Consider the following 72,089-nt stretch of genomic DNA (forward strand, 5'->3'; position numbering starts at 1 on the left):
CAAGAATCGGGGAATACTCCCGAAATTGCTAGAATACTTGAAGAGTTCACAAAACGAATCGAAGCCAACGATAAAAAAGTAGAAACATGTCATTCCAGGGTCGATCAGATCCTAGGGGCTCCACCAATGATAAAAGGGCTGGATTCCAAACAATTCGTACAAAAACCTTTCCCCTCGAGTGCAGCCCCAAAACCAATCCCCAAAGAATTTCGTATGCCCGAAATCCCCAAGTATAACGGTACGACCGATCCCAACGAACACGTCACCTCTTACACATGTACCATCAAAAGCAACGATCTAGAGGATGATGAAATCAAATCCGTTTTGTTGAAAAAATTCGGAGAGACCCTCTCGAAAGGGGCGATGATTTGGTATCACAACCTGCCACCAAATTCCATAGACTCATTTGCCATGTTGACAGATTCTTTTGTGAAGGCACATGCCGGTGCCATAAAAGTTGCATCAAGAAAATCAGACATTTTTAAAGTAAATCAAAGGGATAATGAAATGCTGAGGGAGTTCGTGTCCCGATTTCAAATGGAACGCATGGAATTGCCACCGGTCACAGACGATTGGGCCGACCAAGCTTTCACCCAAGGGTTGAACGAGCAAAGTTCGATAGCATCACGCCGGCTGAAGGAAAATTTGATCGAGTATCCGGCAATAACTAGGGCAGATGTACACAATCGATACCAGTCAAAAATCAGGGTCGAAGACGACCAATTAGGAGCCCCTCTCGGATCCATGCATCAGAGCAAGTCGGCTATTAAAAACCAGAGGGACGTCGATAGAGAGCAGAGGTCAAACATAGACCGATATCAACCATACGTCGTCGATTGAATGAACAACGGTTCAGCACGCAATGCCTCCCAAAACCATCGAAGGAGTGATCGAGGACAGAATTCTCGGGGACTTATGAGAAAGAGTGGCTTCGATAAACATGCCGATCCTATAGAGGCACCTCGGCTATCAAAGTACAATTTCAGCGTCGATGCATCGGGCATTGTATCGGCGATCGAAAGAATCAAAGATACTAGGTGGCCCAGACCCATGCAAACCGACCCTTCTCAAAGGAACCCGAACTCGGTGTGCAAATATCATGGTACGCATGGCCACAGAACCGAAGATTGCAGACAATTAAGAGAAGAGGTAGCCCGTTTGTTCAATGAAGACCACCTTCGAGAGTTCCTCAGTGACCGAGCCAAGAATCACTTCAGAGAAAGGGACGCTAACAGAAAAGATAAACAAGAGGAACCTCAGCATATCATTCATATGATCATCGATGAGGTCGACACTCCACAGGGACCCGTACTCAAACGCGGCAAGGTACCGACCACAGGGGAGAAACGAACTCGAGGTTATGTACCCGAGGGCACTTTATCATTCGAAATTGAAGAAGCGGAAGGCATTTCTCAGCCTCACAACGACACTCTGGTAATTTTTATCCTATTAAATAAAGTTCAAGTTAAGCGTGTTCTAGTAGATCCAGGTAGCTCTGCGAATATCATCCGATCTTGGGTAGTGGAGCAGCTCGGTTTGCAGAATCAAGTCGTGCCCACAGCTCGGGTATTAAACGGCTTCAATATAGCCAGCGAAATGACTAAAGGGGAAATTATTCTACCCGTGAATGTGGCTGGAACCATCTAAAATACCAAGTTCCACGTAATCGAAGGCGACATGAGATACAATGCCCTACTCGGAAGACCTTGGATCCACAATATGAGGGCAGTGCCTTCGACCCTCCACCAAGTGATGAAATTCCCTACGTCGAACGGTGTGAAAACAGTATACGGGGAGCAACATGCTGCGAAGGAAATATTTGCGATCGATGAGGTAACACCGATACCGACGTTATCGGCCTCAGAAAGGCCGGGCACAAAAGATAGGCGAGAAACCAAATAGCAATCACAACCACCAATCTCGACCGAATCGGTGAAGCAGGAAATAGAAGATGACGAGGAAGAGTTTCCGACACCTCGAACTTTTATCGTCCCCGACGACTCCGACGCCACCAAATCGACGGTCGAAGAACTAGAGAAGGTTATATTAATCGAATATCTGCCCGAGAGAAAGGTATACCTGGGAACGAGATTGACCCCCCGAACTCAGGAAAAAACTTATTCAATTTCTTATTGATAACATAGATTATTTTGCTTGGTCCCATTTAGACATGGTAGAGATCCCACCGTCCATAACAACGCACCAGCTGAGCTTGGACCCTAGGTTCAAATCAGTGAAGCAAAAAAGAAGACCTCAGTCCGAGGTGAAGCACGTATTTGTAAAGGATGAGGTAACTAAACTTCTCAAAATAGGCTCAATTCGGGAAGTAAAATATCCCGAGTGGTTAGCCAATGTAGTTGTAGTCCCTAAAAGGGGGAACAAACTTAGAATGTTTGTAGATTATAAAGATCTAAACAAATCATGCCCCAAAGATTCTTTTCCACGGCCTAGCATCGATCGCATGATCGATGCCACAGTTGGCCACGAGATCCTTACTTTTCTCGACGCCTATTCCAGGTACAATCAAATTCGAATGAACCCGGAGGACCAAGAAAATACTTCATTTATCACCAAGTATGGAACCTATTGCTATAATGTAATGCCATTCGGGCTAAAAAACGCAGGAGCTACTAACAACGCCTAGTGAATAAAATGTTCGAAGAACAAATAGGTAAATCGATGGAAGTTTATATTGATGACATGCTAGTTAAGTCCCTGCACGGAGAGGACCATTTGACTCATTTGCAGGAAACGTTCAAAATCTTAAGGAAATACAACATGAAGCTCAACCCCGAGAAATGTGCTTTCGGCGTTGGATCGGGTAAGTTCCTTGGTTTCATGGTATCTAATCGGGGAATCGAGATCAACCCCGACAAAATTAAGGCCATCGAAGACATCACCGTCGTGGATAGTGTGAAAGCAGTACAAAGGCTAACCGGATGGATAGCTGCCTTAGGCCGATTCGTTTCGAGGTCGTCAGATCGAAGCCACAAATTTTTCTCTCTACTCAAAAAGAAGAATGATTTCGCCTGGACCTCGGAATGCCAGCAGGCACTAGAACAATTGAAGCGGTACCTATCGAGCCCGCCACTACTTCGCACTCCGAAGGCAGATGAGAAACTTTACTTATACTTGGCGGTATCGAAAATCGCACTAAGTGGCGTCCTAGTCCGAGAAAAACAAGGTGCACAGTTTCCTGTTTATTATGTAAGTCGGACCTTAGGAGAAGCGGAGACTAGATACCCACACTTAGAGAAATTGGCACTCGCACTGATAAGCGCCTCTAGAAAGTTAAGACCGCACTTTCAATGTCACCCCATATGCATTTTAACCACTTACCCACTTCGTAATATGCACAAGCCCGAGCTATCGGGTCGATTGGCCAAATGGGCCGTCGAACTCAGTGGGTATGATATCGAATATCAAACTCGTACGACCATCAAGTCCCAAATTTTATCGGACTTCGTGGCCGATTTCACGCCAACCCTCGTACACAAAGTTGAAAAAGAACTCTTATTAAAATCGGGTACGTCGTCGGGGCTTTGGACCCTCTACACGGATGGTGCTTCAAATGTGAAGGGGTCCGGGCTTGGCATCGTATTGAAACCTTCCATAGGTGGCATTATTAGGCAATCCATCAAAACCACTATATTAACTAACAATGAGGCCGAGTACGAGGCCATGATTGCAGGTCTCGAGCTAGCTAAAAGCCTGAGAACAGAAGTCATTGAAGCCAAATGTGACTCTTTACTAGTGGTGAACCAAGTAAACAAAACTTTCGAGGTTCGAGAAGATAGGATGCAAAGGTATTTGGACAAACTACAGGTAACTCTACACCGTTTCATAGAATGGACCCTACAACATGTGCCTCGAGAACAAAACAGTGAGGCCGACGCACTCGCAAATCTGGGGTCGTCGGTCGAGGAAGATAAGATCGACTCGAGGACTGTCGTTCAACTCTCGAGATCTATAATCGAGGAGGGGCATGCCGAGATAAATTCCACGAGCTTAACCTGGGATTGGAGGAATAAGTATATTGAATACTTAAAGAACGGAAAACTCCCATCGAACCCTAAAGAATCGAGGGTTCTACGAACCAAGGCTGCTCGATTCACGTTGGTTGAAGATGGAACATTATACAGAAGGACGTTCGACAGACCACTGGCAGTATGCTTGGGACCAGGAGACACCGATTATGTTTTATGAGAGGTCCATGAAGGCACTTGTGGAAACCACTCCGGCGCCGAACCACTAATGCGCAAAATCATCAGAGCAGGATACTACTGGGATAGCATGGAGAAGGACACTAAGGAGTTCGTTCGAAAATGTGATAAATGTCAAAGGTTTGCATCAATGATCCATCAACCCGGAGAGCATCTTCATTCGGTCATTTCTCCATGGCCATTCATGAAATGGGGAATGGATATCGTCGGCCCTCTACCATCGGCCCCAGGTAAAGCTAAATTCATTTTGTTTATGACTGATTATTTCTCTAAATGGGTTGAAGCACAGGCGTTCGAAAAGGTGAGAGAGAAAGAGGTTATAGATTTCATCTGGGATCACATCGTGTGTCGATTTCGGATACCAGCAGAAATAACATGCGACAATGGTAAGCAATTTATCGGCGGCAAAGTGACAAAATTTCTCGAAGATCATAAAATAAAAAGAATACTGTCAACACCATATCATCCTAGTGGGAACGGACAGGCCGAATCAACGAACAAAACTATCATCCAAAACCTGAAGAAAAGATTGAACGAAGCTAAGGGAAAGTGGAGAGAAATTCTGGCCGAGGTCCTTTGGGCATATCAGACAACATCTAAATCCAGTACGGGAGCGACTCCGTTTTCCTTAGTGTATGGCTCCGAAGCTTTAATCCCAGTCGAAGTCGGAGAACCCAGCGCAAGGTTCTGACATACATTGGAAGAGTCGAACCACGAGGCTATGAATACTAGCCTCGAATTATTAGATGAAAAACGAGAAGCAGCACTGGTTCGAATGGCTGCACAAAAACAACGAATCGAAAGGTACTACAATAGAAGAACCAAACTCCGCCATTTCAAGGCCGGGGACTTGGTCCTAAGGAAGGTCACCATAAACACTCGAGATCCTAATGAAGGGAAGCTCGGCCCAAACTGGGAAGGACCCTATCAAGTCCTCGATATAGTCGGAAAAAGGGTCTTATAAACTCGGAACAATGGACGACAAACCATTACCAAACAATTGGAACATATCACTTCTCAAACGATATTATTGTTAGGGTATGAATTTTTCCTTTCTATCGTCTATATATATATATATATATATATATATATATTCAACACTAACTCATTGCATGAATTCGACAAAAGACACCAAGACCCCTAGTTTTAAAGCACGCGTTGTACTCTTTTTTTCCTTAGTTCGGCTTTTGTCCCAAATGAATTTTTCCGGCAAGGTTTTTAACGAGGCAACAACTATGTGCTACTTGAGGGCAATTCAATAGTATCTGAGGCTTCTTCATAATCAACCTCGAATACTGGGGGGCTACCATCGAATAAATCAAGTTCGACACAAGAAAGTTATTTCATATCAAATTCATGTCGGACAGGATCTCAATAGAGAAAAGTGTAAGGGCCAAATGGTCAAAACGAACCATGCCCACGTAGTTTTGCTCGAACCCTGGCACAAGATACAAACACATGTATAATGACTTATAAAGGAAAACTTCTTCTCCTCAGATATCTCATACTTTGAAAACATCTTCCTATTTCATGATTCAAATAGGCTTAAGAGCCAAGCCAACCACCATCAAAAGGATTTCGAGTTCGAGAAAACCACTCACTCGACCATAAAAGGCATACGGGCTATGAATACTTTGAGTTCGAAGCAATCACTCACTCAATTATTAAGGCCTAAGGGCTATTTTACATCAAGTTAGAGCAAACCACTCACTCGATCATAAAAAGCCTATGGGCTACAATACTTCGAGTTTGAGTTCGAAGCAATCACTCACTCAATTATTAAAGCCTAAGGGCTATCTTACATCGAGTTCGAGCAAACCACTTACTCGACCATAAAAGGCCTGCGGGCTACGAATACTTTGAGTTCGAAGCAATTACTCACTCAATTATTAAAGCCTAAGGGCTATCTTACATCGTGTTCGAGAAAACCACTCACTCGACCATAAAAGGCCTACGGGCTATGAATACTTTGAGTTCGAAACAATCACTCACTCAATTATTAAAGACTAAGGGCTATCTTACATCGAGTTTGAGAAAACCACTCACTCGACCATAAAAGGCCTACGGGCTACGAATACTTTGAGTTCGAAGCAATCACTCACTCAATTATTAAAGCCTAAAGGGCTATCTTACATCGAGTTCGAGCAAACCACTCACTCGATCATAAAAAGCCTACGAGCTACAATACTTCGGGTTTGAGTTCGAAGCAATCACTCACTCAATTATTAAAGCCTAAGGGCTATCTTACATCGAGTTCGAGCAAACCACTCACTACAATACTTCGAGTTCGAGTTCAAATAATCACTCACTCGACTGTCAAGCCTAAGTGCTATCTTACATCGAGTTCGAGCAAACCACTCACTCGATCATAAAAAGCCTACGGGCTACAATACTTCGAGTTCGAATAATCATTCACTCGACTATCAAGCCTAAGGGCTATCTTACATCGAGTTCGAGCAAACCACTCACTCGATCATTAAAAGCCTACGGGTTGTAACACTCCGAGTTCGAGTTCGAGCGATCACTCACTCAACTATTAAGCCTAAGGGCTATCTTACTTCAAGCTCAAAATAATCACTCACTCAATTATTAAACTTAGGGACCAACACAGCAAGAGTTTGAGGCTTTGTTCTCACTTAAATCGGACCGAAAGGGTTCCATCACTCCAAAGTTCAAGATAACTCAGCTCAAAGAACCGCCAAAAAACTAGGTTGCAATAACAAAATCTTCACAAAAGCAAAAGCACGTTTAAACATAAAACTGAGAAGGCATCCAAAAGAAGCTCTATTATTAACAAAAGGGGGTATGTACAAAGAGACCGGTCAAAAGTTCGCAAAAGGGAAACTAAGTCCTAACTGCGGCCGGTGTCAATATCTCCTTCGGGAGCTGCTTCTCTTTCGGACTCCTTATCGGACCCTCCTCGACTGCCTTTCTCATCATCGTCTTCGTCGTCGAAGGAAACAAGCTGCCTGGCTTCAACTTTGAGCGCCTTAGCTCGGGCAATCTCCTCGGAAAGTTCAAAACCTCGAGTGTGGATTTCCTCAGGGGTTTCCCTCCGGGATTGGCACTTTGCCAAGTCGGTAACCCGTTTCTCTCGGTCAGAAGCCTCCCTTAGCTACATTTGAGCAGCCTCGGCATCGGCCCGATACACAGCAATAGACTTGTCTGCCATGACTTTCGATGACTCAACCTCCGCCCTGGCCTCAGCAAGCCCTGTTTCAAGCTCCTCGATCCTCCTGGCCTGAGCCGAACTTTTTTGCTTGACACCTTGAAGCTGAACATCGGCCGATAATAGTTTGGCCAAGATAGTTTTTTTTTTTTTGCGGCCAGGCGGTCGATAGTCTCCTTCCACCGATCACATTCGGCCTTGATTTGATCGACTTCTCCCCGAAGCAACCCGATCTTTTCAACTTTTTGTTGCAGCTGAGATAACGAAGGGTTAGCTTTCACAGTTGGGTCGAAACCATACTCTAACAGAACGATGCTCACCTGTTTATCTAGTTCGGCCTCTTCTTCACGAGCCTTGGAAAAATCTGGTTGGAGGTCCTTTATAACCTCGTCCTTTTGGCCACAAAGAAGCTTCAGAGCATCTCTCTCCCCCGAGACCTTTTGAAGCTCGACCTCACACTGGCTGAGATCGGCTCGAAACTTGCTAAGGGCCTACACAAAAGGGAAAAAACGCAAGTCAAGTTTAGAAAAAAAATAAAGAAACCAAGCGCGGTAAAATCATTACTCGAGAAATGAAACGTTTGGCCTCTTCTAGAAGAATAGAAGTGTCACTAATATCGGAGGCATCATCGACTCCAGTAAAGCAATCCCGAAAAGGATCCCCTACACTAGAGCCTCCACCCATATCGAGGGTCTTCAATTCTCGAGCTTCTCTTAATGCCTCCTCGGAAAAGGTCGGAAGAGAAGGCAAATGACCCACTATCATGGTCCCAAGCAAATCGCTCGGGACGCTCTGATCGAGCCTCAGTGTATCAGAACCAGCCCCGACCGGTATAGCCGCCATCGGCTCAGAAGGTCTGGCAACCTCGATGGCTTTCGCAGATCGGACCACCAGTGCCAGAGCATCCTCCTCTTCTTCTTCTTCTTCTTCTTCATCTCTTAGTCGTTGCCGAGTCCGTCGCAAGAGCGATTACCTTCTTCCTCACCCTTCGAGTTTTGGGCTTGGGGTCCTCTGACTGAGAGACAGTTTTTCGCTTTTTATCTTTCCCCCGTTTCGGAACCGGGGACTTGGTTCCTTCCTCACCACTCGAAGGCCTCAAAACGGCATCCTTGGTCACGCCTGCATGAAAGGAAGTCAGTAACGAATGGAGCATAAAAAATATTTCAAAAAACATGAAAAGGGACCCTTACCGTGATTCTTGGCCTCCCATCTACCTTTTGCCAATTCACGCCAAGCGCGTTTGGCATAAGAGGAAGTCGAGGCTAACTTCCGAACCCAATCCTCGATGTCAGGTACCGCTTGTGGCATCCAAGGGACAACTGTATATCGGAGGGAGATATCAGAGAGAATCGGAGAAAGATACAAGAAACAAAGTTTTATAAAAATCACTTACGGTTGAAATTCCATTCCTCGGGGAACGACATCTTCTCTTCTGGGATAAGGTCACGGGTCCTCACCCGAATAAAGCGGCCCATCCAACCCCGATCCTTGTCTTTATCGATGCTCGACATTAAAGCTTTCGTTGCCCGACAGTGGAGCCTGATTAGTCCTCGAAAGATTTGAGGTCGATACAATCATATGAGGTGATTTAGAGTAGAATCCAACCCCCCGGCCTTGCTCGAGAAGAAGCGAAGTATGATCACTATGCGCCATAGAGAAGGATGAATTTGGCCGAGAGTGACCTGATATCTGTTGCAAAAATAAATGATCACTGGGTCGACGGGACCCAACGTGAAGGGGTAAGTATAAACACTTAAAAACCCCTCCACGTGAGTGATGGTGCTCTCTTCGGGAGAGGAAATTTGCAACACAACCTCGGGACCCCAGTTGCAGTCTTTCCTCACGGCCTCGAGATAGCCCTTTGTTATTGAGCACATGTACATCGACACATGCTCACATCGGCCCGGAACCGACGAAGGATTTTCAACCTTAAAATTGGTCTTTAGAATACACGGGCCAGGAACATACTCGTGGGGAGGCGGCTCCGCCGGTGCCTTGTCGCCGGACGGCCGGGAAGAGGAAGCTTTCTCCTTCTGCGGTACGGCTTTTGAGGTTTTTGCCATTGGTATAAGTAAAAGAAAAGTAAAGGAAGATAAAAGGATGATGGTGTCAAACGCTGATGAAAGTGGCTCTACAAGCGGCGAAATAGAGGCGGAAAGAGTAAGAAAATTTGGGGTTTTGATTAGAGTAACATATTAACTTTGATTTGGGAACGGGCTATTTATTGGATAAACAAAGGCGGTTCAATCTCATATAATGGCCGACATCGACTGACGCGCACTAAATGCCTCGGTAAGCTGAACCGACGGGACAGCTACCACGTGCGTCATGGTCGGACTCGGTGCTGACGTCAATATATATCTAATCACACCGTTGGAAATCATGTCGTTTCTCGTTACATCCTTCTCGAGAAACGAGGGGACTATCTGTATACGGTCGGAACCTATTATTCAGTCGTACAGACTGGTCGAGATAATAATACTTCGATCAAAAGATATCTGCGTAAGGTCAGGTCGAGGTCCGAAGTAAGGGTGCCATGATTCGAGCTCCAAGACCGATCAAGGATCAGCTCGGTATCATTATCGGGCCCATAACCAAATCGAACCACGAGGCAACGCGAAGGTTGTCGGAAATGCACAGACCGACCGACACCCACCCCGAATATCAAGACTTCGAGTCAGGATCGAGCTCGAGTCAAGGCCGATGGCTCGATCCAATATCGAGTTCGAGTCAGTATCGAGCTCGCAGACAAGGGCCGTTTCAACCGCACTAAGGGAGAAAATCCTGTCAGAAATCAGGAAAAAGACAATTCATCATGGGCTCTCCACTATATATTTTATTGTATATAAAGTAGGATCCCTCTACTATAAAGGGGAGATTATTGTAAGCATAAGAGACATTCACACATTGTAATAAAAGACTACTTCTCCTATTGAAAGAGAAACCCCTTGAGTTTGTTTTACTTTGTCATACTCATTCTTCTTGCTCACTAATTATTATCCCGTTTCTATAGTCAAGAATCTACACATTTCCATTTTTCTGTACGATTTATGTCAAGCTATATCACATATCCTTAGAACTACTTATAAATTTAACTCTACCCGATTTTCTGGGTAAACATTTTCCGTTAAGATAAAGTTCATATACTAATGTTTATTTTTCTACTCCTCGTTTTTAGCTTGAGTGTGGTGGATTTTGAATTTAGCCCTCTACGTTAGTCAAAGCTTTAAAAATGTCTGCATCAGTATTTTGCTTAAACGCTTTGCAGTACAGCTAGCCCATTGAAATCCTTTTCTACCTAATCTCTGTTACAACCTCCTCTCCCTCTTAACAAACTAAAACACTCACAAAATTGTCTCTACCATTTCACTTATATAAATATGCCTCTTAATTCCTTTTCTCATCATCCATTCGAACAACTGTTTGATAGCTTCTACGCTCTAGCCAAGAAAAATGGCAAAGCAGACAAATTTTTTCCCGCTCCTAGGCTTCCTTGTCATTGGATTTCTTTGTTTCATTTGTCTGCCTGCTGAGGCTGCCCTTAAGAAATATCAGTTTGATGTTAGTGTCTTCAATTTCAAAATGTGCTTTTGTTTACTTTGGTTTCTAGCTATTTTTGTTTCTTTGTCCACTCATTTACCAACTTTCTGTGTTTTACAGGTTCAAGTGGCAAATGTGAGCAGATTGTGCCATGCAAAACCAATTGTTACAGTTAATGGGAGATTTCCCGGGCCAACTATATATGCTAAAGAAGGAGATAGAGTTCAAATCAACGTTACTAACTATGCACAATATAACTTGTCCATTCACTGGTAACAACAGTGAATTCTGATAAAAATTGCAAAACATTTTGAAGTCTGTCAAATGTTAGAGGCTCAAACAGGATGTTTTTATTCTGATTCTTGCAGGCATGGATTGAAACAATATCGCAATGGTTGGGCAGACGGGCCAGCTTACATAACTCAGTGCCCTATTCAGACAGGAAATAGCTATGTTTATGACTTCAATATAACAGGACAAAGAGGAACCTTATGGTGGCATGCACACATTCTTTGGCTAAGAGCAACAGTCTATGGTGCTATAGTGATCATGCCACAGCAAGGAACTCCCTTCCCTTTCCCTCAACCAGATAGGGAAGAAGTACTTGTACTAGGTGAGTGTGGCGTTCATTAGTATATATAGAATTCGACCCAGAAATTTGTTGACCTTCTTTTATGGAAAAGCATGAATAAAACATGCGGTTGCTTCATTTGATCATGCTGCAGGAGAATGGTGGAATGCTGATGTTGAAGAAGTCGAGAAACAAGGAAACGCCTTGGGCATACCTCCTAATATGTCTGATGCCCATACAATCAACGGAAAGCCAGGGCCTCTTTTTCCATGTTCTGAGAAACGTAAGAATTAAGAAATTGACATTGACTGGAGTATTTCAACCTTGTATATGAGAAAAATATGGCTGTTAGAGTGTTTGGCTCCAACATCATTTAATATTTGCATTTCTTTTTCAGATACTTTTGCCATGGAAGTTGAAAAAGGGAAGACATACCTGTTAAGAATCATCAACGCTGCTCTCAATGATGAGCTGTTTTTTTCCCTGGCTAATCATACCTTCACAGTGGTGGAAATTGATGCAGTCTACACGAAACCATTCACTACAGAGGCCATTCTGATTGCGCCAGGGCAGACTACAAACGTTCTGGTTCGTGCCAACCAAATTCCAGGAAGATACTTCATGGCTGCAAGGGCATTCATGGATGCTCCAATCTCTGTGGATAACAAGACTGCTACTGCTATATTCCAGTACAAGGGAATCCCACAAACTCTACTGCCAAAACTTCCAACCTTGCCTGAACAAAATGACACAGACTTTGCTTTGACCTATAACTCTAAACTCAAAAGCCTAAATACCCCTAAATATCCAGCAAACGTTCCCCTAAATGTTGATCGACACCTCTTGTTTACAGTAGGCCTAGGAATAAATCCTTGTCCCACCTGTCTAAATGGAACTCGGCTAACGGCTTCTCTCAACAACATTACCTTTAGCATGCCACAAACTGCACTTCTTCAAGCTCATTACTTCAACATTAAGGGTGTATACACTCCAGATTTCCCAGACATACCACCTACTCAATTCAATTTTACAGGGGCACCTCTTACAGCCAACCTAAGGACAAATCTAGGCACAAGGCTTAATAAGATTGCTTTCAATTCCACTATCGAACTAGTTATCCAAGACACCAACTTGTTATCGGTGGAATCACATCCTTTCCATCTCCACGGCTACAATTTCTTTGTGGTTGGAACTGGTGTCGGAAACTTTGATCCCAAAAAGGATCCAGCAAAATATAACCTGGTTGATCCTGTAGAAAGAAATACTGTAGGTGTTCCAACGGGTGGTTGGACTGCTATTCGGTTCAGAGCTGATAACCCAGGTACCTAGTTTACAACCAACTTTAGTTAATGAACTTTTTCTATATATTGTTTCTCATTTATTCTTAACATATCCAATTTTTTGTGAAGGGGTCTGGTTTTTCCACTGTCATCTGGAGTTGCACACAGGATGGGGACTAAAAACAGCATTTTTAGTGGAAAATGGACCAGGATCAGATCATAATATTCTGCCTCCACCCAAGGATCTTCCACGCTGCTAATTCACCAGGCTTTCGTTCTTATCTGTACAGATGGATATCTTGTGCATCTTTACAAAATTTGCTTCATGTTCCATATGGAGGCAAAAGGCTTCGAGGATCATACACATCTAAGAAAGGAGTTTCTATCGAGAAAATCAAAGAGATTCGTTGTAGTTTGAGTTGTAATAAAGGTCCACAAGATTTTGGACTGTTGTTTTTATGAACTTCCCTGATTCATTTAATATCTACTAGTTGCATTGAAATACGTATGTCGATACTTGCTTTTGACTTGATAAGTTTATCAACTACAGCAAACATGAATCAATCTAATTAAGCACCCGGATCATCTCCTAAAATATTTCAATCATCCATATAAGATAATGCCAAGATGCCCACACAAAACCAAGAAAACACTTTGAAGTAACAGTCTATACTTCAGGAAAACCAACATCCTAGCTATTTTGTTAAAAAACATCAGAAGAAAAAGACATTTTAATTTCCTAAGGTGGCATTTGATGGGTTTGGGGTTTGATTTATGTTTGGTTTTGGGAGAATTAGTTTTGACTTTGGATTTTGAGATAATTTGCATATTTTGGATTTGTTTTTATAAAATTGGTTTGTACACCTATTGTGTCTGAAAATATCACTAAACGGATTAATATCGGTGAATAAGGTAATTTAAAGCCAAGTAGACTGAACTATTTACAACAATAGTTTAAGAAATGGTCAAAATGCAATTGGCAAAAAGTTGCAACAGTTCACATGCATGCTATGATGAAGAAAAAATCCATTAAGTTTGTAAACAATGAACTAGGAGGCCAAATCAAAAGCAGATCAAGATGAACCTTTCAAGATCAAGACAAGGCCCTAATCATTCATGTGGCGACCAAAGAGAAACCGGACTATTGATTATGGATTTTTGGTTACGAAGTATATAGAAGAGCTCAGAATTAATCCTAGCTGGGCAATAAAGAATTTCAAGCTCATGTGAAAAGAACTCACAAGTGTACACTTGGTATATATCAATCTTACAGGGCAAAGAGGATGGCACTACACGTGATTAAAGGAACCAAAGAAGAACAATTTAATATGTTGTGGGACCATTGTGCGGAACTATGAAGGAGTAATCCAAGGACTACATGTATTTTGAAGCTGGATGATGGATGATTATCCAAAAATAATTGTCAGAGGCAAGAAAAGATTGTTTAGGCTCTATTTTTGCTATGCAGCATGTAAACAAGGGTTCTTAGCTGGATATAGACCAATTATAGGGCTGATGGTTGCCATTTGAAAGGACATCAAATGCTTTTAGATCTATTTTTGATGAGGACTTTGAAGTCAATAATTCTAGTGATGTTTAAATGCTTTAAATGTTTCCATTTTAGAGTTACATACAGCTTAATGCTTTTAGATTCTTATTGTATCATAGTTTATAGGTAAGCAGAAAGCACTTTTGCAGTAAGAGAAATATGAATATAAATGCATGATCAGCAGATGTTAGTAGAGAATGCAAACCTTAGTCCTGAGCTTTCACGCTAGACATTTTCAATATCATTAAGTTGAAGCAAACAATTTGACAACTGCCTCCTCTCTCAGCAGTGTTAAGAATTAATCTTGCTCGCGTGTTAGTATCATAGGAAAAGTTTTTCTATCAGCGGAGAGGCTCCATTGATGTTGAGTATTTATTACCTATAGATAGAAATCATTTCTTTATCAACATACAATAACATGTTCTTGTCGAAAGTACTCATAGAATTCAATCAAAGTTCTTTTCTTTCTTTCTTGCAACAATGATATTTAGATATATTTTCAATACACCACACAAAAGTTCAATATTACGAGATTATAAGAATTAGCAGAAGCATTCTAAGCAATCAACAAATCAAATAAGACGTGAATTCAAAATAGAGCATTTGATCACTTTCTTGGTGATATCTATGCTTGCTAAACTTCAACTACTAGTGTAGGTATTCATATCTTTTCTATACTTAACCAATTCATCAGAAAATATGTACATATATACTGCAATTGCAGATACGTACATAATCATATAAGCGAGTATAAGCACTTGCACAGTTGCAAAGGCTTCTCTGTCTCACTTCCCCATTATTGTGTATTGGGCATGATATCAAACACTGCATGCCATTTGGACGGAGAATAGTTTAGCTGTAAGGAACAAGATGAAATTCTACATCTGATGTCCTCTCCTACAGTTTGCAAATTATATGAATTTGCTACTGAGATTAGTAATGTGGAAGTGGCCAAAAGGTGCAGCAGAAAAAGAGAGAGAATGGCTTGCTACATACATCATTCCCATTTATAACATAGCTTGTAATTGCGAAAAATCGAAAGAGACATCGACAAGTATCCAAAAAATCGGAGCAAAATACCTAGAATCGTCAGTAACCTCCATGAAATATGCTAAAAAAAATCTTGTAGGTTTGGTCAAATTTAGGTCAGATAAGCTTGCACGGAAATTGGGGAAGTAGTGCATTCTCGTATGTTTTCATCAAATGTAGCTCACATGAGCTTGTGTTCTGAGAGAAAGGGAAAGTATACTTCATTCTAGAAGAGAATTTACAATTAGCAGAAAAGGACATATGTTAATTTCCTAGGTGGCATTTGATCGTGATTTATGTTTGGTTTTCGGAGAATTTTGGCTATGGCTGAGAAAACTTTGCAATATTTTGGATTTGGTTTCGCAAATAATATTTTGTGAAACTTTTATGTTTGAAAATATCACTAAACCCTAAACCCAATTAATATGGGTGAAAAAGGTACTACAATCACAACTATCTATAACACTATTCTCGTATAACATTCATTCACTATAAAAGTCAAGTTTGATTATTGCTGTAACAACACTTTCCTGTAACTTAAAAAAAATCTCAAAACAAACGAAATCGTTATAAAGAAATTTGACTGTAATACTTTAAAGCCAAGTAATTTGAATAATTAAGAAATTAGTTTAAGAAAGAAATGGTCAAAATGCAAATGGCAAAAAGTTGCAACCGTAAATGCCATAATAACAATAAATACTTTCTCCGTTTACTTTTATTTGTTCATTATACAAAAAATATATTTTCACTTTTACTTGTCCACTATGCTAAATCAAGAGAAAGACAATTTTTTTTTTATACTTATTTTACCTTTATCATCAACTACTAATTTTCCAAGACTTTTATGATAAAATTATAAAATACATATTCCATTTATTATTTCTTAAGGGATGTGAAAAGTTCAAAGTGGACAATTAAAGGTGAACGAAGAGAGTAATAATAATGATTTATAAAAATAGCCCCTTTTGAAAATGGTAGAAACTTTGTTGCTACTTATAAGTGCCCATTTGGACATAAAATTTGATGGAAGATTTTTGCAAAAAAAAATTCACTTTTTTTCGAAATCAGCGTTTGTTAATAAAATTTTCAATTTTCACTTGAAGATGCATTTTAGAAATTTTTGAAAATTTGTAAAACTGCAAAAAGTTATTTTTCAAAATTATCAATCACAAAACTTCAAAAACAACCCAAACTGAAATTTATGTCCAAACACAACTCTAAATTTCAAATACCATTTTCACTTGAAAAAATTTTTCACCATTTTTTCGAATTTTACAATTCTTATGTCCAAACGACTACTTAATATTAGTGCAATTTCAAGAATTATCTTCAATAAACATAGCAAACTATAAAATTAAAGGGTTAAAAAAAAAGAAGGAATATTCGACTTGTTGGAAAGCACAATATCCAGTTAAGTAGTTTCAGTGGACAACATGGAACTGCACATAGAAATAAAAAAAGAGAGCAATTTCCAGTTGAATATAAAAAAGGACGTACTTTCTGCAAATCTCTTCAAATCTCGCCATCAAATAGAAGATGGCAGCATTGTCTATGACTTGGTCTTGCTCTCCCTTAACCTCCTCCAAATTTAGGCGAGTCAACCGGTGAGTTTTACCTTCATTTCTCTATATCAAATTCCATCCCGTCTTTTAATTATAGTTTTTGGGTATTATTTTCTTCTTTCATTTCACCCATTTTATCGATCGATTTTCTGCCCCAGCTACTGATTGATTCTTCAAAAAGATAATCTTTTTTTTTTGCTTTGTAAGTCTTAAAAATGCAATCTTTTTAAGTGGGTGTTTATGTGTTTGTTGAGAAATTGGTTGAATTAACGGGTTGCGATTGGTTGCAGATATCCAGGGATGGCATTTGCAAGTGTGAAATCTACTGAAGGATTGGGGAATTTACCCAAGGTCGTTTTGACTTCTCCTCATGGAAGGTGCATTCTTAGTTTTTAGCTTAATGGTTCAGATTAGATGTTAATTTATTAATTGCTGATTGCGGAGGGGAGCTAAGACTGTATATTTTCTGTCCAAGTAGGACTAAGATATAGTAGTGGCAAAAGAAGTCAGCCATTTGATGTAGAACCTTAATCCTAAACCATAATTGTAATATATTACTTAGAAAAGGTCTAATCTTGAAGGATTAAATATATCGGGCTATGTTCTCAAAGATAGATAAGGAAAAAGAAATGTAATGACAAGGTTGGTGAAGATCTTCCAAGTTCTTCATGTCGAACTGATCACAATCTGGACAAAAAACTAGTTGTTCTGAAAAATGTCAGATGTCAAAATTTTCTTTCCCTTATTTTGCAGTGAGGCAGAGCTATATCTATTTGGAGCTTGTCTCACATCTTGGAAAGTAGACAGTAAAGATCTTCTTTTTGTTAGACCAGATGCTGTATTCAATGGTCAGAAACCAATCAGGTTTTGTACATGTTCCCATTTTCCTTTAATTTAGCTGCAGTATCTTCAATGTCTTATTTGAAACGGAAAGAGCTAAAGAAGTTATATCACCTTTCTTATTGACTATTCTACATTGTATAGTGGAGGAATACCGCATTGTTTCCCCCAATTTGGACCTGGCCCAATCCAGCAGGTAAATTGCTTTACGTGTTTCTATGTATATAGTTTAGACTACTTATAGTTAGAGAGCTCAGCATTTCTTACTGGAGAAGCAACTGTTTTACAAGACCTTCAACTGACATTATCTGCTGCCAACACACTCTAGCACTTAGTTTGATGCTAGAAATATATTTTAAAGCTCCACTTAGAGTTATATTGGTAATCTAAGTTGCTCGGACACGAGTGCGTTCTAGAGGTCGGATCCTTCGAGATGTAAATTCTAAGATTCGGGGATACGGATCCTAGTACAGATACGGGTGCGGGGATCCAGCTAAAAATAATTCAAAAAAATTAAAAATATAAAAATATCTCTAGATTATGAGAAATTTTGTGAAATACTTATGTATAGTTTTAAAGTGTGGATTTTTTTTTTATTCTCAAGTTGTCGATAAATAAATGATTGATTTCCTAGGTAAGGTATACTATTTTCTTCAAATTTACCCTAGTTTTGGTTATGATTTCGAGAATCAAATTGTATCTCGTCTCGAATTTTTCCGGCGGTTGTGGCCAAAGTACCCAAAATCCTTTGACCAGATCCGGCACAGACCCGATACCCACACCCATACTAGTGTCGTGTCGACACGGGTGCGGCACCTAAACTGCCATGTCGGAGTAACTTAGTTGGTAATTATGGCACGCAATATGTCAACTTATTCTTGGACAAGTTATCTGATCAGTTTCTGGATGCTGGTTTTGAGTCTTATATCTGATCAGTTTCTGGATGCTGGTTTTGAGTCTTACATGTGCTCATCTGATTGACAGCACGGATTTGGAAGGAACATGAATTGGTCTCTGGTTAGCTCCGAAAATGTGGAAGGGAATCCTATTGTTACTTTGGAGCTAAAGGATGGCCCTTACAGCCGTGCGATGTGGGACTATAGTTTCCACGCTCTTTACAAGGTTCGAATAGTAGTTATTTAGCATCTTGCATTTACCAAAATTGTCGTCTTGTTCATCCTCATATTCCTAGATTGCTTCTGTAGCTAATTAACCGTTCAGAGACAGCTAAACTGGATAAATACCTGTTTGAGTAGACAGAAGGTTGAAAGCTATTGGCAGAGCTATGGGGAAAATGCAGAGCTACCTTTGCATCTCAAAATGATGTTTGCCCATATTAATTTGTAAATTTTCAAAAGTAACTAATACATTTTTTTTGAAAAGGTAAGTAAATTTTATTAATGCAAGCACCAAGGAGGTACTGCAAAACAGAAGTAAACAACCCCCCCCCCCCCCCCCCAACAAAAAAAAAAATTTCTGAGAAAGTGATATTACCCACTTCCCTATATCTATCGGCCCACAACTCTCAAATACAAACTCTATCACTGGTATGTGACTTTTATGTAAAGGAATCTGATAAAGGACTCTCATTTACGTACTTTGGTGAAACACCTATTTGATGTGATAGATGGCTATACATTTCCTGTAACGCATAGTTACAACCCAGATTCTTTTCATCAAGCATGATACATGATAAAACTTTTAACTTTGCATTTTGCAATTTCTTGCAGATCACTCTTGATAAGAAGACCCTTTCCACGGAATTCACAATTACAAATACTGACAACAAATCATTTTCGTTTACTACTGCTCTTCATACTTACTTCCGCGTAAGTATTTCTCTGGCAACTTATGAGTAGAAATTCCCATAGTTGGGGCGCATCTCCTGAAACTTTTGAACTTTATCAGGAATTCAAGGCCTGTCAAATTATAGCGTTGGGAAATGGAATAATAAGATATTGTTTTTTCCCAAAAGAATAAATAAGATGTCAATACTGAATAATCGTGTTCTGCTCTCTTCCTCTTCTAAACAAATAAACCTCTCGTTTTTCCTTTTTTCTTTCTTTTCCCTCAATCATTGGCTCTGGGGGTGATGAATGTTAACTCATTTCCTTAATAACTTCATTTTCTTTCTCGTTCAATTGAACTCATTTCCTTAATAACTTCATTTTCTTTCTCGTTCAATTGATTCATGATCATTGGTAAGCTTGTTATCTACCCAAGAAAAAAAAACCTTTTTCATCCAGTGTTCTATTCTCCAGGCGTCTGTAACAGGTGCATCAGTTAGTGGCTTAAAAGGTTGCAAAACTCTAAACAAAGTTCCTGATCCGACAAATCCTGTGGAGGGTAAGGAGGAAAGGTCAGTATGAGATCTCAAATAGATCAAGAAAGAGTCATTCTCTTCTACCAGGATATACTTATTATCTTAAAGAATTCATGACTGTGAATAAGAACATCCATTCTTTATGGTATGCTCTTAGATTTACAGTTTGTTCATGCATTCTGCAGAAACTAATCCACGTCCTGATAATTTTCTCTGCCACAGGGATGTGGTGACATTTCCTGGATTTGTGGACTGTGTTTATCTTGATGCACCTAATGAGTTACAGCTAGATAATGGTTTAGGTGATAAAATATCCATCAAAAACACCAAGTGAGTTACTACTTCCCACCCACCTTCATGGAGTTGGTCAAAGAACTATCTTGCCCCCTAGTTGTCTAATTTACCAAGTTGAATGTGTTTTGTACGTGCAGCTGGTCTGATGCTGTTCTATGGAACCCTCATCTGACCATGGAACAAAGCTACAAAGACTTTGTTTGCGTTGAAAATGCCAAGGTATTTATATAGGATCTCTCTGTGTTGCTAGATTGAAATGTGTTTCTAGATTTCTTCGTCCCATTTCCTTTGACATTCTGCATGTGATTTCCACATACATTTGATCTAATTGCAAATTAGTAGCCCTTTGCCTACCCAATTGCATGTTATTTCTCTTACTTATGGTTGAAAAGCTTCATATGCTTGACCTCATTTGCTATTTTTGTTGTTTTCCCTCGTTCATATCAGATTGGAAAAGTTCAGCTGGAACCGGAGCAATCTTGGACGGCTGTACAACATCTAACTGTTGCTTAAAGATGGCGGAGTAGAGAAATCAACTTTTTGGAGAAAATTTTTGCTGCATCTTAAGTTAAAAGACTCATCTGTGGACAATGGTTGAGAAGGGCAATAAACAATAAAAAGGTAATGTTGTATCTTTCATGGCCTGATTTTCATGCCAATTAGAGTGTTGAAGTGATATTTTCATATTCGTTCCCTCTTCTCTCCCCCTTTATTCTCCACTTTATTTGCCAAATCCTCAAAGCTAGGAAACGAAGCTGCAAAACATGTATGTTGAATTCTCCAAATTTTGTGATTAAGGGAGAAAATGTACTATGTATAAGGAAAAGAAAAAAGAAATGCAAGTTCTTCTTGATTCTTCCTGATATGAATCCTACAGTACGATTGTTGCATTCAAAACATTTCCAACTATCTCTTAGAATGGTAAAAATGCTCAAGCTCAGAAAGGCCAAAGGAGAGTAATTACGGAGCCGAATACTAAAAACTGTTGCCTCACAAAGCAGAAACTAAAATGAAATGAGTATTATCAAGAGATCAACATAGCAATGAAACAAACCATCAAAATGATGAACACCACAGCCAAAACCCAACATACCCAAGTCACTCCCTTCTTCTGATGCTGCTTAGCATAGAAAAGACTGTTAGTTCCACCACTGATGAAACTTCCAGCAGTGGCCATATTGCGCTCAATATCATCTAACTGTTCACCTTGAGTCTCAACTAAAACAGCCATATCAAGAAATACTTGATGAAGTTTCTCCAGGCTCTTCTGTATGTCCATTACAGCCTCATGCCTATCTTTCTCTTCCACATTCATCTCCGTCTTTCCTGCAAATATTTCTACTTTCCCACTTCCTCCTGACACCATCTTCTCAATCACTTCCTCGGTTGGTTCCTCACCTGTCTCGTTGTAATATCTTCTTCTGAGGCAGTCTTTATAATCTGATATGATTTTCTCACGCAAAGCCTGAAACTCATTCATAATGTCCCTAAGCTTGACCCTCAATCCATTGGTCATATTAACTCTCGTTCGATCAACCACAGTGCCTTCTGCATATGCCACTGATAATTTTCGATTAGCCACATTTGATATGTCGAGTGCTTCAAGTTTTGCCTTAACAATCTTGGCTTTGCGAAGAACAGAAACCATGTTTGAATCCATTCTATCTCTAAGGCCACGAAGAACTTTGGGACCGTGAGTGATCTTTGTCTCTTCATTCAGATTTTGAAGATCAATCAAGAGATTAGTAATCTCTTCTATATCAACTTTCACTACCTCGATTTCATGGAAGAAGTTGGAAAGATTGTCTTCATCTGTGCGGCTGAGTTGGCCCATCTCCAAATCCCTCTCTGTTTCAAGATCCAATTGGGCTTGTTTCTTCAATTCCACATAACTTAAGAACGATTTTGTCATGAGATCGTTCATCTTCACTCCACTTTCTGTAAACTCTACAATTAATCAAGAACAACTTTATAAATACACCAGAAAGAAAGTTTACGGCAGTGGAAGGAACTGCATGCAAGAAAAGACTTCTACCATTTTTTTCAGTATGGCAATTTGTTATGAAATAATCCGATTGAAAATGAAATTCCACACCAAGAAAACATGATAAAAGAGGAAAAGATAAAATAAGAATTAAGGGGAAAAGAATTTTTTTAAAAATGGCGTCTTGAAAACAGAGAATGCATTGTGTGAATTCAAGAAGAAACCTTACACTTCAAATTCTGATGGGACAGAAGTAGGGGGGTGTTATCCAATTTTTGAAGAGCTTTGCAGTTCTTCTCCTTCCAGATGATGAAGAAAATGGCGTGAGTCTTCTTCTTCTTCTCCTTTTGGGAACTGTATGGGCAAGAGAAGGGGAATTGGATTCTTGAGAGTTTCAAATATTTGAAAGTTTCGTAAGGCAGAAATGACAAGTAGCCGTTAAATAGTTGCCCCGCTTAAGTCGGTGACGGTTACTGACTCAAGAGTAATCCCAAGGAAGAAAGGAAAAAAGAAATAGAAAAAAGAAAGGAAGAGGTGGGAAAGGTCGATACATAAACCACTCTGAACTTGCTCCGAGGGTTGACTCATTTTAAGACTAAAGTAAAATTCCCGTTAAATTTAGTGGGCGGAATTGTAGAATTCCGAAAAAAAGTGATTTTTTTTAAAGTGAAAATTGTTACAAGAGAAATCAAATTTTCCTCCATGATCTTCTCAAATGCTTAATAATATATTTATATGCTTAATGATATATTCACATATTTTTATTTATTTTTTATGCCTATATAAAGGCCTTGTAATAGATAGGAAAAACACACAATTGAAGAAGAAATAAGAATCTCTCTTCCTCTCTTTCTCTCTATATCTCTTAGCTTGTTTTTCCTTGTTCGATATTGTTATTCTGAGTTATATTTATAATACGTTATCAGCACGATTGTCACCTTCATTTTTATAATCACATCCTAGTTGTGTTCGATTCTCCTTCAGGTATATCACTATATATTCTTTTAGTTTATGGTAATATATATGCACCAATATGCTATTTATTAACAAATTCATATACTGTTAAGCATTTATTTTAGTTGGTCATGTTACTGAAGTTCTCTTACCTTGCTTATTGTTAAAGAAAATATAAATGCGTTAAACTAACAAAAAAAATAACTTAATAAATATGTGTGGACTTGCGTAGAGCAAAACTTATCTTCAAGATATTTTACAAAAATAAAATAGTGATAACCAAGGTGACAAAGTAATTATTGTACATACTAGTTTAAATTACTTTATAATTAGTGGAAAGTAATATTTGAATACATTCACTCTTATCACCGTATATAGTTATTCCTCAAATCCACGTTTATAATAAATTGCTTTTCTTTTACCATACTAAATATATCTCTTTGTATTTATTTATATACTCCATAATTCTTGTTTATTTGACATATATATTATATGTTACTTTTTATACTGCATGTTTGAAGTGATCAACTTCTTAATTAGCTGTCTGATTTATTTTTACAAGTATATTTTCATTGAAAATTATTTTTATTTGTTCTAACCCATTTACTTTTGTGATTAGTTTCAATATGTCAAACTTGTCAAAGCTTGAATTTGTGGTACTAGACATTACCGGAAAGAATTATTTATCATGGGTCCTTGATGCTGAAATTCACCTTGACGCTAAAAGTCTTGGAAATACTATTATACAAAAAAATGAAGCATCAAATCAGGATAAAGCGAATGCCATGATTTTCCTTCGTCATCATCTACATGAAGGGTTAAAAACTGAATATTTAACTGTAAAAGATCCACTCGAGTTATGGATTAATTTGAAGGATCGATATGACCACCTAAAACTTACGGTATTACCGAAAGCTCGGTATGAATTGATACATTTAAGGTTGCAAGACTTTAAAACCGTAAGTGAGTATAATTCAGCTATCTTTAAAGTAAGTTCTCTATTAAAATTATGTGGAGACACTATCACAGATGAGGACTTATTAGAAAAAATATTTTCTACTTTTCACGCTTCAAATGTGGTGCTACAACAGCAATACCGTGAAAAGGGTTTTAAGAAATATTCTGAGTTAATCACATGCCTACTTGTGGCAGAGCAGAATAATACTCTATTAATGAAAAATCATGAAGCCCGTCCCACTGGGTCAGCACCATTCCCGGAAGTGAATGTTGTAGCAGCATATGATAAGTCTGAAAGAAAATAAAATAACTACCGTGGTCGTGGACATAGTCGTAAACATGGCAGGGGACGAAACAATTATCGTCATTATGGTGGAAGTAAACAGGAGAACAATAAGGGTTCTCAAATTAATCCTTCAAAAGGTAAAATTAGTATGTGTCACCGATGTGGTATGAAAGGTTATTGGGCACGCATTTGTCGTACGCCAGATTATTTTGTCAAACTTTATCAAGCCTCCCTTAGAAAGAAAGAAAATAATGTGGAGGCACATTTGACCTTTCAAAATAATGATGATGAAGCATGTCCCTCAAACAAATATGATTCTGAGGCACATCTTGCATATAAAGATGATGATTTTGGAGGCCTAGCAAATATTACTCATTTAGAAGCTGGAGACTTCTTTGAGGATATTGACTGAAGAACTAATCATCTTACTGGGAATGAAGCTATAATAAAAGTTGTCATTTTGTTATGTTTGCAACTAGTTTATTTTTTTTAAGTGTATTTTCCTAATGTATCATGTGTTACTAGTTTCTACATTCCTAATGTATTTCTTAATATATATTTTGTTTGTCTTTCGTATTTCTTATAATGTACTTTTTAATTTTTTTTATGAAGAATATGAAAATTTCCCGGTCTTCAGTTGGACTCAAGATTAATAAAGATGATATATGTCTTCTGGATAGTGCTACAACACACACTATTTTAAGAGATAAGAGATATTTCTCTTATTTGGTAATGAAAGAAGCCAATATTAATACAATATCCGGTAGTACAAAATTAATTGAAGGTTCTGGAAGAGCCAATTTATTACTACCAAGAGGAACAAATTTGGCTATTGATGAAGCACTATATTGTAGTAAATCTCAAAGAAACTTATTAAGTTTCAAAGATATTCGCCAAAATGGCTACCATATTGAGACTACAAATGAGGAAAAGATTGAATATCTTTATATTACTATAATAATGTATGGTAAGAAATATGTGCTTGAAATGTTACCTGCTCTTTCCTCCGGCTTATACTACATAAGTATTAGCAAGATTGAAACGCATGCCATAGTAAATGAAAAGTTTACTAATCAAGATAATTTTATTATTTGGCATGACCGGTTGGGTCATACTGATTCTACTATGATGCGTAAAATAATTGAGAATTTACATGGACATTCAATGAAGAACCATAAGATTCTTCAATTTAAAGAATTCTCTTGTGCTGCATGTTCTCAAGGCAAATTAATTATTAGACCATCAGCTATTAAAGTTAGGATGGAATCCCCTACATTTCTGGAACGTATACAGGGTGATATATGTGGGCCCATTCACCCTCCATGTGGACTATTCAGATATTATATGGTTTTGGTAGATGCATCTACAAGATGGTCACATGTGTGCTTACTATCAACTCGCAATATGATACTTGCGAGATTGTTGGCTCAAATAATAAAGCTAAGAGCACAATTTTCAGATTATGCAATTAAGACAATTCGTCTTGATAATGCTGGTGAGTTTACATCCCAAGCCTTTAATGATTATTGTATATCAACTGGGATAACAATTGAGCATCTGATTGCTCATGTTCATACACAAAATGGTCTAGCGGAATCATTGATCAAACGCCTCCAATTAATTGCTAGACCAATGCTTATGAGAACAAAACTTCCCATTTCAATATGGGGTCATGCTATTTTACATGCAGTAGCACTTGTGCGGATAAGGCACACAAGTTATTATAAAGTCTCCCCATTGCAATTGGCTTTTGGTCAGGAGCCAAATATTTCTCATCTTAGAATCTTTGGTTGTGCGATATATGTTCCAATTGCTCCACCACAACGCACAAAGATGGGTCCCCAAAGAAGGTTGGGAGTATATGTTGGGTATGAATCTCCTTCTATTATAAAATATCTGGAGCCTATGACTGGAGATTTATTTACAGCAAGATTTTCTGATTGTCATTTTGATGAATCAGTATACCTAATATTAGGGGGAGAAAATAAGCAGCTGAGAAAGGAGATAGATTGGAATATATTATCAATATCTCATTTAGATCCTCGAACAAATCAATGTGAACAAGAGGTTGAAAAGATAATTCATTTGCAAAATATTGCAAATCAACTGCCAGATGCATTCACTGACCTACCAAGGGTGACTAAGTCACATATTCCAGCTGCTAATGCTCCAATTCGAGTGGATATCCCGGTAGGACAATTAATTAAAGCAAATAATTTTAAACCACGCTTGAAACGTGGTAGACCTATCGGTTCTAAGGATAAAAATTCTCGAAAAAGAAAAGGAGCAAATGATCAAAGTGATCATAATACGGAGGTAGTGACTCAAGAAGAGCACAAAGACATAAAAAATTATAAAACCTCAAGGGAGGTTCAGGTACCTGAAAATGATAAGAATGAAGAGATCTCAATAAGTTATGTCTTAACGGGAAAAAGATGAAACCGAAATAATATTGTTATCGATAACGTTTTTGCTTATAATATCGCTATTGAAATAATACAACAAGATGAGGATCTTGAACCAAAATCTGTTGATGAATGTAGACAGAGAAATGATTGGCCAAAATGGGAAGATGCTATCCAGGCAGAATTAACTTCACCTGCGAAACGTGAAGTTTTTGGGTCTGTAGTCTAAACACCAAATGGTGTTAAGCCTGTTCGTTATAAATGGGTTTTTATACGTAAAAGGAATGAGAAAAATGAGGTACAAAGATATAAGGCACGCCTTGTTGCACAAGGATTTTCACAAAGGCCTGGTATCGATTATGAAGAGACATATTCTCCTGTTATAGATGCTATAACGTTCCGTTATCTTATTAGTTTTGCTGTCCATGAAAAGCTTGACATGCATTAAATGGATGTGGTTACAGCCTACCTTTACGGCTCACTTGATAATGAGATATACATAAAAAATTTCCAGGGATTTAAAATGCCTGATGCACATAATTCGAAGTCCCGGGAAATATTTTCAATCAAACTGCAAAGATCTTTGTATGGTCTAAAGCAATCAGGTAGAATGTGGTATAACCGCCTTAATGAGTATTTATTAAAGAAAGGTTATATAAATGATACCATTTGTCCATGTATTTTTATAAAGAAAACAACATCAGAGTTTGTTGTACTTGCTGTATATGTTGATGACATAAACCTTATTGGAACTCCTACAGAACTCCAAAAGGCAATTGATTATTTAAAGAAGGAATTTGAGATGAAAGATCTCGGAAAAATAAAATTATGTCTTGGTTTGCAAATTGAACATTTGGCAAACGGGACTTTTGTTCATCAATCTGCCTACATAGAAAAGGTATTGAAACGGTTTTACATGGATGGAGCACATCCATTAAGTACTCCTATGATTGCTCGATCACTTGATGTGAATAAGGACCCGTTCCGACCTCAAGAAAAGAATGAAGAACTTCTTGGTCCTGAAGTACCATATCTTAGTGCAATTGGTGCACTTATGTAACTTGCTAATACTACAAGGCCTGACATAACTTTTTCAGTTAATGTCTTAGCAAGATATAGCTCTGCTTCTACAATGAGATATTGGAATGGAATCAAACATATATTGCGATATCTAAAAGGGACTATCGATATGGGGTTATTTTCTGGCAATGATTGCAATCCCGATCTTGTTGGTTATGCCGATGCTGGGTATTTATCTGACCCACACAAGGCTCGATCTCAAACAGGCTATGTGTTTATATATGGAGGCACTGCCATATCTTGGCGATCGACTAAGCAATCAATAGTGGCTACTTCATCTAATCATGCTGAGATAATTGCTATTCATGAAGCAAGTAGAGAATGTGTATGGTTGAGGTCTATAGTATACCTTATTCGAGACAAGTGTGGTTTGAAGTGTGATAAATTACCCACAATTTTGTATGAAGACAATGCAGCATGCATAGCCCAATTGAAAGGAGGATTCATAAAAGGGGATATGACAAAGCACATTTCACCAAAGTTATTTTTCACACATGATCTTCAAAAGAATGGTGATATCAATGTGCAACAGATCCATTCAAGTGATAATATGGCTGATTTGTTCACCAAATCTCTACCGACGTCAACCTTCAAGAAACTAGTGTACAAGATTGGGATGCGAAAGTTCAAGGATGTGAATTGATGCTCTCATCAGGGGGAGTTAATACGTGTTGTACTCTTTTTTTCTTACATGATTTTGTCCCACTGGGTTTTCCTTGCAAGGTTTTTAACGAGGCAACCAAAAGGCGTATTTCTAAACATGTGTACTTTTTTTCCTTCACTATGATTTTTTTTTTCAATAAGATTTTTTTTCTAATAAGGTTTTAGCGAGGCACATTATCTATGGATATCCAAGGGGGAGTATTATAAGAGAAATTAAATTATGTTGGATGTCTACTCTTCCTCCATGATCTTCTCAAATGCTTAATGACATATTCAATGACATATTTCTATGCTTAATGATATATTCAATGACATATTTTTATTCACTTTTCATGCCTATATAAAGGCCTTGTAATAGATAGGAAAAACACACAATTGAAGAAGAAATAAGAATCTCTCTTCCTCTCTTTCTCTTTATATCTCTTAGCTTGTTTTTCCTTGTTCGATATTGTTATTCTGAGTTATATTTATAACAAAAATATTATTTTAAAATTAGAGTTGTGTTTGGACATGAATATTATTTTGGGTTGTTTTTGAATTTTTGTGAGTGATCTGAGTGAATTTTGAAAAATAATTTTTTGGAGTTTTTCAAATGTTTGAAAAATTCCAAAATTTATTTTCAAGTAAATATTAAAAATTTTATGGCCAAATACTGATTTCGAAAAAAAAAAAATCGAAAAAAAGTGAAAAAGTTCTCATTGCCAAACGGCTTAATTGTATTAGAAAATTTATATCAATCAAAGATTAATTTACTATGCATGGCATGCTTGAGAGCATAAAACGTTACTGGTAAATTTGTGGCATACGAAAGGAACCGAAACTTTTGACATATACCTTTATAGTTGTGTGTGTTTCACATAAAAAGCGAACTAGGATTCTAAACTCACTCGATTATCTTCTTAGAGATACAAATTATGTTGAGACCTACTTAAAACGATGTGAAAGAAATTATGTTTCACATCTGACGCTTAACATTTGCTTTCTTATCACTTGTGATTGTACAATTACACTAAACTCGAATTCGATAAAGAAATAATTCGATATCAGTATTGCAGCCAGGAATTCCGTCAAGAATGTTCAAACTTCAAGTAAGTCAATAATTTTTTATGTCGATGAATGGTGTAATAAAATTTTTAAATCAAACTACTCAATATTTAGCTAAACAATAAAAAAAACTAATAGAACTATAGTTTATAAATTAAAATTAAAATAACAAAAAAATAACACTAAAATTTTTACTGATAAACGTAAGCATAAAACCAAAAGGAAGAGAGAGTCAAAAGGATTTATAGTTTTGTAGACAATAAAATTGCAAAATAAAATCAAGACCGAAAAATATTGCAATAATCGTAGTATTTTATTTCAAATATTTGAGCGTTACAATCTCTATGATTCCTCTAATTCTTCTTTCCAATAGTAAATAAATTCAAGGGCCTTTGAGCTCGATCTTGAATCTATATTTGTTGTCACGAACGATGATCTTGGATTCAACTAGTACGAACTTTGATTTGAACTCGTACTCCTTGAACCTTGATTTGTTCTTCGTTCTTGAGCTTGAACTTGATTTCTTGAACTTGAGCTTAATTGCTTGAAGCTTGAAACATGCAGAGAAATTTGCGGCGTTTGATCCACGAGCTCTCTCTTGCTTCTTGTTATAACTTATGGTTCTTTTTCTGAGTTATGAAAACCCTTATTTATAGTTATGAGAGGGAAGAATTGTGATATGAACAAACTCTTTTCGACCAATCAGATTGAAGAGTGATAATGCCACATTTAATTGGCCAGAACATGTCACTTGCACATGTGGCGCAGTTTCATTGGCCTTTTAATGTGACTTGGCATGCCTTGTCATTTTGACACGCAACATAATCCTATTGGCTCTTCCGTTTGTCTTGGCGTCACTACAACAAAATATATTTGTAGCTACGAAAGCTAAGCTACAAATCTAAATTTCGTAGCTATTACTTAATAATAGCCACAAAAATTAGAATTTCGTGGCTATCTATAAATTCTTAAAATTTCTTAGCCACAAAACTAAATTTATAAAGCTAATTCATTATTTTTGTTATAATTACTAGTTTTCGTGGCAATAACTACCTAAACAGCTACAAACTTATTGCTATAGTAAAATTTCATAGGTAATCATAAGTTTTGCCATGGTTTAAACGTTACTGTAGCAATAGTATACTTTTAGCCATAATAATTTTTTTTGAAACAAATTGTTGTAGCTAAATAAATATTTTTGCTTCAAGTTATAAAATATTGTGGCAATAGTTGGCTTAATAGCTACGATTATTTGTCATGACAAAATAATATAGCGATAAATATTTTTATATGATAAACTTTCATAGCTAATCAATAGTTTTTGTCACATGCTGAAATTTACTGTAGCAAAATAAATTTTTTTGTCACAATAAATTATTTAAATTAAAATGTTGTAGTTGAGCAAACAATTTTGCTTCAATTTTTAAATAAATCGTGCCAATAATCGGCTTAATAACTATAATTATTTGTCATAAATGATATAGCCACATATTTATTGTTGTGGTAAAATTTTATAGCTATTCATAAGTTTTTGCAACACTCTAAGTTTCGTGTAGCAATAATAACATTTTAGTCACATTAAATCAGTTAAAACACAATCTTGTAGTTAATTGATGTTTTTGCTTCAAGTTAAAAAAAACCGATACAAATAGTTAGCTTAATAGTTCCAATTATTTGTCATGACAAAATGAATAGTAGACAATTACCATTCATAATTGACCATAACTATATATATTGTCATACATTTGAGGTTATCATTGAAGTAATAATATGTTAACTATAATAAATTAGCTGCAAAACGATTTGTAGAAGAATTCTTTTACTTCGACTAGGAAAGTCATGACAAGAGTTAGTCTAAAAATTATATGCGGTTATGAAAAAATAATTTCATATAGAAATTTGGAAAAACAACAATGTATATAACTTGAAGAATTAATTAACTTCTAAATAAGAAAGATTAAAATGAAAAATATCTTCAATCTTAAAATATAATTTAAATAGAATAAAAATTAAACTAAAAAAAGTATAGTAAAATAGCGACAGGTTTGCGACAAAAAATGAAATTTGTTGCTAGTTTTTGTACTAACATATAGCAGAAGATCTATAAACGAAACTTCTATCGCTAACTTTATTATTCATTTTAATTTTTAGGTTTAATCATTGCAATATCAATCAATTTTTAGATACATTTGTTGTATTTTAAAATCAAACTTACTTCCCCTATATTATAAAAATCTTACACTTACACCTCTATGAGGTAAATGTATAACTACGTTTATTAAAATAAAACTATTAAATAATAAATTACAATTATAGCATTATTCATATACTTATTTTTATAAAATTTAAAAAGAGGATAAACATTTTTGTTGAAAATATTTATTCATGTAGTTGATTAAAAAGGATAATAAATATTCTATGAAATATGCATCTTTCTTAACTCTTAAACATGAAATGAACCCAAAATACTTAATTAGATAACTAGAATTGTTATATATTTGACAAAATAGTTTTATCGTCCAAAAGTCTTTAACTATAATGAAACTATTCTTTTTTTTTCCTTCTAAAAATATGTAAGTCTCTCATATAATGAAAATCATATACAAATAAAATAGCATACAACAAACTTAAGATAATTTTTCAGCGGTTCAATAAATAAACAAACTAAAATAAAATTGATTTATTCATATGTAATAAGAATTTTATATTTAATTAAAAATACAGATAACTTACATGTTTAAAATTTAAGAAAGTTTTCACTAATAGTTGCATATCTTATTAAGCAATTTATATTTAATCAAACGCGTGAATACAAATTTTCAACAATAATATTTATCTTCTCTATTAAATTTTATAAAAATAATACGTAGAACTTTTTATTTAAAAATTTAATTTTTTTAATAAGTATATTTTAATATACATTTAGTTATGGATATACCTTAGAGGAAGTGTAATTAATATACATTTAGTTATGGATATACCTTAGAGGAAGTGTAACCTTAGGATTTTCATAATATAGGGGATATAAGTATTTAATTTTACTATATATAGTTACACTAAGAATTAAGAGTTTCATGTAATGTGGTTGACATCCAAGTCCATAGAAAAATTGATTATATTATAATTATTATTAAATAAGTCTTACGTATACTCAAACCTCTCTATAACGACCTCTTTTGTTCCAATATTTTTTTTTTGCTATAGTGAAACATCGTTATAGAGGATACATATTATAACATAACATAAAAATCGGATATGAGAAAAACTTGACTTTTATAGTGAGTGGTTGTTGTATGAGGATGTTATTATAGAGAAGTCTGACGGTATAAGTTTCAATTATAATTAAAAAAAAAATGGAATTATATCCCACAATTATGTGCATGGCAAATTATATTAAATTTAAACAACTATAATCTTGTACTAATTACATTGTACAATAAATTATTTATATTACTGAATCAAAGAATTAAGAATTTAATATAATTCGTATACAGAAAGAGGATCTTGTCTTTCAAAAAATAGAGAATTTAATATTGCTTGATAAATGAGTTTATAAATAATTAATTAGTACATAATAATTCATATCAAACTAAGTAGTACTTGTGATTTTCTAATATAATTTTAAAAAAAATGTAATTATACAGTAACTTTGTGCTTGTAATTATTTACATTGATCACTAATTATATTCAATTTGAATAAGCATAATCTTTTTTATAAATCTAATTAAACACTAAAATACGAATCTAATATAATAAAAATAGGAGTATATAACAAACTACTAACAATATCATATAGGATGAAAGAAACTTTAAAGAAAAACTTAAGTTAGAATATCTTTATTTTATGCAAATAGTTATTTTTTCTATGTTACTTGACATAAATTATATATTTATTCTTTTTGTATTTTCGTAGGTAGTGTTCTTACTTATAATTGTTAGCACTTACATTTCTTTGCATTTACTGAATTAAGATGTATTAATTAAAAAATAAAAGAAAGCAAAATTTATATATTACATAAGTATATAACAACAAGTAAAAGAATGACAAACAGCAATTGCAATTGGCCCAAAGCAAAATCACCAAAACCTAAACTACATTCTGATCTCTTCGGCCGCCAATCCCACCCCCACTTTCCCAATTCTTTCTTCAACCATGGTTAGACTAAAAAATGCGAGAACGACAGAGAAGAAGAGTGAGAGAGAACCCCATAACTTCTCTATTCTTGAGCAGAAGAGGTAAGCTCGTTTCTCTATATTTTACGGTTTGTGAGTTTTCTCATACCTACTTGACATAAATTTTTGGTTTTAATTTTGCAAATTATTCAGCAATTTAATATTCTGCCCTATTTTTGATATATAGTGAGTGAAAATTTGAAGATTTTGAAGTGGTAATTTTGGGAAGAGCCATAGTTCATGGACTGTGACAGCAAAGCAACATCAGAAAATTGGGATGAAGATCCTTTAAGAAGTTTAAAAAGTCTACAGGTTTTTTTAATTCTTTTGTTGCTTTGTATTTTTCTATTTTGTTATATGTTAAAAATTCTTGTAAAAGAATTATCAAGAAATATTTCTTGTCTTATTGATATTCTATTAATATTTTTACTAATCGAACTTGCATCTTTGTATTGAAGTTGAAACTCAATTGTACCTGTTAAATATTCAGCGAACTCATACAATTGTCAATTGTTGCCTTCTCCGACTAAAATACATCTTTTGGCCAAAAATAATTAATCCATTTCAGTTAAAATTTTAGTCTAGTGCCAGATAGCATGATCTGCCTCCAATTACAAAGTGATTTGTAACTTAGAAAGCACTAATGCGACTCGGTTAAGATTAATTAAATTGCAGTACCGCCTTCTTAGTCTTTGCAAGCAATATGTCTTTTGCTTCATTAATTTTTGAAGCAATGTAGTGGCTATAGCTCTTGCATATGTGATCAGTTATTTTTTGCTTTGATGTATTAAAATACTTTATCGTTGACAGGCAGATTTGTCAAGTTAGAGCAGCAATGACAAGTTAAGACTAAAGCTAAGGTGCAGTTAAGTCGGTGCTACTTAGGGAAGAGAGAAAGGAGAAGACGATGCTACTTTGTGTCTCAAGCAAGATGGTGTTGTAGAAGACTTGCGTATCGTGTTCTTAGCTACATTGTAACAATTCTTATATGTATCTATTTTGGAATCTAAAATATTTGAAATTTTAGCTGCAGGATAAAATTCTTGTGACCAATTATTTTGAAGCAAATTCTTCAATTATAGCAATAGAAATTTAGAATTCGAGGCTACACATATATATAATTGATGGTTAATTTTTTCACTTTCCGTAGCAAATGATTAAACGATAGCTTTAATTCTATATATTTTATGGCAAAAAGAATGAATTCTTAGTTACATACCAAAAAGTTTGTGGCAAATACTTCAATTATAGCTATAAATTTTTGAACTCGTAGCTAAATAAAAGAACAATTGCCACGAGACTGAGGTATAAAAATAGCCACAACATATGAATTTTCGTAGCAAACAAATTAATTATTTTGCCACGATAAAACACCTTGTGGCTACAACATAGAGACTGCTACAGAGTTTATTTGTCGTGGCAAAAGAATAAGAGTTTTTGCTATAGGTATATATTTTGTGGCAAAAAAGTTCTGTTAATATTGCTACAATATCAAAAAAATTCGTAGCAATAAATATTAGTCCTTAGCCACGAATCATGTAAAGTCTGTAGCTAACTTTTAGTTACGCTACTTTTTGCTACGAATGCTACGGAAAAAAATATTGTGGCTAAAGTGTTTAGCCACAGAATTTTTCATATTCAGCTACAATATATTTTGTAGCTGTAAATGCATAATGTTGTAGTGCGTGCCACATCATTTGATACGTGGCACCAAACTGGACCTCTAGGAAGATGACATCTTGGGATTAATGAAGTGGGTTCATCATTTGTAACCCAATTAAATAGACTGACCTAGTCAATATTATTAGACTTAAATACTTAATTCAATTATATTAACCCATAATATTTATTTGGACTAATACATTTAAATTCAATAAATTTTATACGCCTACAAATACCCTTACTTCCGGACTTAAAATGTAGATTTGTCGAACTTGAAAGATAAGGATTGAAGTAACACGAGACATTAAATCCGGACATCGTCAACTTTGAACTTCTAAGAAAAACAACTCATTTGTAATGCTAATATAAGATCATGCTCGCTCTTTATATAAGAACAAGGTTGAGTCAGGAAATCCAAGACCTTGGTTACCATCTGACTTCAACTTTTCCAAGAATCCTTGGTTGGAAAATAATTTTTTCACACTGTAATGATTAACCTTGAATTCATAAGTTGCATGTGCATAGTCCACGTGGAATGGCCATTACTTTATTTTGCCTTTCAACTCTTGGACTAGTAAGGTCACAATTTGATCCACGTCAATTTGCATGAAGCCTTTACAAGCCGAGTCTTCTAGGAAACAAATTTTCCAGCCGCCAGTAGCTTGTCCTCCTATTCGAACTAGAATACCAAATTCTTGTTTGACTCTAACAAACTGCTAGTCCCACATCGAAACACAGATTCTTGACAACCGCTATTCTTAGCTATATATATAGCGCCAATGTTCTTCAATTGTAAACATCAAGAGCGATTTGGCGAGCTTGAAGATTTGGCGGACTATGGTGCGTTAACTTGAAGAGCGATGGGCTTTAAACTTCAACTTGAAGAATTAGCAGACTTGAAGACTTCAACTTAAAGAATTAGAGGGCTTAAACAACTCAACTTGGAGACCGGCGAATTTAAGAACTTTAACTTGAAGATCGATGGACTTGAAGACTTGGAGGGCTTGAATATTTCAACTTAAAGACTAGCAAACTTACAGACTTCAACTTGAAGGATGGTGGACTTGAAAATCTCAACTTGAAGAATTGGCGGATCTGAAGATTTTAACTAAAACACCGGCGACTTGAAGACTTGGAGGACTCGTAGACTTCCACTTGGAGGCTTGACAGATTTGAAGACTTGGAGGAATTAAACACTTCAACTTGAAGATCGAAAACTTGAAGGTTTGCCCCAAAGGCATAGCGAATCTCCGGGCTTCATTACCAATACTTGGTAGCCTCTTAAAAGACTATAATCATTCCATTGAAGACATAAATTTAAATGGTATTTCATCTTTCCCCCTTTAAATCAAATGGGATCCAAAGTTCAACAGAAGAATGGTATTTCAGCTCGAATTTCAAGTGCTGATTGAATAGATTACACCCCATCATACTTTATTTGAACAACGATTGGGGCACTATGCATCTTTTGCACTCATGCGACTTAACTTAGAATGAATATCTAAGTTGCCTACGTACCTCGATGAAGAGGTTCAAGTCATACCGTAGTTCAAAATGGGTGAGGTTTTTTTTTTTTTTTTTTTTTTTAATGTCCTAACTTTTGCCTAGACCTCCTCTTTAGAGGTTTTCAACCTAGCAGACTTTTTTTTGGGATCATACACAATTTATACTTTGCAGGCCAGGAGTAAATGCTCTTGCGTTAAGGAGCGTAGTAACTTGCAATCTAAACTCATATTTTGAGGAGCTTTATAACTTGAAGATTTTGCTCAAATTTAAAGAGTTTCATGACATGCAGTTCAGGATCGTGAGTCCAGGAGCGTGGTAATTTGAAGATTTAGCTCAAATTTTAAGAGTTTCATGACATGCAGTTTAGGCTCGTGAGTCCAGGAGCGTAAGTGATTTGAAGATTTAGCTTATGTTTCTAAATGCTTCGCAACTTGAAAACTTGCTCAATTTGAAAATCTATGCAACTTGAAGAATTGCTCAATTTTGAAGAGCTTTGCAACTTGAAGTTCGGCTCGAATTTGAAGAGTTTCGTGACTTGAAGATTTAGATCAAATTTGAAGAGCTTTGCAATTTGAAGTTTGTCTCTAATTTGAAGAGCTTTATGATTTGAAGTCTTTGCTCGACTTTGAAGAGCTTTTAACTTGAGTCTTTGCTCAAATTTAAAGAGCTTTGCGACTTGAAGACTTTCCTCGAATTTGAAGAGCTTTACGTCTTAAAGATTTAGTTCACATTTGGGGAGTTTTATGACATATAATGTAGGCTCATGTGCCAAGAAGCCTTGTAACTTGCAGTTTAGGCTCGCGCTTTGAAGAGCATTATAACTTGCAGTTTTGGCTCGTGCGTTGAGGAGCGTTGCAACATGCATGGACTTTTCAGTTTCATGTTCAGATGAATAGTTACCCCCATTCTCAGCATCATCTGCTTCTATTTCATCATGAGGCTCAAAGCCTCAAAGCCAGGAAACCTTTGATCTCCACTTATAGCCATACTCAATTTCATATCATGTGCATGAGTTGCAAGTTCTTCTAATATTTTGGGCTTTATGCCTTGTAAGATATAACGAAGACTCCAATAAATGCCTTGAATGTACATTTCGATGCCAGAGGTTTCGCTAAGGCGATCTTTGTAGCTGAGGCTAAAGCTTCTCCTGCGGTTGATGAAGTCAACAACTAGCTCATCCTTTCTTTGATGAGTGTTTGTAAGTTCGATCATGCTTACGATGCATCTCGTTCTATAGAAACGATTGAGAAACTCTTGCTCCAACTGCTCCCAACTATCGATAGAACCAGGTTCGAGATCTGTGTATCAATTGAATGCATTACCTTTGAGAGAACGAACAAACTGTTTGACAAGATGATCCCCATAAGTCCCAACGGTGTTACATATCTCGACGAAATGTTCCATATGTTGCTTGGGATTTCCTTTCCATCAAAATGTTGAAGCTTTGGAGGTTGATATCCGGTAGGCATCTTCAAGTTATCAATTCGTTGTGTGTATGACTTTGCATATGCCATTGAAGATTTAATCGGAGGATCAATTTTATCTTCAATTGTCCCTATGATGAAGTCCTCCAATTGATCAATACGAATTAGACCTTCTGAAGAAACTTGGATCTCTTTGACCATGATCGTTTTCCTCGCAGAGGATTCTCCCTCTTGTTTATCTTCGGAAAGCTCCACATGTGCTTGAATTGATTTTGCTTCTGCTAAGCTCTCGATCTCACTTGCTAACTTTTCGAGGCGAGTATCTCGATCCTCCATACACTTGGTCAACTTCTCAAGTGCTTTGGTCAAATTTGCAAGTTGTTCTTCCATGGTCGATTCGTTGGATCTTGTTTTAGAACTTTGAAAAGAAGAGATGAGTGATAGAAATTGTCCTACTGGGCGTGCCAGAATTTGTAGACAATAAAATTGAGTCGAGAAAAATAAAATCAAGACCGAAAAATATTGCAACAATCATAGTATTTTATTTCAAATATTTGAGCGTTACAATTTCTATTATTCCTCTGATTCTTCTTTCCAATAGTAAATAAATTCAAGGGCCTTTGAGCTTGATCTTGAATCTATATTTGTTGTCATGAACGATGATCTTGGATTCAACTAGTACGAACTTTTATTTGAACTAGTACTCTTTGAACCTTGATTTGTTCTTCGTTCTTGAGCTTGAACTTGATCTCTTGAATTTGAGCTTAATTGCTTGAAGCTTGAAATTTGCACAGAAATTTGCGGTGTTTGATCCACTAGCTCTCTCTTGCTTCTTGTTATACTTCTGGTCTTTTTTCTAAGTTATGAAGACCCTTATTTATAGTTATGGGAGGGAAGAGTTGTGATGAGAACAAACTCTTTCCAACCAATCAGATTGAAGAGTGACAATGCCGCATTTAATTGGCCAGAACATGTCACTTGCACATGTGGCGCGGTTTCATTAGCCTTTTAATGTGACTTGGCATGCCTTGTCATTTTGACATGTAGCATGATCCTATTGGCGCTTCTGTTTGACTTGGCGTGCCACGTCATTTGACACGTGGCATCAAACTGGGCCTCTAGGAAGATGGCATCTTGGGCTTAATGATGTGGGCTCATCATTTGTAGCTCAATTAAATGGACTGGCCCAATCAATATTATTGGACTTAAATAATTAAATCAATTACATTGGCCCATAATATTTATTTAGACTAGTACATTTAACGTATAGTCCAAATTATTTATTGAATTTAAATTCAATAAATTTTATATGCCTACAAGTTTGTAGAGAGCTTTTATTAAAGAAATTTTTGTAGAGCTTCACTTTTAAATTGTAATTTTTATTTAAAAATAACTTTTAGTTAAAAATTAGTTTTAAGATTAGTTGTTTATTTCAACCAACACAAATTTATTTAAGGGTTTTTTTTATTAGAAAACATTTTAGATTGAAAAGAAATCAAGGCCAAATACCTAAAAAGCCCCTTAAACTTGGCTCCAGTTTTCATTTTAACACCTCAACTAAAACTTGTACCTATTAAACACTTAAACATCATACAAATTATGCCTATTGAACACGTCTGATGATGTGACAAAAAGAGTGTCTCACCTCTCTTTAGACGCGTGAAGTAATACCAAAATCATATTTTTTTCTTTTATTTTATTTTAAAAAAGCATAGTTTTACATTGTTCTTCCTCCTCCTCTCTGAGCCACCCCCCCCCCCCCAATCATTTCCTCAAACCGACCAAAAAACTCCTTCACGCCACGAAAACACTGTGAAATTCAGCACCGACGGCTACAGATTAAATGCCCATTGCAATAGTTTTAATGAAAAAAAATAAAATGACTAAGTTCTACCTCTACCGAGTCTAGAATAATGTCGGATTTATTAAGGTAGCCAATGTTGGCCATATGCTCACAATTTAACTAATGAATTTCACCATCTGCTCATGAATCCAGCTTTACAGTTAAAATGAACTGCACCGTGAAGCCTGAGACAGTAGAGATAGCAGTGGTGGCGGCAGCTGCAGTCGCCTCTTGACGGAGGCGTTTTTGGCTCGAGCTTTGCGGCTTCTTTTTTGGAGAATTTTTATCTTAATTGCTGCCTTCTTCCTCTTAAGATTAGTTCACTAAATTGGATTTTGGATTCTTCCAACGCCATGTTTGAATGCTTGGAAGTTTCTTTGAGATTGAAGTTTTAGGAGTATGAGATTAACAGTATGATCATTTTGCTTATCAAATCTCGATTTCCTCTTTATTACGTACTTAGTTTTTGTCGTATACATGTCGATTTAACTGGAGAAGATAGTGTCCATGGAGGCTATTGGTGGGAGGCAATGGAACCGGTGGGGAAATGCGGAGTAGACGAAGTAATTGTTGGGGGGAATTTATGTATAAAATAAATCTTTTTTGTTCTCAAAACTTCTTTTTTACTATTTGGGCCCAAATGCCGCGTGTCTCACTCTTATTTGTCATTTTGTTAAGTCATTCATGTGTGAATTACACACACCTTATTCTTTTTACTGATTATGAGTAAAGTGTCCATTAGACCCACCTTATATAATATTAAAGTCTCTAATAGGTATAAGCTTTAGTTAAAGTGTCAAAGTGAAAATCGGAGCCAAGTTTAATGGACCGTCAAGGTATTTGGCCAAAAAATCAAATAGACCACACATGGACATGGTAATCTCCGTTTACTTTTGGAAAACAAAAAATAAGTAGAAATTTGAACCCGTGAATAGCATATCACTTTGAACACCTTGAACCGTTGGACTGCCACACTCAACTTTGTTATACGTTTTCAAAATATAATATAAAACCATACAAAGTAGTATTTAACTTATATACTGTATAGGGTAAAATATGTTTATATTAAATGATCGAATGAGGAGGTGACACATGGAGCCGAAGACAGGAGATAGTTGAATCCGAAGGCAACAATCCTGTATGTTGCCAGAGAGAATGATACTAATAAATATGAAGTAAATGCCTTTCACCCGGTAGAATTTAATGAGGAATATTCTACATCATTAAGTACACAATCCGTTACAAAGAATATGGCATTCACTGCATGTCGTTACATATTCTTCAATGGCCCTCATTATTGACATTGAAGAGGGGCTTAATCCTAGGACCTTGTTCCCTAGATGCAACTATAAATAGTGAGCTCTATTATCATTGTAAATGACATAAATTTTCTGGCAAACATACGCTACACTTTATTCAAAGCTCAATATAGTTTTATCTTTTTGTTTACTGATATCATTGCTATTGTGCCCGGGAGTTCTGCTCCCGAAATTTCTATTTCTGCTATTTTATCTTCATCTCAAGGCTAAGTATGATACTTTTATCTAATTCATCTATTATTTCAGGATTAAATTAATTCACTTGTCTATAAACTACGTATAAATTCAACTGTACCGTTTTACGGGTAAACAGTTTGACGCCCACCGTAAGGCTTAGACAGTTGTTTAATTAAGTTGGTCCTTGCCCCTTTTACTAATGTGTGATTATTTGTTCTTAGAAAAAAATCATAGAAAATGGCAGATAATGGTGTTAGCAACGCACACAACCTTGAGGCCCAAGGAAATCAGCCTCAACACGAGGATTCAATCAGTGATACCCGCAATGAGGGGAACGAGGCCACACCGGTCCACGGAAGGCGATACCCCCGACATGTTTGAGAGGCGACTCCTGATGATGCTAAAGAAGAGAACGTCGTTGAAGCGGTAAGGGTGTTGCAGGTGCGACAAGAGGCCATTTTAGGTCATCTCATACGACAGGATAAGGTTATGACAAAGCTGAAGCAGGCGTTATCGGGTGCTTCCAATAACGCGAAGAGACGAGGTCCAGTTCCTCCGGTGCTCCCACAAATCAAACAACGCAGAGGATTGACAACAACACCCTAAGGGGTGAGGTCGGCTTCGATGGGGCCGGGGGAGCGAATTCGGTTACAACAACGAGAACGATCTCTTCAAAAATGAACTCATATGGTTTATGAAGGAAGTGAATGCCCGCATGGACCAAATTCCGAGTGCACCACCGGTGTTGAAGGGGCAGGACTCAAAGAAGTACACTCAATTACCATACAAACCAAGCGCGACACCAGAATTGATCCTGAAACAGTTTAAAATGCCTGACATGCCAAAATATGATAGGACTTCAGATCCTCAGGAACATATCACCACCTATACTATGACGGTCAAGAGGAACGATTTAGCTCCCCACGAGATCGAGTCATTTTTGCTGAATAAATTCGGAGAGACTCTCACGAAGGGAGCCTTGACGTGGCATTCGCTTTTTCCAGAAAGAATTTGTCCGAGTTGTTGCGGGAATTTGTAACCCGGTTCCAGAAGGAAAGGATGTTGCTACCGACCGTTCCGAATGAATGGGCGGCTGAAGCATTCACCAACGGTTTGAATCTGAGGAGTTCCGATTAGGGTTGTGCATGGATCGGATCAGATCAAATTTAGCACATTTCGGATTCTACAAAATACAATTCGAATCCGATCTTAATTAATATCGGATCGGATTTTAAAGTTTGGATCAGATGTAAAGGTAATAACTTGGGGGAAGATGTAAAGGAAGTACTGGCTATCCGAAATTAAAGTTCAGTATTTAAACACGTCCTAATTTTGAATTTCGGATCGGGTCGGGTTAAAATTATACCAATCCGAATCCGATCCGGATATCCAAAATTTTAATAAACATAATTTGAAATTCGATCCGGATATCCAAAATTTTAATAAACATAATCTGAAATCCGATCAAAATATCCAAAATCCGAAATTGAGCGGATCGGTTCAGATTTTGGATATCCGATCCAAATGCACCACCCTAATTCCAATGCTTCTCAGAAGTTGAAAGAATGCTTGATCAAGTTCTAAGCCACAACTTGGGCGGATGTTCACAATCGGTACGAGTCAAGGATAAGGATTGCGGATGATCAGCTCGGCTTCCCGGCATCGGTTAAGTGTTGGGAGAAGAATAAAGAGAAATTAAAAGGCGATTTCGACACAGATAGACGGTCTTTGAAGAGACAGTTTTTGCCCTATGAACGGGTTGAAGGACGCAACATAGGTTTTCGATCGGCAGACAGGTTCGTTACCGATAGAAGAATTGATCGCGGCCGGAACAACAAGTCATTACAAGACAAGGAAATGTCAAGTTGTCGAGATTTTTCCTACCCCAGACTTTCAGAATATAACTTCAACGTCAGTGTAGTAAAGTTGGTGTCGGCAATGAGGAACCTTAAGGAAGCACGGTTCTCAAAGACAATAAGATCTGATCCGAGCCAGGGGGATCCTAATTATTGGTGCGAATACCACAGGACAAATGGTCAACGGACCGGGGACTGCTGGCATCTGCGCAAAGAGGTGGCGACATTGCTAAAAAACAACTATCTCAGGGAATTTTTAAGTGACTGGACTAAAAATAATTAGGTTGCAATCATGATAATGCGAATCCCTCAAAAGCAGTAGAAGATCCCCCGCGCCTGACGATCAACATGATTTTCGGGGGAAACGAGATTAATAGGGTTACATTCTCGGCGGCAAGAAATATGAAGGTGTCAGTAACCCACAGTAAGAGGCTCCGGGAAGTCGCTGAAAATGACATCACTTTCTCGGAGGAGGACGCAAATGGATAAAGTGTTGGTAAGGTGTGAAGAAATGAATTTGGTGCTAAACTGGGAGAAGTATCATTTCATGGTCGAGGAAGGCATTGTCCTTGGCCACAAGATCTCAAAGAATGGAATTGAAGTTGACAAGGCAAAGATTGAGGTGATTTATAAACTTCCACCTCCAACTTCGGTGAAAGGCGTCCGGGGTTTCTTAGGGCACGCGGGGTTCCACCGGTGTTTCATCAAAGACTTCTCTAAGGTGGTGAACCCGTTGTGCAAGCTTCTATAGAAATATGCTAAGTTTCACTTCAATGATGATTGCATGAAAGCCTTTGAATTATTAAAGTTCAAGTTGACAACCACTCCCATTATCACCGCTCCTAATTGGAGTATCCCTTTTGAACTCATGTCTGATGCTAGTGACGTAGCGGTTGGAGCTGTTTTGGGGCAACACATCAACAAGATTTTTCATCCGGTCTACTCTGCTAGTAAGACCATGAATGGTGCCCAAGTCAACTATACTGTTACGGATAAAGAACTCATTGCCATTGTGTTTGCAATTGAGAAGTTACGCCCGTACTTGATGGGTGCGAAAGTTAATATCCACACGGATCATGCGGCACTTCATTATCTTATGAGCAAGAAAGATTCCAAGGCTCGGTTGATGAGATGGGTGATTTTGTTGCAAGAGTTTGATATTGACATCCAAGATAGAAGAGGGAGTGAAAATCAAGTGGCGAACCACTTGTCTCGTTTGGAGAAGGAGGGGAGGCCGCATTATGGCCTTGAAATCAATGAATCCTTCCCTGATGAGAAACTCTTGGCTATTTTAATGAAGGAGGTGCCATGGTTCGCGGATCTAGCAAACTTCCGTGTGTGTGGAATCATCCCGGATGAGTTCTCTTCAAACCAAAGAAAGAAGATCAAACGGGATTGTCAGGATTATTATTGGGATGAACCGTACCTTTTCCGGATTTGCATGGATGGGGTGATTAGAAGATGTGTACCGGAAGAAGAGAAAAGTGAAATTCTTGGGGCTTGTCGTTCTTTTCCATATGGTGGTCACCATGATGGAGCAAGAATGGCGGCCAAAGTGCTAAGTTGTGGTTTCTATTGGCCCACTCTTTACAAGGATGTAAGTGATTTAGTGAAAAGATGTGATGAATGTCAAAGGGCCGGTGGAATCTCAAAGAAAAATGAAATGCCCCTCACTACCATTTTGGAGATTGATATCTTTGATGTGTGGGGTATTGCCTTCATGGGTCCTTTTGTGAGTTCTTGTGGAAATGCCTACATTTTGGTCGCGGTTGATTATGTGTCTGAATGGGTTGAGGCCGTTGCTCTACCCAATAATGAGGCGAGAAGTGTGTTGGCGTTCTTGAAAAAAATATTTTCACAAGGTTTGGCACTCCGCGGGCTATCATAAGCGATGGGGGGTCGCATTTTTGCAACAAGGCTTTCGACACTTTACATGCTAAGTATGGTGTTACTCATAAAGTCACGACTCCTTATCATCCACAAGCAAGCGGTCAAGTGAAAGTCTCCAACGAGGAGATAAAGAGTATTTTATCCAAAACAGTGAATGCTAACCGGACGGATTGGTCTAAGAAGCTTGATGATGCATTATGGGCTTATCGGACGGCTTACAAAACACCTATCGGAATGTCGCCATACCGGTTGGTGTTTGGAAAATCTTTTCATCTTCCGGTGGAACTTAAGCACAAAGACATGTGGGCTCTAAAGAAGTTGAATCTTGATTGGGATGTAACCGCTAATTTGAGGGTTGCACATTTGAATGAACTGGATGAGTTCCGATACCATGCTTATGCAAGTTCGTCCTTGTACAAAGAAAAGATGAAATATCTGCATGACAAATACATTTGGAACAAAGAGTTCAAGGTGGGCGATCTTGTACTGTTGTTCAACTCACGGTTGAGGATGTTTCCTGGAAATCTAAAGTCTAAATGGAGTGGTCCCTTTGAAATTGTGGGCGTGACACCCTTTGGTGCATTGGACTTGAAGAACAAAAATAATGAGGTATTCCGAGTCAATGGTCACCGGGTGAAGCACTATTTGGCAAAAGTTGGAGATGGCCACGTAGTGGAGGTGATTCATTTCAACGAATGGTATTCTGCGTCGTGCCGTGACGTTAAATCAGGTGCTTCTTGGGAGGAAAGCCATGTGTTTTTTTTTCTTTTCTTTGTTTCTTTTGTAGTTAGGAGTCATTTTTGTGCTAACTTGATTTGAAGTGTGCTGCAAGAATGAGTGTGCCTTACAAGAATGGTGGACAGAAATCTGGCTAAGAGTGCAAAATTGTGCGAACCGCAGTTGAATTGTGCGGGCCACACATTACCAGTTGCTGCAGCAAAAGTGCTCTGCGGCCGCACAATTATCTTGCGGACCGCAGAAGTAGAATGTGAAAAAATGCCAAATCTCTGAAGTTGGTTGATAAGTAAGGATTTTTACTACTTATTTTCACTTTTTTACTTTCGTTTTAGCTCAAAATTGCTTAAAGGTATTCTCTAAAACTGATGAAATGTGCTTTCTTGTAGGGGTGTTGGAATATGAGTCAAAGAGATGCAAATCAACTCAAGAAGGAGTAATTTTGGACAAGTACTAAAACAAAGCTAAAAGGGAAAAATGCGGGCCGCACAATATTGAGTGTGGCCGTAGAACGTGAGGAAGCCTCTGACAACATTTTCATGCAAAGTGCGGACCGCACAATTATTGTGCGGCCGTAGAAGATGAGGTTCAAAGAGATGGATTCTGGGGTTATGAATAAGTGTGGACCGCACCATTATTGTGAGGCCGTGGAATCAAAAGTGTAGCCGCACTCAGAAATGTGCGGTCCGCAGAAGTCTTGCATGTCAAAGCTAAAATAAGTAGGGATTTTGACTACTTATTTGCACTCTTTTACTTTCGTTTTAGCTCAAAATTGCTTAAAGGTATTCCCGAAAGCTGATGAAATGTGTTTTCTTGCAGGGGTGTTGGAATATGAGTCAAAGAGATGAAAATCAACTCAAGATGGAGTAATTTTGGACAAGGACTAAAACAAATCTAAAAGGGAAAAATGTGTACCGCATAATATTGAGTGCGGCCGCAGAACATGAGGAAGCCTCTGACAAAATTTCCATGCAAAGTGCGGACTGCACAATTATTGTGCTGCCGCAGAAGATGAGGTTTTGAGAGATGGATTCTGGGGTTATGAAGAAGAGCGGACCGCATCATTATTGTGCAACCGCAGAATCAAAAGTGCGGCCTCACTCAGAAATGTGCGGTTCGCAGAAGTCTTGCATGTCAAAGCTAAAATTCGAGAGTGCGGCCGCACTCAGAAATGTGCGGACCGCAGAATTTGAAGAAGTGCGGCCGCAACCCAGAATTATGCGGCCGCAGAAGTCCATCTTGTCAAGCTAATGTCAAAGTGAAGACCGCACACATAATTGTGCGGCCGCAAAATCTCCGCAGGAGCTATTTTGTCTGATAATTTCAGCTGGGTATAAATAGCTCTTTTTGTCAAATTTAGGTTAAGAAGAGAACACCTGAGAATAGATAGTTGTTTTTCTTTACTGTTTTGGGTAACTTTGTAATAGTTTATCGTTTTAACATTAGATTTTCTTCCCTTAATCATCTATTATGAGTTTTATCATGGTTTCTTCTTTGATTTCTTCATTTTCTATGAGTAGCTAAACCCTTAGCTAGGGTTGTGACCCAACCCTAGTATGGGTACTTAATGGGTGATTTATTTAGGGCTTATTTATGATTGGGTATATGATATTTAGCCTAGTTCTTGATTGAATTTGAGAATTGATGGTTGCAAACATTGATTTATGCCTAATTGACTTAGTCTCTACTTGAGAAAGAGAGACTAAGTCTAGGAAAACTTGGCTAACAAGAAATTGGGGTGAACTCAAGAAAATTGATAGCCCCAATTAAAGGGTCGAATCTATAGATAGTAAGACCCGACTTGAGCATCTATAACTTATTTTGTGAAATACCCATTTGGACTTGAGAAAGCCAAATTGGGCAAAATCACTCAAACTACCGAGAGGTATAGAGTGAGTAATCGTGTTTGGTTGCTATATTGTATCCCGACCAACCAAACATGCCCTAAAGATCTCAATCCGCTAGGTAACCAACTAGGTAGAAGTTACAACCCTTGATCTTTTATAACCTGAAAAACAAAATTACCAAAAACATTATCTCTTAGCTTTACAATTACAGCATTAGCATAAGATTTAGGAGTAGAAAAGAAACAACCGAATATGTGGAAGTACAATCTTGGGCACGTCATATACTTAGACTAGATATATACCTAATCCAACGTAAAGCTCTCTGTGGAATCGACCCCAACTCGCGTTGGGTATTTATAATTGCATCGACCGCCTCACAATCCCAATAAGTGGTGTGAGTTTGGGCGACTTCATTTGTCCATCAGAAAAAGGGTCGAACTGCGGCCGCAACAACAAATCGGCGATCTGCAATAAGGAATCTATGGCCGCACACAAAATACTACCTACCGTAGAACAAAAGGGCACCTAAGCCCCCAGGTAACAGAGTGCGGACCGCAATTGGAATTCTGCGGCCACACTCACTTCTCCTCTCCTTGGGCAATCAATAAGTATAAATAGAGGCTAGGGCCAATGTTCCCCTTTTCCCTCTCTGAGCACACAACTAGTACTAATTTGAAATCTCTTGTTAAATCATCTTCCCACACGTCTAGCAACTGTTGATCACTCATTTCTTCACACTCATTCATTTGGTATATTTCACAATCTTGTTAATCGTTTTCTTTTAAATTTTAGATTTTTTGATTTTTAGTCAAATTCTAGGCCATTTGTCTGTTGGGTTTAATTGTAGATACTTGTGGGGGTAAATTTAGTGGGTCAACTAGTACTTGCTAATTGGGGAATGGGTAAATGTATTTTCATGCTTTGACGTTGTTACCATGTCAAAATTTGTGCAAAAAAATTGCAAGCCTTAGTTAAAAATACAGCATGTTCCTAATTGTCTGAAATCTATGGCCGTACAAGAAATTGTGCGGTCCGTAGAAGTTGGATCTAGGGAACCTTTAGTCAAGCATGAGTCTCCGGCCGCAAGGAAATTGTGCGGACTGCAGAATTTACATTGCGGCCGCAAAACAGACATTCTACTGTCTTCAGAAAAGTGTGCATCTTTATGATTCAATGTGCGGCCGCAAGACCAAATGTGTGGTCCGCAGAAAATATGTTGGGCCGCACATCAGCCAATTCTCTATCATCAGAGAGTTGGCATAATTTTGGTTTTGGCTTTGCGGCTGCAATAGAAATTATGCAGACTGCAATCCTCCTCTGCGGTCGCAAGAGAGAATTTTGTGGTCCGCAAGAGCCAATCTGTGCCCGCAATGAAAAATGTGCGGATCGTAGATCCTCACCCTGCAAGAATGACTTTGTTGTGACCTTAATTGTGTCTTCTGGTGTTTTCTTGTGTATCTCTTATATTTGATTGAACACGGAATTGCCACTAACAACGGCTTCTACTTTATACAGATAATGGTTCGATCGAGAGGCAGATGTGATAGTTCAAAAGGAAGGGGTGAACTTTCTAGGGGTCGAGGCAAGAATGCTTTACCCCTCGGCCAACAAAGAACAATCACAAAGAAACCTACAACCGGGAGAGGGAGATATGCAGACCTTTCCGAGACCAATTCATAAGCCCCGTCTAGGGACGCATAAGAGGGCAACTCAGCCTGTGTACATGAGTAGCTGGCTATCCAGTCAAGGCCACCAGGGAGGTATCAACATAGGGACGGGTTGTCCACATCACACAGCACTTTCGAGGGTTTGGAAAGTGCTAGTTAGGCTTCTGCGCCTTCCACTAAACCTGACCCTGAGGCATAAAGACATTAGTTCAGGACATCCCTGATGATCGCAGAGGGGGAGATGCTACAGTTGCCGGCCTTGAAAGGTCAAAGAAGAAAGAGATATGGGAGGACCGATTTGTCAGCTTGGCCGCCTTCTCCAGCTTCTGTGGATGGTGGCCAGTGAGGTCACTCACTCTTGAGCGACAGTTTTAGTTGAAAGATCTGGAGAGGTATAACCTAGTAGTATTAAGACAATTTAGAGAACACAAAGGGTGGATGTGGTTTATCCAGAGCGTGGTGGATGCTAAGGAGTACCTTGTCCGGGAATTCAATGCTAATGTGGCGCATATCAAGAAAGGGACAAAGGTTACGAAAGTGAGAAACCTCAAAGTGCAATTTGATTGCGATGGGGGGTCACAGAATTGTGCAGTCCGTAGAATTTCCATTGCGGCCACAAAACAACTATTTTACTGTCTTCAGAGAAATGTGCATATTTTTTATTCAATGTGCGGCCGGAAGAAAAATGTGCGGACCGCAGAAAATATGTTGCGGCCGCACATCAGCCAATTCTCTATCATCAGAGAGTTGGCATATTTTTGGTTTATGAGTTGCGGCGCAATGAAAAATATGCGGACCGCACTTCACATCTGCGGCTGCAAGAGAGAATTGTGCGGTCCGCAAGGCCTAATCTGCGGCCACAAGGATAAATGTGTGAACCGTAGATCCCTATCATGCAAGCATATTTCAACTATGTTCCTCACTGTGTCTTCTGGTGTGTCCTTACATAACTCATTGTATGTCTGAACTTGAATTGCAACTAACAATCGCCTTTGCTTGGTACAGAAAATGGCTCGATCTAGAGGCAGAGGTGACACTTTGAAAGAGACTATGACATGATATGCGGATGATAAATGTGATTGATTACATGATTGAACTGTAGATAACCAGCATATAAAGAAGGGGGGGGGGGAGGTCCTATGTTTTTTAGCCTAAAGGATCACCCCGTGAAACATAAATAATACTTCGCAACTCCCTTAAGGTAGGGGTTGCTCATATTATTCAGCGGGCAAAGACTATCATCTCTTGCTACCCAATTACTATGTTGAAGTTGTTACTTAAAGGGGCTCTAATTCAACTCTAAATCGTATCCTAGGTGTGCATTACTTGTCCCGTGCATATGGTCGAGGAGGCTTCGGACCTCTATTCGGGTGGTTATAGACTTCACCTAAGTTGATCATAATGATAAAACTAATCGCGCATTTAAAACAAGTAGGACTACACATAATAACAAAGAGAGGATCATGTTAGCCTCCGCATGTAGCAACAAAGCAAGCAAACGAGTTCCAGGATACACAATAGACCATTTCAGGATTAAGAAGTATTTGAGTCGTTAAGTCTTATGGGCATGTTTTCTATATGATTCTAATTTCAAGTCGTACATGCAGTGCTGCTGTTCCAAATTAACTAATTTGCAGATTACAGGTGTTATAAAACCTATAGATATTATTTCTAAGTTGTTTGAGCAACGGGCAGGGAGAGTTATTAGAAAACTTGGCATTACCAAGTTTGATTCTATAGACATGCTCTCTAGGCATGTAACAATATCCTATAGACAAGATTTATAATGGATGGTATTTGAACTCAATTTTGTCGTACTTATCCTATAAGCATGCTGTCTAGGTGGCAGTATAATAAAAGGATAGAAGTAGCCGATTAACTAATTAGTTAAGACCCGTATAATCATGGTATCTAGATGAGCGTTAAAAAAGGTATGTATGATTACAACCCTATAGGCATGTTATCTAATATTCATATAGAAGTAGACATGAGAGCAAGTAAAATATTTAGTCTAACAATCATGCTTTTGAATAATGTACAAGTATTAAGCAAGTTAAGTGGAGTGTGTGATTTCCTATAGGCATGGTTTCTATGTGTGTACAGAAATAAAGCATGTCGAACAAAGTAGCAAACAAAGCAGGTAGGTCCTAAAGGCATGCTCTCTACCCGTTTATGCGAGAATTAGGAGACCCCGGCCCTTTTCACTAATCTCCACATTGTTTGTTTACAAATTATTGTAGGCCCTATTGAATAATTACAGGTACAAATATGAATACATAATAACCTAGTAATAATTGGGCCTTCAGATAGGTTTAGAATTCCATGTGGACTACAGGCCCAGACTTCAAGTGCAAACTGTGTTCTTCATTCTTCCAATTCCGAAGAAGGCCCAACATACTAGGCCTTGATGAATAATTTCTTACCCAAAGGATGTTAAGCTTGGCTATATAGATGACACTACACATATAGTTAATTGAACAGCTTTGAAAATTAAAACACTCAGTCCTTAAGCTGTGACCAACAACACCTCTAACCAAGACTTATCGATAAGGTCATATAAACACTTATGCTGAAAGGTTTGTGGTTATAACTCCAGAAACAGAGTTTAAGAGAAACAAGGCTATTTCAAATAAAGTTCCAGAACAAAGCTTGGTCAAAACACTATCCTAAGGAGCCTTAAGCAGGGGGTTGAACATGAAATTCTAACAGTGTCATGGGCAAGATTAGTGAGATATAGACTTAACATGAAAACTTCAACATAAGAACCTAATGAGAATAACTAATTTGCAAAGCTTAACATATGGGACAGGCAAACAAACTCAGTTTATCTATAAGTGAGCATTCAAATGAGAAGAGGCTCACCTTCAGGCAAGTCAAGTAAGCAGGCATCGTGTAAAGAAGAGTAAACAAGACAAGGATTGAAATTCACCCTAGGAGTATCAAACAATAAGTGAGCACAAAGCATCAAAGCAAAGAATGAGTCTGCTTTGGCATTGCAACAACATTAGCACACAGAGTTCATACGATCACAAGTTGGTTTCAGGGAATAGCAGGTATACATAGAAGATTTGGCATAGGTTCTAGGCATGTATATTGTCTCCAATAGTCCATTAAGCTTAAACATGGAGACAAACATTCAAGAAACTTGGTTATCTACAATAGGCAAGCATTGAGGCTAATAAGGTCAAGGAAAATCATGCTGGCTAAGTATTCATATAATGTCATCCCATAGTTGCAGTAGGATAACAGATGATGTGTAAGGGATTCAACAAGAATAAAAACACTTCTAGACATACATAACTTCCTAGAAATCCAAATAGCATTCGATGAACATTAATCAGGTTTAGTTGATTGCCTTGTAACATCATATATCACTTAGCAAAAGTCAAAATTAGAGTAGGTTTGAGATAGCATGATATAAAACACCCAGATAAATGCACACAATCATAAAGTAATAAAATTACGAGAGTATAGGGTAATAACCAGTTGCAAACAAACTAAACAAAGGATGAAGAACTCAAATCTTAAAAATAGTTGTGATTATTGAAGACCAGTAAAACCCCAACTCCCCAGTGCTTCAGAGTACACAGGAGCCTCGAAATGGACCCCGAGTAGTGCTTGCATTAGAGGAAGGTGAACAAAATCCGGTGGCCTTGACTTTCAGCCGACCAAGAGCTCAATTTCATAATAGTATAGAATAAGTGAGAGTGAGAGAATAGTTCTTAAGGTGATTAAGGTTTGTCTTAGGGAAATCTAGGAAGGGTTATATAGTGGTAAAATCGAACAAGCAAACATGAAAAATAATTAATCAATCACAAATAAGGATAGAATATCACATTCAATTAGTAATAGAACTGGTAAAGCAGTAAAATTGAAATTTCAAACCCTAATTCGACGGAAATCAAATATTGGTCGAGGATCTTGGTAAATCGGAGCCATAAAACCTTGTAGTGAGTATATATTGATGAATTACCGTCTAAGTCTCAAAGTTCTGGAGATGATTGTGCTTGATTTGGGATCGTATACTTGCCAAAGATAAGAAAGTATTATGTGATACCAAAAATATATAAATAACGGAGAGATCGAGCATATATTAAAGGAAAATCATGGAGAGATTCCCTATTAGAACTGGAATTGGGGAGGGGGGGGGGAGGGATAGAAGAGGCGACTATTAGAGTTTGAGATGAGAAGGGAGTAGATAGGGTTCAAAGGTGGTTGTCCCTAAAGAATGGGGATAGGGTTTTGGGGCAGATGTATTTAAAAGGGTGGGGTTATCGTGGACCGTTGATCTTGAGAGATCAACGGTCTGGATTAAAGAATAGGTGGGGCGAGTCGTTTGTGGGTCGCGACCGGGTTAGTCACAAGGGTCGTTTGGATTGGTCTTTGGGGTTATTGGGATAAGGTGTGGGTGTTTGGGCCGCTAAGTTGGTCTATAAATTGCCTGATTTGGGCCACATTGTAAAATACATAAATTTAATTAAAACCAAATTATTAAAACGTGTAATAAAAATAATAAATTATTATTGATGAAATAAAATGCTTAAAATTAATAACTCAGAATTATAAAAATATAGAATACAATTTTGGCATATCTAATATAATAAATGCAACTATTTATATAATATAGGCTATTATTTACAAAAATTGTGTAAATAGCTAAAAATAAAAATGTAATTATATAAATGCAGTAAAAATATTATGAAACACATATGTGGATGCAAATAATAAATTTGGATGATTAAGTCATCAAAACCATAATTTAAAGGGGTAATTAATACATATTTAAATAATTTAAATGCAAGAAAATCAATTTTGAAGCTTAAAAATGTATGAACAATTATAAAAAATTCTCATATGACTATTTTAAATTGAGTAATGATGCAAAAATGATATTTTAAAAGCATATATTATATTTATAAAAATATGAGGGCAAATTTGGGTATCAACAGCTGCCCCTCTTTACCCAAGAATGATGAAAGAGTTATCGGGTAAAGAAAACAATGACCTATTTTGTCCGAAGTGAGTGAGGAATGATGTGTTTTGAAAAAAAAAATGGGGTCGAACCCTGGTTATTGATTTGTCTAATATCCCTAGTGTTACGGGAAATAGGTCGTGTGTAGTTCTGAATCCAACGATGAACGAAACCGATGGAGTTTTTCTAAGAGTGGTCGTGTGTTTCGAAAAAGGATCTTTTGGATGTGATAGTATAGTGAGTAACAGATGATTTTAGGTGGGTCTATGAATGCAAATTGAATGTTACGGATGTACAAGATAGATATTTGAACGGTTATAGAACAAAGGTTAATCAATTACTGATTATCAGTTACGTTTGAGGTGATCAAAGGATGTGAATATTGTGAACAGAAATCGGAGCGAGAATCACTCCTTTTTGTTACGGATGTCTTTGGACAATGAGGATGATTCCCTTAGACTGTGATGTCCTGGGCCATGAAGCGTATGATAGGGGATTCGCCATGAAATGGAGTCCTCGGGCCATGAGGATGGTGCCTCTGGACTATGACGCCTTTGAATAATGATATGTAGTTTCGAGAGCTCCTATGGCCATGGCATGATGTCTTCGGGCTATGAGGATTATGCCCTCACACTATGGTTCCTTCGGACAACATGTCGATCGTTTGATAGAGGAAACATGTAATGCTTAGCAATATGCGAGAACGAGATGAGACAAGGCTTAGTCTTGTATGAAATGAGGGCAATGCTGAGCCCGATGCAAAGAGTGGAGACAATGCTCAGTCTCATGCAAGGAAAGGCAATGCTTAGCCTTGTGCAATAATGGAGGAAATTCTCAGCCTCGTGCTATGGTGAGGGCAGTGTTTAACCCTATGCAACGAGCAGAGACAATGCTTAGTCTCATGCAGGAAAGGCAATTCTTAGCCTTAAGCAATAATGTAGGCAGTGCTTAGCCTCATGCGGAGAATGGAGACGGTGATTAGTCGCATGCAAGAAAGGCAATGCTTAGCCTTATGCAATAATGGAGGCAGTGCTTAGACTCATGCAAGGAATGGAGACAGTGCTTACTCTCATGCAAGGAAGGGCAACGCTTAGCCTTATTTAGTATTGAGGATAGTGTTTAGTCTCATGCAATAATGGAGGCAGTGCCTAGCCTCATGTAAGGAATGGAGACAGTGCTTAGTCTCATGCAAGGAAATGCAATGTTTAGCCTTATGCAATAATGAAGGCAGTTCTTAGCCTAATGCAAGGAAGGGAGACAGTGCTTAGTCTCATGCAAGGAAAATCAATGTTTAGCCTTATGCGGTAATAAGGGTAGTGCTTAGCCCTATGCAAGAATGAGCAATGATTAAATGCGAGAGGTCAAAGTATATCTTAGCTTGATGCATTTGCATTTTGCGACGCTTGTCGGTGTAAAGATAGTGATCTTGTTGTGTGTATAGATTTGCGGACATTCCTGTTATATCCATTATGCCTGTATCCAAAGGAAAATTGCGAGTTCGGGGGGGGGGAGGTTGGTTAGTGCTCTCAATTCATTGCTTTGCCTTTGCTCTTGTCTTAAGGTCCTATTTGAGTCACCTCGGGTAAAGTCTGGCAAAAATTGAAATTTCGAAAAACATGCATTTGTGATAAATTATTTATAGAAAAATGTAGTTGTTTGAAATATGTGATAATGCATGAGAGCGAATAAATTTGTCAAATTGATGACTGTGACACGCTTTTGAGACATTGCAGCCTCCTTAACTCAAAATTTTGAGGATCCTCCACAAAGTTCTGCCCTACTTTAAGTGCATACTTCTGGCGATACATTCCTTGGCGATTCTAAATACGACGAGATCGTGCAAATGTGAGATCTTGCCCCTGTTTCTGACCATAGAGTGGCTGAAGAATTTATTATGATGTGACTGAACCCACAGGGCTGCCTACGTATCCCCTCTTAAATGGGCGTCAGGTCAAGCATAGTTCAGGTTACATCAAATAGAAAGTGCAAACATAGTCTTAAACATAGTATCTCTTGACTGCGTCCGAATTAAAAGGTTTTGGCCAAATCTCTCCATCCATATCTGCGAGTATAAGTTCTCCTCCTGTTAGTACTCGGTGGACCATGTTAGGTCCTTGCCAATTGGATAATAATTTCCCCTTTGCTTCATCCTGAGGTGGGAAGATTCGTTTCAACACTAATTGCCCCGGTGTGAGTCTTCTCACCCTAACCTTTTTATTAAAAGCTCTTGCCATTCTATTCTGGTAGAGTTGACTGTGACACACTGCGTTCATTCTTTTACCATCAATGATAGCAATTTGTTCATACCAATTTCGTACACATTCCATGTCGCTGAGCTCGGCTTCTTGTATGATACTTAAGGAAGGAATCTCCACTTCGGTAAGGATAGCGACTTCGGTACCACAAACCAGTAAGTAGGGAGATGCCCCAGTTGACATGCGAACGGTAGTGCGATACCCGAGAAAAGCAAATGGTAGCTTTTCATGCCATTGCTTGTAGTTGTCCACCATTTTCCTTAATATCTTCTTGATGTTCTTATTGGCGGCCTCTACGACTCCATTCATTTGCGGCCTGTATGTTGTAGAGTTCCGATGCTTGATATTGAATGGTTAACACATAGCTTTCATCAAGTCACTATTGATACTAGCGGCATTGTCAGTAATGATTCACTTAGGTACTCCAAATCGACAGACAATGCGATCCCGGACAAAATCTGCTATGACCTTCTTAGTAACAGCCTTATAGGACGCGACTTCAACCCATTTTGTAAAGTAGTCTATGGCCACCAAAATTAACTCGTGTCCATTGGAAGCAGCAGGTTCAATTGGTCCGATGACATCCATGCCCCAAGCAGAGAAAGGCTAGGGAAAACGCATTGCACTGAGTTCGTTGGGCGGTACTCGTATCATATCAGCATGTATCTGGCATTAGTGACAGTTATGAACATATTTTATGCAGTCTATTTCTATAGTCATCCAGAAATACCCTGCTCTTGATATCTTCTTGGCCAAAACGAAATCGTTCATGTGAGGCCCGTAAGTTCCGGCATGTATTTCTTCAAGCAATCTAGATGCCTCATTGGTATCGACACATCACAGTAATCCCAAATCAGGAGTCCTTCTATAAATAATTCCTCCACTTTAAAAGAAATGATTGGGCAATCTTCGGAGCGTGCGCTTCTGAGTGTGTGTATCATTCTCTGGATAATCTCCCTTTTCGAAGTACGGATTTCTGTCAAACCGTTCTTTAACACTAGTACAATAAGTGGGCTGCTTATGAATTCCTATTGGGATAGGATCGATGAAATTCTTGTCTGGATGTTGTATCATGGAAGACAAGGTGGCTAATATGTCTGCAAATTCATTCTAAATCCTTGGAACATGCTTGTATTTCTATCTTCATGAATCTCTTAATCAGCTCTAGTACACAACACAAGTATGGCAATATTTTGGTATTCTTAGTAGCCCATTCTCCTAGAACCTGGTGCACCAATAGATCTAAATATCTGATTACCAGCAACTCCCGAATATTCATGTCGACGGCCAACCTGAGTCCCAAGATGCATGCCTCATATTCTGCTATATTGTTGGTGCACGGGAACCTGAGTTTTGCGGATACCGGGTAATGTTGACCGGTTTATGATACTAAGACAACTCTGATGCCCACTCCCTTGAAGTTTGCTACTTCGTCGAAGAACATCCTCCAACCGTCGTATGCTTCGGTAATATCTTCTCCTACAAATGATACATCTTCGTCGAGAAAATACGTCTTTAGTGGTTCGTATTCTCCATCTACGAGATCGTTTGCCAAGTGATCAACCAAGCATATATGGTATCAACAACTTCCCCTCTTTACCCGGGAATGATTAAAGAGTTGTCTGGTAAATAATATGATGACCAATTCTGTCTGAGCTTAATAAGGAATGATGTGTTTTGAAAAAAAATGGGGTCGAACCTTGGTTCATGAGTTGTGTACATATCCATGGTGTTACGGGAATCACGACGTGTGTAGTTCTGGATCCAACGACGAACTATACTAATGGAGTTGTTATAAGAGTGGTCGTGTGTTTCGAAAAATGATCTTCTGGATGCGATAGTATCGTGAGTAACAGATGATTTCAGGTGGGTCTATAAATGCAAAATGAAAGCTATGGATATACAAGGTATATATTTAAATGGTTATAGAACAAAAGGTTAATCAATTGCTGATTATCGATTTCGTTTGAGGTGATCGAAGGATGTGAATGGAAACCGGTGCGACAATTGCTCCTGTTTGTAAAACGGTTACCTCCCAAGTTATATGAAGAACATAAAACACGATGCACGAGAACATGTGTGGGTTATTGCTAAAATTTAAACATGATGCAAATTTCCTTCGGACCATGAGAGTTGTCTTTGGATAATGAGGATGATGTCCTTAGACTATGACGTCCTGGGCCATGAAGCGTATGATAACGGATTCACAAGCCAGGAAATGGTGTCCTCGGGCCATGAAGATGGTGCCTCATGCAAGGAATGTTGACAGTGCTTAGTCTCATGCAAGGAAAGGCAGTGCTTAGACTTATGTTGTGTGGAGGATAGTGTTTAGTCTCATGCAATAATGTAGACAGTGCTTAGCCTCATGCAAGGAATGGAGACAGTGCTTAGTCTCATACAAGGAAAGGCAATGTTTAGCCTTATGCAATAATGGAGGCATTGCTTAGCCTCATGCAAGGAAGGGAGATAGTGCTTAGTCTCATGAAAGGAAAGGCAATGTTTAGCCTTATGCGGTGATGGGGACAGTGCTTAGACCTATGCAAGAATTATCAATGATTAAATTAGAGAGGGAAAAGTATTTCTTAGCTTGATGCGTTTGCGTTTGGATACTTTTGTCGGTGTGAATATAGTGATCTTGTTATGTGTATATATTTGCGGACGTTCCTATTATATCCATTGTGCATATATCCAAAGGAAAATTATGGGTTTGGAAGGGGGAAGGTTGGTTCATGCTCTCGATTCCTTGCTTTGCCTTTGCTCGTGTCTTGCGGTCCTGTTTAAGTCACCCCAGGTACCATCTGGCTACTATATAATAAAATGAAATTTCGAAAAACATGCATTTGTTATAAATTGTTTATATAAAATGTAGTTGTTTGAAATATGTGATAATGCATGAGAGAGAATAATTTTGTCGAATTGATGACTGTGACACGCTTTTGAGACCTTGCAACCTCCTTAACTCGGATACATTTCTTGACGATTCTAAATATGACGAGATTAGAAAAACTCGAGATCTTGCCCCCGTTTCAGACCATAGATTGAATGAAGAATTTATTATGATGTGACTCAACCTACAGGGCTGCCTATGTATCCCCTGTTAAACAGGAATCAGGTCAAGAGTAGTTTAGGTTACATTAAATAGAAAGTGCAAACATAGTCTTAAACATAGTATCTCTTGACTGCGTCCGAATTGATAGGTTTTGGCCAAATCTCTCCATCCATCTCTACGAGTATAAGTGCTCCTCCTATTAGTACTTGGTGGACCATGTAAGGGCCTTGCCATTTGGGTGAGAATTTCTCTTTTTCTTCATCCTGATGCAGGAAATTGTCATTTCAACACTAATTGTCCCGATGTGAATTGTCTCGCCCTAACCTTTTTCTTAAAAGCTCTTGCCATTCTATTTTGGTAAAGTTGACCAAGACACACTGTGTTCATTATTTTAACATCAACGAGAGCTAGTTGTTCATACCCATTCCGCTTTGCTGAGCTTGGCTTCTTATACGATTCTTAAGGAAGGAATCTCCACTTAGGCAGGGATAACGACTTCGGTACCATAAACCAATAAGTAGGGAGTTGCCCCAGTCGACATGAAAACGGTAGTGCGATAGCTGAGCAAAGCAAATGGTATCTTTTCTTGCCATTACTTGTAGTTGTCCACCATTTTCATTAATATCTTCTTGATGCTCTTTTTGGCGGCCTCTACGGCTCCATTTATTTGCGGCATGTATGTTGTAGAGTTCTGATGCGTGATCTTCAATGTTTCACACATAGCTTTCATCAAGTCACTGTTGAGATTTGCGGCATTGTCAGTGATGATTCACTCAGGTAGTCCAAATCGACAAATAATGCGATCCCAGAAAAAATGCGCTACAACCTTCTTAGTCACAGCTTTATAGGACGCGGCTTCAACCCATTTTGTAAAATATTCTATGGACACCAAAATGAACCAATGTCCATTGGAAGCATCGGGATTCAATTGGTCCGATGACATACATGCCCCAATCGGAGAAAGGCCAAGGTGAACTCGTTTCACTGAGTTCGTTGGGAGGTACTCGTATCGCAGTCATCTAGAAATACTCTGCTCTTGATATCTTCTTGGACAAAATGAAACCGTTCATGTGAGGTCTGCAAGTTCCAGCATGTATTTCTTCAAGCAATCTACATACCTCCTTGGTATCGACACATCGCAGTGATCCCAAATGAAAAATCCTTCTATACAGAATTTTTCCGCTTTAAATGAAATGATTGGCCAATTATCGTAGCATGCGCTTCTGAGTGTGTGTAGCATTCTCTGGATATTCTCCCTTTTCCACGTACGCAGTTCCGTCAAACTCTTCTTCAACATGAGTACAATACGTTGGCCGCTTATGAATTCCTATTGGGATAGGATCAATGAAATTCTTGTCTGAATGTTGTATCATGGAAGAAAAGGTGGCTAGTGTGTTTGCAAATTCATTCTAAATCCTTGTAACATGCTTGTATTTCTATCTTCGTGAATTTATTGTTCAGCTCTTGTACACAATGCAAGTATGGCAATATTTTGGTATTCTTAGTAGCCCATTCTCCTAGAACCTAGTTCACCAATAGAGCTAAATCTCCAATTACCAGCAACTCCTGAATATTCATGTCGACGGCCAACCTGAGTCACGAGATGCAGGCCTCGCATTCTGCCATATTATTGGTGCAAGGGAACCTGAGTTTTGCGGATATCGGGTAATGTTGACCGATTTTTCTGATACTAAGATAGATCCGATGCCCACTCTCTTGAAGTTTGCTACTTCGTCGAAGAATATCCTCCAGACATCGTATGCTTCGGTAATATCTTCTCCTATAAATGATACCTCTTCGTCGAGAAAATACGTCTTTAGTGGTTCGTATTCTCCGTCTACGGGATCATTTGCCAAGTTATCAGCCAATGCTTGCCCTTTGACTGCCTTCTAAGTTACATATATGATGTCGAACTCACTCAACAATATCTGCCACTTTGCTATCTTACCCGTAGGCATGGGTTTCTTAAAGATGCATTTTAGTAGATCCATCCTTGATATGAGATATTTAGTTTACGGACAGAAATAATGTTTCAACTTCTGGGCTATCCATGTCAAAGCACAGTAGGTGCATTCCAACAAAGAGTATCAGGCTTCGTAACGCGTGAAATTCTTGCTCAGATAATATATCGCATGCTCCTTCCTTCGAATTTCATCATGTTGTCCTAAAACGCAACCAGAGGCCCCATCTAGCACAGGCAGATAAAGCAACAGAGGTTTTCCTTGTTCTGGTGGGACAACATGGGCGGTTTAGATAAATACTCCTTGATTTTGTCGAAGGATTTCTGGCATTCTTCCGTCCTGCTTGTTGTAGCATCTTTCCTCAGCATTTTTAAGATTAGCTCACATATCACCATTGATTGTGCTATAAAACAGCTGATATAATTGAGGCGCCCTAGATAACTCATCACATCTTTCTTATTGTTTGGTGGTGGCAAGTCGTAGATAGCTTTAATTTTTTATGGGTGTAGCTCAATACCTCGGTGGCTAACTATAAAACCTAACAATTTTCCAGCGGGGACTCCGAAGGCATATTTTGCAGGGTTCAACTTCAAGTTTTATTTTAGAAGCCGATCAAAAAAGTCCTTCAGGTCTGCTATGTGATCCGAGCACTTTTTAGATTTGATAATAACATCATCCACGTACACTTCTATTTCTTTGTGTATCAAGTCATGGAAGATAGTCGTCATTGCCCTCATGTAGGTGGCCCCAGCATTTTTCAAAACAAACGGCATCATTTTGTAACAATATATTCCCCATGGTGTGATAAATGCGGTCTTTTCGACACTCTTAATCCATCCAAATCTGATGGTATCCTGCGAAGCAATCCACAAAGGATTAGAGTATATGCTTGGCGCAGTTGTCAATCAGTATGTGTATGTTAGGGAGCGGGAAATCATCCTTAGGACTTGCTCTGTTCAGATCTCTGTAATCGACACATACTCTAACTTTCCCATCTTTATTTGGAACCAACGCAATGTTGGCTAACCAGGTCGGGTATTCGACCACTCGGAGAACCTTGGCTTTGATTTGCTTGGTGAGCTCCTCTTTTATCTTCAAGCTCATATCTGGTTTGAACTTTGTGAGCTTCTAAAAAGAATGTAGAAATATAATAATAGATACGAAAAGTAGTAATGCATTAATAAAACTTTAAAATGTCATCAAGTACGACTAGATGGATTGAGTAATTATTTCAAAACAAAATACTGAAAATGTCTTAAATGCTCAAAACAATTTGAAAATAAGTCATGCTAATTTTCCAAGCTACCCAGGAATGGGGCGAGCCAGGGATGGTGCAGCGGTCCAGTTCTTGAGAATAAATCCCTCTTCCATTGTCTGAATGGTAAGGTCTTCCTCCTCCTCCTCAAAAATTGCACTGCAGCCCATGTCTTCTTGACCCAGAAATAGCTTCCTCACGGCAGCCAAAATCTCATATTCCTCAGATCCCCACATTATATCAGCCTGATGGAATGTATGGTGCAGAGGTGGTATGGGTTGTTCCAGCGAATAATAAAGGGCGCGCCATGGCGGTGTCCAATCCTGATGTTCTTTCATGGTATATTCATACCCGAGTCCAAAGGTCGTTCCATGATAATGTGGTTGTATGGGTTTGGTGATCCCTTGAAGCTTTTTACCAAGACCCTTGCCTGGTTCATATCCTGTCCACAACAATATACAATATGCTTTCTATCTTGTTTCCCCACCATCGATCATTTTCAATTGCATTAACCCGTTCAATGCGATGATATGTTTCTCCACCCAACTTCCTCATGTTTTTGATGACTGGAACGGTCTAATTTACATAGATGGGGTTGATTCCATCTTTGTGAAGGATCACCTCCTGATGATTCCACTCAAACTTCACAGTGTGGTGCAGAGTAGAATCCACTACCCCAGCTGCATGTATCCATGGTCGTTCCAACAATAGGTTCTAAGTAGCCGATATATCTAGCACTTGGAACTTAACATCAAACCAAGCCGGACCCATCTGTAGATCAAGGTTGATTTCTTCGATAGTGGCTCTCTGAGATCCATTGAATGCCTTCGCATTCATGCTTCCCATTCATATCTCGTGCATGCCCTTACCTAATCTTTTTAGGGTGGTCAATGGACATATATTCAGACTCGAACCTCCATCTATCAGGACCCTGGCGATGAACTTGTCATCGAATTGCACTATGATGTGCAACGTCTTGTTGTGACTCAACCCTTCTGGCGGTAAATCATCTTTGTGGAAAGTAATTTTGTGACTCTCCAGTACATGTCCGACCATGTTACCCATCTCTCCACTAGTAATGCCAGCGGGTACATAAGCTTCACTCAACACTTTCATCAAGGAATTCTTGTGTGCGTTTGCGTTTTGCAACATTGATAATATATATATCTAAGCAGGAGTTTTGTTCAAGTGGTAAACAAGGGAGTATTCCCTTGCTTGTATCTTCCTCCAAAGGTCATCATTGCCAGTCTCAATAATAGGCTGCTTAGGTGCAGCTTTTTTGCTCGTTCCTCCCAGATTCTTGGGTGTGTAAACTCTGCCAGTTCAAGTCATACCTTGTGCGGCACCTGTTTCTTCCATTTTGGATTTTCCTTTTCTTCTTGATTCCACAACATAACCCCATGGGACGGCATCAAACTTGTAAGATGGTGTAGGGGCTACCATTACAGTGAAGGGTGTAGCTACCTCAACTTCAAATAGCGCCTGGGATTGTACTACAACTGGCGTGAGGGTGACCGGAGATGTTTTAGGAGTTTCTCCCTCTAGAATGAGTCCGATGGACCCTTTTCAAGCTCATTCCTTGTCACTTTCTATCACGTTCACTCCCTCACCTCTATGATTCAGGAGAGGGTTGTTACGGACATTCGCTGTAGCTTCCTTTGCTTGTATAACCTTAGTGTCGACCAGTGTTTGAATCTTTTCTTTCAATGTGCGCCATTCCTCAATGGTATGACCCTTCATGTATGAATGATAAGCACATGTTTTGTTGGGGTTGATCCGTTGGGAAGGAGTTTCCACAACAACAGCAGGAATAGGGGTGACGTAACCAGCAACCTTCAGTCTCTTATACAGCTGGGCTATGGGTTCAGCAATTGGGGTGTATTATCTAGGAGGTATGCAGTCGAAATTTAGATGTGGCTTTGGGTATTTTTGGCTGGCGGGTGGAGGTGAATGGTAATATGCGGGTTGAGTGTTATAGGTATGGTAGGCGGTGGCAGGGTATTGGTCTTTTGAGGGTGAGGTTGATATGTGGGTGGAAGTGTTTAGTATGTGAGGGGAGACCTAGGGCCTAAGGCTACCATCACGGCACCCACTTCTTTATTCTTTGAAATACCTCCTGATTGCAAAGCTTTATTCGTGGCCTACAACGCCTCGAAATTAGTTACCATCCTGCTCTTGATTCCTTCTTATATTCTCTCTCCCAACTTGATGATGTCTGAGAACTTGTGATTCTTGATAACCATTAAACTTTCATAATATTGCGGATCGTGTGCTCTAACAAAGAACTTGTTTATTTGTTCTTCTTTAGGTGCTGGATTTACCTTCGCGGTCTCTAATCTACAACGAGTAGCATACTCGCGAAATGTTTCTGTTGGCTTCTTCTTGAGGTTTTGAATATAGAAAATGTTTGGTGCATTTTTTATGTTGAACCTGAATATGTCCATGACGTCTGATGCCATACTTACCCAATTCGCCCACTTCTTTGGGTTTTTGCTGATATACCAAGACAAGGCGTCTCCTACAAGGCTTCGCATGAACAATTTCATGCGGATTTGTCTATTCTTACCCACTCATACAAGCCTGTCGTAGTATGTTCTTAGATGTACCTTTGGATCACTAGTGCCATCGAACATTTCGAACTTGGGAGGTTCGCAACCCCTCGACAGTTCCACATCTGGTTGAATATACAGATCTTCATAATTTATACCTTCAACGCTCTTGACTCTCCCTGTAAGTTTCTTGAGTTCCTCTGCCATGCTTCGAATGAGCAGGTCCTTCTCAGTCGGTTCAAGTATGTATAGGGTTTGCTGCGGGGTATGGGGTAAGGTTTCCACATATATCGAATTTCTTTGATGAGTTCCTGGAACTTGGGTATATGGGTGGTCGTTGGTTGAGATTTGGGGGTCAGGAGTACGTTGTGGTGCAATTTGGGGAGTGTGATAAGTGGTGTTTTGCGGGTATTGAGCTGGATGATGGTGATGTTGTCGAGGGTTTTGCACTAGTGGTGGGTTGAGGTTTTGGGGAGGTGCGGGATTATGATACTGGTGTTGTGCGTGGGGATTCAGAGCTGTGGATGGTGGATTCTAATTTTGTTTATTTTTTGGTGGTGTTTGGTTATAGGTAGTCGGGTTTTGCTGGTAGATATCAGGAACATTGAGAGTAAGGGAAAGGTTTGCTAGATTTCGGACCTGCTCATGCTCGTCCGGTAGTTCCGGGATTTTCTGCTCCAAATGTAAGACCAACTCATTCTGCCCCGGAGTGCTTCTACCATCTGAAGTTTCAACATTTTCAGCCATAACAACATTATCTTCACAGATACCAGTAATTCCTCAATTTTCTCTTTGCCCATGCTTTTGCCTTTCGGGTCGCTAGGTGGAGTAGGAGGTGGAGGATCTCTGGATCTAGTGTGGTATGATAATGATGCTAGTATGCACGAACCAACATTTGGGAATGGGAATAATCAAAAAGAAAGAAAAGCAAAAGGTAACCAAGTCAGTAAGGTGAAATAAAAGAGTGTTCGCAATATTTAAACGTGTTTCACATAGTCATGCAGTAATTAGCGTCCTAATTTGGGGGACCTCATTGTGCTTGAGGTAGACCTAAGCGACAAATAGACTTGGAGAAAATTGGTGCCAACATTTGCTTTATTTCATTAATGCGAAAATGAGCCAAAACAATCTTTTACTAATTCGACAATAATAATAATAATAATAATAATAATAATAATAATAATAATAATAATAATAATAATAATAATAATAATAATAATAATAATAATAATAATAATAATAATAATAATAATAATAATAATAAAGTTACTAATGGCATTTGATCTTATTACATCGAAATCTAATCTAAACTAGAAAGTAGTAAAGAACATCATCTCCTAATCTACTTGGTCCTTGAAGGACCTTCTCCATGCTTGACTCTCTTGACCCCATCAATCATGTTCCCCAGATGGTGCATGTCTAGCAATAAGTAAGCTTTTGCCAGATTTCCTCCCTCATCGTCGTCCATGCCTTGACAATCACAATGTCTCTTCCTCATCTTCCCTTTTAGCTCCATCAATCCTTGCTCCATGTATTCTAATCTCTACGTCGACTTAGTGGCAATCTCTTTCCATTTCCTTATCACCTCCATGTTTGCCTTATATTGCTCCAGATGCTTTGTTTCAGATTCGAACACCCTTTTCGTAGCCTCTTGTACTTCACATATGCCTCAACCACTTCAACTATGATCCTATCTTTTAGATTGACTCCTGGTTTGACATCCCCAGCTACGTCGTCTTTTAACCATGATAGATGGTAGTATATATGGCCGGCGTGATACCTATCTAGCTCAATGGTTTCTCCTTCCACGATAATATTTTGGTTCCACATGTGTTGTGCTTCGAACTTAAATATGATAACATCTCCCTTTAAATCTGCCTTGTACCGGACCATTTTGGAAGCCTAAGGTATGACTTGTTTTCTTCCAGCTTGCCTCATTATCCTTATAGGAGCGCAAGGGTAGATGCCTCGTAGCCCGATCAGCACTAAGTGAGTAGTCCCCTTCGATCTGATGATGAACTCACTACTAGGAACCATTCAAGCATCCAATGTACCTGCTCGTCTGTCATATTGTTGAAAACACACACCCAACCTACAGCATTTCCAGGCTTTGCAAACTTTTCTAGAATAAACATCATTCTCTTTGGGTGATGATTGGCTATATAGTCATTCAGTGGCCTTCGTAGAAGCTCTTAAAGGTACTCTCCCCTCTAGAAGTGTTCCAGCAGCCAAACGTTTAGCAGTAGATTACAACCCTCAAAGTGTCTGAATCCCTGCTTGCACCGATCCAGAGCACGATACACCTCAGCTAAGATCATGGGGATGATAGTGTAAGTTTGTCCTTCGATACAATACATTAAGGTGCTGGCGACCATGGCTAAGTGAGTATGAATACTTCCTCCTTGCATTGGAAATATCAATAACCCCAAAAAGCATAAAATGAACACATAAACTCGGCGAGGAACCCATCCAAAGGAAGTAATGGATAGTTCATCATGATGAAGGCGATATGATTTGTTATTCCCATAACGCTCGTAGAGAAAATCAAAAGGGATGTATGACTTGTTTAGACAGAGCAGTTCATCATTCTTCTTAAAACCCAACATTTTCAGAAAACCGCGGGGGGTGAGATTTTCTGGCACCAGTAGTCCCGGACTATCCCATATTAACTTGGTGAAACCCTTATTCCTTCTAGGAGAGTGTTATTTCTATATTGCTAAATCGAAAAACAGCTCTTTTCTCATCCCAGAACATGGTAGAGGCCTCGATCAGTTTCCTATTTGGTTTAGCAAAGATTGTAGGTCACTAAGTACTCTCCTCGCCTGACTTTCTTTACAAGGTGCAAGGTCTTTCCACCAGTCAAGTAGCAAAGGCGGGATGTTCTGGACCATACCGAACCTGAGGATTTCGTGCTTCATTTCTACAAACAAATAAAGTTAACCCTTTTCCCCCTCTATATTCGGCTACTTATGCAATAATGATCAACATGCTGGCACATTTTCTCCAAGTAATGCACATAACATGATAGTGTCCTTTGGGATTATGAAAATCTTGTCGGACTTTGGACAAGGTTTATCTAAACAGGTTGTTACGTCAATAACGCTTCAACTCGTACTTGGTTTAGCATGATGCATGTACATTTCAAATTGGAGTGGGGTTTCTAGAAGGGTCTAGACTAGTACTCCCATGTGGACAACTTGAGAAGGAAAGGCACGTGACCGTCGACTTCACCACTGATTGACTAGTCTGTAGCAAATAAGCCATTCCAATTTAAATAGGGTGATTTCAGGAAAGCGCGGACACTCATCAAGCGTCGCTATGTTGATAATTGGTATGAGTGGAGTATGATGCGAAGCATACTTTATGCAAAAATAATAACACATTGCCAAGTATTTGCATGATAAAAGTACATAAAAGAAGTAAATAACATAGTAAAGGCGAACATGAAAAGAAGAGGAAAGAAAAGAAAGACAAAAGAGAGAAGTCAGTTTAGATCATGAAAATATGCGGGAACGTAATGAAGCAGGTAGGGAAATAGGGAGGGGAGAGTCATAAAATAGCAGTCTTAGACAAGATGAAAGGGACAGAGAGAGGTCATACATGTCATAACAAATAAAGGACAAGAAGGGAAGGGATGTGCATGTCATAGCAATTTAAAACAAATAAATGTGAATAAGGGAAGGGATGTGCATGTCATAGCAGTTTAAAACAAATGAAGAAAAATAAGGAAAGTAATCCACATAAGTCAAGTTCGTTATGGTAAGAGCTTAAGTATATCCCCAGCAGAGTCGCCATTCTGTCGGGCCCCATTTTCTCGTGAAAGCGGGCTTTGACGTGTGACAACTCTTTTAAAGGAGGTATTAAAAGAGAATGGTCACCACCTAATGATTTTAAGGTACGTTAGGGCACCTATTTGCGAATAACTCTATTTGACTAGTCCGTGTCACCAAAGATTGGGTAAGTGCTCAAGTTACTTTGAAGAGAAGGTGTTAGGCACTCTTCGAGGTCCACAACTGTGAGTCCCGGCCGAATTTTAAACTATGTGGATTATGTGATTATTCTAGGTGATCAAATAAACAAAGGGAAATATAAAAGTCAAAGAGTATTATCATAACACATGAGTATTGGTACAAATCCTTAATGATTACAAGGATACAACTACATTGGTCTATGTAAATAACTAAGTGTAGATAACCAACAGATAAATAAAGGGGGGTCTTATGTATTTTAGACTTAAGGATCACCCCGTGCAACATAGATAATACTTCGCAACTCCCTTAAGGTAAGGGTTGCTCATATTATTCAACGTGCCTAAGGTGGCCAAGTTTGAATTGAGTCAACTTTTTGAGTAAACGGCCTCTAAATCGGGATTTGAATGTTCCAATAGGTTCGTATGATGATTTTGGACTTGGGCACATGTTCGAATTGAGTTTCAGGTGGGCCGGGAGCGTTTCAACGCTTATAGTTGAAAGTTGGAATTTTGAAGGTTTTTTGACTTGAAGTTGATTTTGGTGTTATCTATGTTCGCCTGATATTCCAAGACTTGTAATAAGTTTGTATTGTGATTTATGACTTCTGCGTAAAATTTGGCGTAATTCTGAGTTGTCTAAGTATGTTTCAACGCGTTAAGAGTTTCTTGAAATGAGTTTGAAGCTTAGAAATTGATTAATGAGGTTTTGAGGTGAGATTCTTTATTCCAGTCTTGTTTTATATGTTCCGAGGCTTCAATTAAGTCCACAATATATTGATGGATTTGTTGGTGCATTTGGACGGGGTCCCGGGTGGCTCGGGTGTGTTTTAGACCACCCGAAGCAAGTTTGAACTTAGCTGAAAGTGCTGGTGTGCTTCGCGATCGTGAAGGTTATCCCGCGATTGTGACGAAGGCTGATGAAGGACTCTAATTTTGGAATGAGGAATAAATTATATATTTGAGTTCGTGAAGTCATGAGTAACATTTATCTTTGAAACTTTCGGAATCCGGGCACGTGGGTCCGGGGTCACTTTTATGGACTTTCCAAAATTGGTTGGGAAATTAGTTTAATAGTTAAATTATGAACTTTTGAGCATCTATTGATTAGTTTATACGAATTTTGATTAGTTTTGGATTGCTCAACGTCGTTTGAGGAGTCCTAGTGAGGTTTAAAGAGCCGGATAGTCAACTTGGAAGCGAGGTAAGTCTCTTTCTTAACCTTGTAAGAGGAAATTTATCCCCTTAGGTGTATTAATTGTTGTGTGCTACTTGTTATGGGGAGATACGTATGCAGTGACGAGAGTCCGTACATAGCTATATTTATGTTATGCTCGGTAAACTTAGATTCACATCATGCCTTAATTGTGTTATTCGTATTTACCCTACGTACTTGATTTCCTTAATTTATGACTGAGATTGAGGTTAGAATAAAAATATTGATTGAGCCTCTTACTTTGGAAAATTTTCAAATACTTGCTGAGCTATAGATTTGTGTCTTCTCGACTCGCATGTCCTTCCGTGATTGAGGTAGTTTCTCTACTCTTATGGGATCGGGCTGTTCGCATCGGCACTGTCGTAAATTACTTTTATGGGGTCGGGCCGTTCACCTCGACAGTATGATAAAACTATTCTTTTGGGACCGGGTCGTTCGCCTCGGCAGTACTAGGTATCACATTTCCTATGGTATCTGGTCGTTCGCCTCGCGAGACTCGTGATTAATACTTGAGATTGGATTTGGTTTTTGATAACCGTTGATATCCAATTTTAACCTCATATTTTATAAATATCATATATACTTTCAAAATGTCATTTTTTGCATCATCACTAATTTACAAGAGTCACATAATTATTTTCTATTATTTTCCTTAATTTTTAAGCCTTTAAAACTGATTTTATTGTATTTAAATTGTTCAAATATTTATTAACTACCCTTTCCAATTATTTTGTAATGCCTTAATCATTCAAATTTATTATTTACACCCACATATATGTTTTATAACATTTTTACTTCATTTCATATAATTACGTTTGTATTTTGAGCTATTTGTACAATTTTGCAATAATAGCCTACATTCTATACTTTACTACATTATTTATATTGTTTATACTAAAATAGAATTTTTATATTTTTATAATTGTAAGTTATTATTTTCAATCATTTTACTGCATAAGTAATATTTTTATTATTTATGAATTACCTTTTATAAAATAATTTAAACAAATTTT

At 38.2% G+C, this 72,089-nt stretch overlaps 4 protein-coding genes and 2 long non-coding RNA genes across 9 annotated transcripts; 3 read left to right on the forward strand and 3 right to left on the reverse strand.

Annotated features, from left to right (window-relative positions):
- The first annotated feature begins 10,800 nt into the window (after window positions 1–10,800).
- LOC138906437 (laccase-11-like) lies at window positions 10,801–13,285 on the forward strand. Its single transcript, XM_070195228.1, has 6 exons — window positions 10,801–10,953; window positions 11,053–11,204; window positions 11,301–11,545; window positions 11,658–11,786; window positions 11,901–12,824; window positions 12,913–13,285. Exons 1-6 carry the CDS (start codon window positions 10,846–10,848, stop codon window positions 13,041–13,043), a joined length of 1,689 nt encoding a protein of 562 aa, XP_070051329.1. The 5' UTR covers window positions 10,801–10,845; the 3' UTR covers window positions 13,044–13,285.
- LOC104090499 (uncharacterized) lies at window positions 11,151–15,714 on the reverse strand. 3 transcript variants are annotated; one of them, XR_011413825.1, is made up of 4 exons: window positions 15,413–15,706; window positions 14,538–14,711; window positions 11,939–12,828; window positions 11,151–11,826 (listed from the first exon to the last, which is right to left on the reverse strand). It is a non-coding gene; the product is annotated as an uncharacterized lncRNA (long non-coding RNA). The 3 variants fall into 3 exon arrangements; XR_004505487.2 differs by having other exon boundaries at window positions 11,939–14,711; window positions 15,413–15,714; XR_004505486.2 differs by having other exon boundaries at window positions 11,151–11,777; window positions 11,939–14,711; window positions 15,413–15,713.
- Window positions 15,715–16,804: 1,090 nt separating this feature from the next.
- On the forward strand, window positions 16,805–21,243 carry LOC104090501 (putative glucose-6-phosphate 1-epimerase). Its single transcript, XM_070195229.1, has 10 exons — window positions 16,805–16,965; window positions 17,214–17,300; window positions 17,677–17,787; window positions 17,908–17,959; window positions 18,748–18,885; window positions 19,494–19,592; window positions 20,025–20,122; window positions 20,309–20,416; window positions 20,518–20,599; window positions 20,828–21,243. Exons 1-10 carry the CDS (start codon window positions 16,898–16,900, stop codon window positions 20,891–20,893), a joined length of 909 nt encoding a protein of 302 aa, XP_070051330.1. The 5' UTR covers window positions 16,805–16,897; the 3' UTR covers window positions 20,894–21,243.
- Window positions 21,244–21,274: 31 nt separating this feature from the next.
- Window positions 21,275–22,733, reverse strand: LOC104092404 (syntaxin-112-like). Of its 2 annotated transcripts, none has more exons than XM_009597996.4 (2): window positions 22,594–22,733; window positions 21,275–22,327 (listed from the first exon to the last, which is right to left on the reverse strand). In XM_009597996.4, the coding sequence occupies exon 2, from the start codon at window positions 22,302–22,304 to the stop codon at window positions 21,405–21,407; it is 900 nt and encodes a 299-aa protein (XP_009596291.1). In that variant the 5' UTR covers window positions 22,305–22,327; window positions 22,594–22,733; the 3' UTR covers window positions 21,275–21,404. The 2 variants fall into 2 exon arrangements, with proteins under 2 accessions (XP_009596291.1, XP_033511042.1); XM_033655151.2 differs by having other exon boundaries at window positions 21,275–22,318; window positions 22,594–22,732.
- An 11,117-nt stretch (window positions 22,734–33,850) lies between these two features.
- LOC104118345 (uncharacterized) lies at window positions 33,851–34,979 on the forward strand. The gene is made up of 3 exons (XR_001973678.3): window positions 33,851–33,989; window positions 34,114–34,238; window positions 34,737–34,979. It is a non-coding gene; the product is annotated as an uncharacterized lncRNA (long non-coding RNA).
- A 21,842-nt stretch (window positions 34,980–56,821) lies between these two features.
- LOC138904680 (uncharacterized) lies at window positions 56,822–57,388 on the reverse strand. Its single transcript, XM_070193187.1, has one exon. It carries the CDS (start codon window positions 57,386–57,388, stop codon window positions 56,822–56,824), a length of 567 nt encoding a protein of 188 aa, XP_070049288.1.
- Between the last annotated feature and the right edge of the window lie 14,701 nt (window positions 57,389–72,089).

Source organism: Nicotiana tomentosiformis, chromosome 2 (assembly GCF_000390325.3).
Source record: "Nicotiana tomentosiformis chromosome 2, ASM39032v3, whole genome shotgun sequence".
In the NCBI taxonomy this organism is placed as follows: Eukaryota; Viridiplantae; Streptophyta; class Magnoliopsida; order Solanales; family Solanaceae; genus Nicotiana; species Nicotiana tomentosiformis.

What these genes read in the sequence shown, in the direction of transcription:
- LOC138904680 (XM_070193187.1), bottom strand. Translation starts at nt 57,388, where the DNA reads ATGAATGGAGTCGTAGAGGCCGCCAATAAGAACATCAAGAAGATATTA.
- LOC104092404 (XM_009597996.4), bottom strand. Translation starts at nt 22,304, where the DNA reads ATGAACGATCTCATGACAAAATCGTTCTTAAGTTATGTGGAATTGAAG.
- LOC138906437 (XM_070195228.1), top strand. Translation starts at nt 10,846, where the DNA reads ATGGCAAAGCAGACAAATTTTTTCCCGCTCCTAGGCTTCCTTGTCATT. An exon ending in GGAAGAAGTACTTGTACTAG is followed by an intron (nt 11,546 to 11,657) that starts GTGAGTGTGGCG and finishes ATCATGCTGCAG; the next exon opens with GAGAATGGTGGAATGCTGAT. An exon ending in GTTCAGAGCTGATAACCCAG is followed by an intron (nt 12,825 to 12,912) that starts GTACCTAGTTTA and finishes TTTTTTGTGAAG; the next exon opens with GGGTCTGGTTTTTCCACTGT.
- LOC104090501 (XM_070195229.1), top strand. Translation starts at nt 16,898, where the DNA reads ATGGCAGCATTGTCTATGACTTGGTCTTGCTCTCCCTTAACCTCCTCC. An exon ending in AATGGTCAGAAACCAATCAG is followed by an intron (nt 17,788 to 17,907) that starts GTTTTGTACATG and finishes TACATTGTATAG; the next exon opens with TGGAGGAATACCGCATTGTT. An exon ending in GTGGAGGGTAAGGAGGAAAG is followed by an intron (nt 20,123 to 20,308) that starts GTCAGTATGAGA and finishes TCTCTGCCACAG; the next exon opens with GGATGTGGTGACATTTCCTG.